The sequence below is a fragment of the Salmo salar genome, chromosome 16, assembly GCF_965601325.2.
Source record: "Salmo salar chromosome 16, fSalSal1, whole genome shotgun sequence".
In the NCBI taxonomy this organism is placed as follows: Eukaryota; Metazoa; Chordata; class Actinopteri; order Salmoniformes; family Salmonidae; genus Salmo; species Salmo salar.
In genome coordinates this window covers 15,129,351-15,201,292 of record NC_138306.1, presented here as the reverse complement: position 1 = coordinate 15,201,292, position 71,942 = coordinate 15,129,351, and the positions used below count along the sequence as shown (strand labels likewise).

The 71,942-nt window shown below is 44.2% G+C and overlaps 2 protein-coding genes, 1 non-coding gene and 1 pseudogene across 6 annotated transcripts; all 4 read right to left on the bottom strand.

The window, feature by feature from the left end:
* Positions 1 to 7,789: 7,789 nt before the first annotated feature.
* On the bottom strand, positions 7,790 to 7,865 carry trnaa-ugc (transfer RNA alanine (anticodon UGC)). Its single transcript has one exon. It is a non-coding gene; the product is annotated as a tRNA-Ala (tRNA).
* A 10,048-nt stretch (positions 7,866 to 17,913) lies between these two features.
* LOC106573275 (RIB43A-like with coiled-coils protein 2) lies at positions 17,914 to 19,891 on the bottom strand (annotated as a pseudogene). Its single transcript, XR_014380852.1, has 5 exons — positions 19,537 to 19,891; positions 19,357 to 19,432; positions 18,850 to 19,161; positions 18,647 to 18,757; positions 17,914 to 18,454 (listed from the first exon to the last, which is right to left on the bottom strand). The product of XR_014380852.1 is annotated as an RIB43A-like with coiled-coils protein 2 (transcript).
* A 2,598-nt stretch (positions 19,892 to 22,489) lies between these two features.
* LOC106573192 (NADH dehydrogenase [ubiquinone] 1 alpha subcomplex subunit 9, mitochondrial) lies at positions 22,490 to 27,229 on the bottom strand. The gene is made up of 11 exons (XM_014147972.3): positions 27,120 to 27,229; positions 25,432 to 25,602; positions 25,112 to 25,209; positions 24,874 to 24,965; positions 24,444 to 24,585; positions 24,145 to 24,247; positions 23,736 to 23,806; positions 23,588 to 23,664; positions 23,136 to 23,231; positions 22,872 to 22,938; positions 22,490 to 22,775 (listed from the first exon to the last, which is right to left on the bottom strand). The coding sequence occupies exons 1-11, from the start codon at positions 27,172 to 27,174 to the stop codon at positions 22,605 to 22,607; spliced, it is 1,143 nt and encodes a 380-aa protein (XP_014003447.1). The 5' UTR covers positions 27,175 to 27,229; the 3' UTR covers positions 22,490 to 22,604.
* An 8,820-nt stretch (positions 27,230 to 36,049) lies between these two features.
* dyrk4 (dual-specificity tyrosine-(Y)-phosphorylation regulated kinase 4) lies at positions 36,050 to 69,625 on the bottom strand. Of its 3 annotated transcripts, none has more exons than XM_014147975.3 (13): positions 69,547 to 69,625; positions 45,250 to 45,324; positions 43,700 to 43,849; positions 42,956 to 43,270; positions 42,176 to 42,312; positions 41,431 to 41,571; positions 39,780 to 39,918; positions 39,521 to 39,602; positions 39,201 to 39,373; positions 39,006 to 39,066; positions 38,528 to 38,657; positions 38,188 to 38,369; positions 36,050 to 38,058 (listed from the first exon to the last, which is right to left on the bottom strand). In XM_014147975.3, the coding sequence occupies exons 1-13, from the start codon at positions 69,610 to 69,612 to the stop codon at positions 37,790 to 37,792; spliced, it is 1,920 nt and encodes a 639-aa protein (XP_014003450.3). In that variant the 5' UTR covers positions 69,613 to 69,625; the 3' UTR covers positions 36,050 to 37,789. The 3 variants fall into 3 exon arrangements, with proteins under 3 accessions (XP_014003450.3, XP_014003452.3, XP_014003453.3); XM_014147977.3 differs by lacking the exon at positions 69,547 to 69,625 and adding an exon at positions 51,789 to 52,521; XM_014147978.3 differs by lacking the exons at positions 45,250 to 45,324; positions 69,547 to 69,625 and adding an exon at positions 51,789 to 52,521.
* Between the last annotated feature and the right edge of the window lie 2,317 nt (positions 69,626 to 71,942).

Here is a 71,942-nt window from a genome sequence, read left to right as displayed (position 1 = left end):
CCAAGCCCAAGAAAGTCCAAATGATGGTGCCGTTATCCAATACATACTGTAGGTCTATAGGATATACTGTAGGCTACTGCACATTACGCACAATAGAAAAACATAAAAGCCCACAGATGTAGCTAGCTATGTGCTCTCTTGGGTAAATAAATGAAACCTGCTCCAGTAGGTTAATCTTTTTGATTGTGAACTGTATTACTGTATATACTGTATTATATGAATTATGCACACCGATCAAACCATGATAAAGCAGGGAGAGAACATTCTGGTGCTGCACATGTGGCCTACAACGTTAGAGTATAGGCTAGATTGTATTTCATACAGTTGAAGTCGGAGGTTTACATACACCTTAGCCAAATATATTTAAACTCAGTTTTTCACAATCCCTGACATTTAATCCTAGAAAATTTCCCTGTCTTAGGTCAGTTAGGATCACCACTTTATTTTAAGAATGTGAAATGTCAGAATAATAGTAGAGAGAGTGATTTTATTTCAGCTTTTATTTCTTTCATCACATTCCCAGTGGGTCAGAAGTTTACATACTAATTGAGTGTATTTGGTAGTATTGCCTTTAAATTGTTTAACTTGGGTCAAATGTTTCGGGTAGCCTTCCACAAGCTTCCCACAATAAGTTGGGTGAATTTTGGCCCATTCCTCCTGACAGAGCTGGTGTAACTGAGTCAGGTTTGTAGGCCTCCTTGCTCACACAAGCTTTTTCAGTTCTGCCACAAATTTTCTACAGGATTGAGGTCAGGGCTTTGTGATGGCCACTCCAATACCTTGACTTTGTTGTACTTAAGCCATTTTGCCACAACTTTGGAAGTATGCTTGGGGTCATTGTCCATTTGGAAGACCAATTTGCGACCAAGCTTTAACTTCCTGGCTGATGTCTTGAGATGTTGCTTCAATATATCCACATAATTTGAATTCCTCATGTGCCATCTATTTTATGAAGTGCACCAGTCCCTCCTGCAGCAAAGCACCCCCACAACATGATGCTGCCACCCCCGTGCTTCACGGTTGGGATGGTGATCTTCGGCTTGCAAGCCTCCCCCTTTTTCCTCCAAACATAACGATGGTCATTATGGCCAAACAGTTGTGTTTTTGTTTCATCAGACCAGAGGACATTTCTCCAAAAAGTACGATGTGCAGTTGCAAACCGTAGTCAGGCTATTTTATGGCGGTTTTGGAGCAGTAGCTTCTTCCTTGCTGAGCGGCCTTTCAGGTTATGTCGATATAGGACTCGTTTTACTGTGGATATAGATGCTTTTGTACCCGTTTCCTCCAGCATCTTCACAGGGTTCTTTGTTGTTGTTCTGGGATTGATTTGCACTTTTCGCACCGAAGTACGTTCATCTCTAGGAAACAGAACGCGTCTCCTTCCTGAGGGGTATGACAGCTGCGTGGTCCCATGGTGTTTAAACTTGCGTACTATTGTTTGTACAGATGAATGTGGTACCTTCAGGTGTTTGGAAATTGCTCCCAAGGATGACCCAGACTTGTGGAGGTCTACAATTGTTTTTGAGGTCTGGGCTGGTTTCTTTTGATTTTCCCATGATGTCAAGCAAAGAGGCACTGAGTTTGAAGGTAAGCCTTGAAATACATCCACAGGTACACCTTCAATTGACTCAAATGATGTCAATTAGCCCATCAGAAGCTTCTAAAGCCATGACAACATTTTCTGGAATGTTCCAAGCTGTATAAAAGGCACAGTCAACTTAGTGTATGTAAACTTCTGACCCACTGGAATTGTGATACAATGAATTACAAGTGAAATAATCTGTAAACAATTGTTGGAAAAATAACTTGTGTAATGCACAAAGTAGATGTCCTAACCGACTTGCCAAAACTATAGTTTGTTATCAAGAAATGTGTGGAGTGATTGAAAAACGAGTTTTAATGACTCCGACCTAAGTGTATGTAAACTTCCGACATCAACTGTATGTACAACCATGCAATGAGGACAATATAAACTCAGCAAAAAAAGAAACGTCCCTTTTTCAGGACCCTGTCTTTCAAAGATCATTCGTAAAAATCCAAATAACTTCACAGATCTTCATTGTAAAGGGTTTAAATACTGTTTCCCATGCTTGTTCAATTTACCATAAACAATTAATGAACATGCACCTGTGGAATGGTCGTTAGTGTCTTAACAGCTTACAGATGGTAGGCAATTAAGGTCACAGTTATGAAAACTTAGGCCACTAAAGAGGCCTTTCTACTGACTCTGAAAAACACCAAAAGAAAGATGCCCAGAGTCCCTGCTCATCTGCGTGAACGTGCCTTAGGCATGCTGCAAGGAGGCATGAGGACTGCAGATGTGGCCATGGCAATAAATTGCAATGTCCGTACTGTGAGATGCCTAAGACAGTGCTACAGGACGGACAGCTGATCGACCTCGCTGTGGCAGACCACGTGTAACAACACCTGCACAGGATCGGTACATCCGAACATCACACCTGCGGGACAGGTACAGGATAGCAACAACAGCTGCCCGAGTTACACCAGGAACGCACAATCCCTCCATCAGTGCTCAGACTGTCCGCAATAGGCTGAGAGAGGCTGGACTGAGGGCTTGTAGGCCTGTTGTAAGGAAGGTCCTCACCAGACAACACCGGCAACAACATCGCCTTTGGGCACAAACCCACCGTCGCTGGACCAGACAGGACTGGCAAAAAGTGCTCTTCACTGACGAGTTGCGGTTTTGTCTCACCAGAGGTGATGTTCGGATTCGCGTTTATCGTCGAAGGAATGAGCAATACACCGAGGCCTGTACTCTGGAGCGGGATCGATTTGGAGGTGGAGGGTCCGTCATGGTCTGGGGTGGTGTGTCACAGCATCATCAGACTGAGCTTGTTGTCATTGCAGGCAATCTCAACGCTGTGCGTTACAGGGAAGACATCCTCCTCCCTCATGTGGTACCCTTCCTGCAGGCTTATCCTGACATGATCCTCCAGCATGACAATACCACCAGCCATACTGCTCGTTCTGTGCGTGATTTCCTGCAAGACAGGGGTGTCAGAGTTCTGCCATGGCCAGAGAAGAGCCCGGATCTCAATCCCATTGAGCACATCTGGGATCTGTTGGATCGGAGGGTGAGGGCTAGGGCCATTCCCCCCAGAAATGTCCAGGAACTTGCAGGTGCCTTGCTTGGTGGAAGAGTGGGGTAACATCTCACAACAAGAACTGGCAAATCTGGTGCAGTCCATGAGGAGGCGAAGCATTGCAGTACTTAATGCAGCTGGTGGCCACACCAGATATTGACTGTTACTTTTGATTTTGACCCCCACCCCTTGTTCAGAGACACATTATTCAATTTCTGTTAGTCACATGTCTGTGGAACTTGTTCAGTTTATGTCTCAGTTGTTGAATCTTGTTATGTTCATACAAATATTTACACATGTTAAGTTTGCTGAAAATTAACACAGTTGACAGTGAGAGGATGTTTCTTTTTTTGTCGAGTTTACAAATGTTGAAGTCCAAAATGTACCGTCTTGGTGGAATGACCTATTTATAAAATGTATATTTTGGTTTAACACATTGATCATAATCTTAAACAAACAAAAGTTAGGCATAAGCCATCAACCGTATTCACAAGTCAACAACACAAGGTCCGTGAATCACAAAGCGGTTTGTTAACTACCAACAGCTGGTGATGGTGCTACTGTCTTTGACCACATCCACCACCAGGCGCACTAGGCTACTGACAGACAATGCCTGAAATTAGCTACAATTACGCTCAAAACTGTATTCAATTAATGAATTGAGCATGTATGTATCAAATTCATATGTAAATGCAGCCTTAGTAGCCTCTGAGGTCCTGCAGACCCTCTCCTCTAAATATTAAATCCTATTCCTAGGAAGCTTTGATGGGAAATGGGAACTAGAACTCAGTAAGCTATTGGTTGAGACTTTTTGTTTGTTTCAAGAGAAACTAAATGTTCTGAGGAAGCAAGCATAAGAAAGGAATAATGAGGATGTGAATGTTCTGAATGTTCTGCAAAGCAGTAAGCCTACACTGAACAACATCCACTGGGCACAGACATCAATTCAATGTCTATGTTGGTTCAGTGTAATTTCATAAAAAGTATGTGAAAACAACATTGATTGAACCAGTGTGGACAAGCTGTTGATCTTGTTTTCGCACTAGATTACCTTCACCATATTTTTCTTTCTCCTTTTAGGTTTTTTTATTCAGTGTTGACCAACATTGATTTGCCACACCGTCAGCATGCTGTGCTGGGCAGAGAGCCACCAAGTGTCTGTGGTGTCAGTCTTGCTGTGCTGGTGCAGCCCTGACCCTGGGCTCAGAGTCTCTGATGCAGCAGGAGGCCTCCCAGACACGGGGCAGGCTGCTGCTTACATGGGAACTACTGTGACTGAGTGCACAGCTGCACAAAGGAGTAGGAGATGGAGAGCTCAGACTTTCCTCCTGCCTTCAAGGCAAAGCCCCTCATCCAGTGCAGCCCCATCCACAGCCTACCGCAGAGGATGCCCTAAGGTACACCTGATCCCAAATGGACCCCCACCCCGTCCTTGTTGCATTTGTGAGGATCTGAGAGGATAGGCGTAAGCAATTTGGAACACAAAATAATGGAAACACTTTAGTAAATGACGTTTATTGAAAGCAGGTGCTTCCACACAGGTGTGGTTCCTGTGTGAATTAAGCAATTAGCATCCCATCATGCTTAGGGTCATGTATAAAAATGCTGGGCAGGCCATTATTTTGGCTACCTTGGCTATGCCCCCATAGGCTGATGATAACCCCATCTACAGGGCACGAGTGGTCACTGAATGGTTTGATGAGCATGAAAACGATGTCACCAGATTTGAACTCAATTGAACACTTATGGGAGATTCTGGAGCGGCGCCTGAGACAGCGTTTTCCATCAACAAAACACCAAATGATGGCGTTGCATCCCTCCAATAGAGTACCAGACGCTTGTAGAATCTATGCCAAGGTGCATTGAAGCTGTTCTGGCTTGTGGTGGCCCCACGCCCTATTAAGACACTATTTTGGGGTTTCCTTTATTTTGGCAGTTACCTATATATATAATGTACTTCATTGTAAGCCACACAGGTTACGATGACCTCCTCTTATCTGTTTTAGGGGAAGCCCTTCATGTCTATGACTTCTCCATGGTGGGAGTGGAGTGTCTGGTGAGGAATGTGACGTACTGGCCACACTGATACATGTGCTTTACATAGGACCAGTCAGTCCGGTTCCTCTTCTGCTCTTGGCAGCCAAATCCAATACCTCAGTGCTCCTCTTGTATGCTGCTGGAGCAGTGGCGATTTTAGCATGTACATCTTGGTGGGGCAAACTCCAAAAATATTTTTTTAGATGCATGCCAGCAAAGCCACTAAACAACACAACACTAAACAATACCTGAATTACAATACAATAATAACAGTGGCATACGGTGCCCACAAACTATATTTTTTATTATTTTATTTAATAGGCAAGTCAGTCAAGAACAAATTCTTATTTACAATGACAGCCTACCAAAAGGCCTCCAGCAGGGATGGGGGCTGGGATTAAAAATACAAATAAAAAGAGAGACAACACTACATAAAGAGAGACCTAAGACAACAACACAGCATGGTAGCAACACAACATGACAACAATATGGCAGCAACACAACAGGGCAGCAGCACAACATGGTAGGAGCACAAAACATGGTACAAACATGATTTGGCACAGACAAAGGGCAAGAAGGTAGAGACAACAATACATCACGCAAAGCAGCCACAACTGTCAGTAAGAGTGTCCATGATTGAGTCTTTGAATGAAGAGATGGAGATAAAACTGTCCAGTTTGAGTGTTTGTTGCAGTTCGTTCCAGTCGTTAGCTGCAGTGAACTGAAAAGATGAGCGACCCAGAGATGTGTGCTTTGGGGACCTTTAACATAATGTGACTGGCAAAACCGGTGTTGAATGTGGAGGATGAGAGATGCAGTAGATATCTCAGATAGGGGGGAGTGAGGCCTAAGAGGGTTTTATAAATAAGCATCAACCAGTGGGTCTTGTGATGGGTATACAGAGATGACCAGTTTACAGAAGAGTACAGAGTGCAGTGATGTGTCCTATAAGGAGCATTGGTGGCAAATCTGATGGCGGAATGGTAAAGAACACCTAGCCGCTCGACAGCACACTTACCTGCCGATCTATAAATTACATCTCCGTAATCTAGCATGGGTAGGATGGTCATCTGAATCAGGGTTAGTTTGGCAGCTTTGGTGAAAGAGGAGCGATTACAATAGAGGAAACCAAGTCACGATGTAACTTTTAGTCTGCAGCTTTGATATGTGGTGAGAGAAGGACAGTGTACCGTCTATCCATACTCCCAAGTACTTGTATGAGGTGACTACCTCAAGCTTTAAACCCTCAGAGGTAGTAATCACACCTGTGGGGAGAGGGGCATCCTTCTTACCAAACCGCATGACCTTTGTTTTGGAGGTGTTCAGAACAAGGTTAAGGGAATAGAAAGCCTACATAAAGCTGTCCCAACAGCAGAGCTTTCTTTTCAGCAAATAAGAGGCAATCCATAATTTTGATTAACACATTAAAGAGCGAACTAGGACAGATAGTCAATATAACTATTTGTTCAGCACTTTTAAAATGTACAGCGACAGAATTCAGAACATGGGCCGTTCTTACAGTATTCTCCTTGTACACCAAGTCAGAACCGTAGGCTAAATAAAGGGAGCATATAAGCAGACAATGAAAACTCTTACAATATTAGATGATTAAATGTCTCTAAAAGAGGCTATAGGCTACATGTGCACTACCAAGTCAGAACAGTAGGCTAAGTTACAGGTGAGTCGGAAGTTTACATAGACTTAGGTTGGAGTCAACATGTTTTTCAACCACTCCACAAATTTCTTGTTAACAGACTATAGTTTGGCAAGTCGGTTAGGACATCTACTTTGTGCATGACATAAGTAATTTTTCCAACAATTGTTTACAGACCAGATTATTTCACTTATAATTCACTGTATCACAATTCCAGTGGGTTAGAAGTTTACATACACTAAGTTGACTGTGCCTTTAAACAGCTTGGAAAATTCCAGAAAATGATGTCATGGCTTTAGAAACTTCTGATAGGCTAATTGACATCATCTGAGCCAATTGGAGGTGTACCTGTGGATGTATTTCAAGGCCGACCTTCAAACTCAGTGCCTCTTTGCTTGACATCATGGGAAAATCAAAATAAATCAGCCAAGACCTCAGAAAAAAATTGTAGACCTCCACAAGTCTGGTTCATCCTTGGGAGCAATTTCCAAACACCTGAAGGAACCACGTTCATCTGTAGAAACAATAGCACGCAAGTATAAACACCATGGGTCCACGCAGCTGTCATACCGCTCAGGAAGGAGATGTGTTCTGTCTCCTAGAGATGAACGTACTTTGGTGCAAAAAGTGCAAATCAATCCCAGAACAACAGCAAAGGACCTTGTGAAGATGTTGGAGGAAACAGGTACAAAGTATGTATATCCACAGTAAAACGAGTCCTATATCGACATAACCTGAAAGGCCGCTCAGCAAGGAAGAAGCCACTGCTCCAAAACCGCCATAAAAAAACAGACTACGGTTTGCAACCGCACATGGGGTCAAAGATCGTACTTTTTGGAGAAATGTCCTCTGGTCTGATGAAACAAAAATAGAGCTGTTTGGCCATATTGACATTTTTTACATTTTAGTCATTTAGCAGACGCTCTTATCCAGAGCGACTAACAGTAGTGAATGCATACATTTCATACAATTTCATACATTTGTTTTCTGCGCTGGCCCTCCGTGGGAATCGAACCCACAACCCTGGCGTTGCAAACACCATGCTCTACCAACTGAGCTACAGGGAAGGCTTGGTTGACCATGGTTATATTTGAAGGCAAAAGGGGGGAGGCTTGCAAGCCGAAGAACACCATCCCAACCGTGAAGCACGGGGTTGGCAGCATCATGTTGTGGGGGTGCTTTGCTGCAGGAGGGACTAGTGCACTTCACAAAATAGATGGCATCATGAGGGTGGAAAATTATGTGGATATATTGAAGCAACATCTCAAGACATCAGTCAGGAAGTTAAAGCTTGGTCGCAAATGGGTCTTCCAAATGGACAATGACCCCAAGCATACTTCCAAAATTGTGGCAAAATGGCTTAAGGACAACAAAGTCAAGGTATTGGAGTGGCCATCACAAAGCCCTGACCTCAATCCCATAGAAAATGTGTGGGCAGAACTGAAAAAAGCATGTGCGAGCAAGGAGGCCTACAAACCTGACTCAGTTACACCAGCTCTGTCAGGAGGAATGGGCCAAAATTCACCCAACTTATTGTGGGAAGCTTGTGGAAGGCTACCTGAAATGTTTTAAAGTTAAACAATTTAAAGGCAATGCTATCAAATACTAATTGAGTGTATGTAAACTTCTGACCCACTGGGAATGTGATGAAAGAAATAAAAGCTGAAATAAATCATTCTCTCTACTATTATTCTGACATTTCACATTCTTAAAATAAAGTGGTGATCCTAACTGACTAGGTTTAAATGTCAGGAATTGTGAAAAACGGAGTTTAAATGTTTTTGCCTAAGGTGTATGTAAACTTCCGACTTCAACTGTATGAAAGGGAAAGGGACCATATTTTAGGGTGAGGCACATGGGCTACTAACAGCCTACTACACAACATACACTTAGTATTACTTAGCTACAGTATGCATATCTCCCTGGCATATTACTGCATTTATGCAGCATCATACAAGACATTTTTGGACATACCTTGTTGTGCTGTGCTCACTTGAACAGGAAGGTGGTGCGGCGGTTCTTGTGGGCAAATTTTGTCATCAAAGTCAAGGTTGAATCATGACGTCAGTGATCTTCAGGTCGGAGCTCTAGAAAGAGGCCTGAGTTCCCGACTTGGAATTCCAAGTTGGTTGACTGTTCAAAACGTATTTTCCCAGTCGGAGCTAGTTTTTTATCGAATTCCCAGATGTCTTGAACTCACTGAAGTCCGAGTTTTCCCAGTTCCGAATTTTCAGTTGTTTTGAACGCCACAGAAGTCATGCTGGATTGACAGCATGAATGTTTGTCCTTTTATGCTTGGAAAAGAGACTCTTAAACCCAGACTTGGACCACACATGCACTCCACTGAATAGCAGGCTAGTGGTTGTTTTGCAATGCTTGCAGTTAGCCCCTGATTCCTTCCAAAACACTCATTGTTGAATTTGGGATTTCCAACTTGTTGTGTAATGTTTATGTCCAATGGCCGATGAGCACCGATTGTCACGTCCTGACCCTAGTAAGATGTCATTTTCTATAGTAGGGCAGGGTGTGACAGGGGGTGTTTTTGGTTAATCTATGTTTTCTATTTCTATGTTTAGGTTCTAGTTTGTATATTTCTATGTTGGGATTGTTTGGGGTTGATCTCTAATTGGAGGCAGCTGATCCTCATTGCCTCTGATTAGAGATCATATTTAAGTAGGGGTTTTTCTCATTGTGGTTTGTGGGTTATTGTCTTTTGAGTAGTGTGTTGTCCTCTCGGCGTCACGGTTTGTTGTTGTCCTATTTTCAAGTTATTTATGTATTGCATTAAGTTTCACGTTTAAATAAATATGTGGAACTACGAAAACGCTGCATCTTGGTCCGCTCCTTCGAACAGCCGTGACAGAATAGCCCACCATAAAAGGGAGCAGCAGGAAAAGTACTTGGAGTTGTGGACTTGGGAGGAGATATTAGACGGGAAAGGACCCTGGAGTCAGGCTGGGGAGTATCGCCAACCGAAGGAGGAACTTGAGGCAGCGAAGGCAGAGCGACGATACTACGAGGCGTTATATGCACCGATAGGCAAGTCCGAGAGGCAGCCCCAAAAACATTTTTTTGGGGGGGCACACGGGGAGTTTTGCTAAGTCAGGATGGAGACCTGAGCCAACTCCCCGTGCTTACCATGGGGAGCGGGTGACGAGGAAAGCACCTAGCTATGCGGAAATGCGCACTGTATCGCCCATATGCATTCAAAGCCCGGTGCGCTCGGTGCAAGCTCCTCAGCGTTGCCATGCTAGAGTTGGCACTCAGCCAGGAAGGAGTGTGCCTGCTCAGCGCATCTGGCCGCCAGTGCGTCTCCTCGGCCCAGTTTATCCTGCGCCTGCTCTAAGCAGGGCAGCCCTCATTCCCCAGCACAGCCCAGTTCGCACTGTGCCAGCGCTCCGCTCGTGCCGGGCTACAGTGACCATCCAGCCAGGACGGGTTGTGCAGGCCGCGCGCTCCAGACCTCCAGTGCGTCTCCAAGACCCAGTGTACCCTGTGCCTGCTCCGCGTACTCTTCCTCCAGTGCGCCACCATAGCCCAGTACGTCCTGTGCCTGCTCCGCGCACTCTTCCTCCAGTGCACCACCATAGCCCAGTACGTCCTGTGCCTGCTCCGCGCACTCTTCCTCCAGTGCACCACCATAGCCCAGTACGTCCTGTGCCTGCTCCGCGCACTCTTCCTCCAGTGCACCACCATAGCCCAGTACGTCCTGTGCCTGCTCCGCGTACTCTTCCTCCAGTGCGCCACCATAGCCCAGTACGTCCTGTGCCTGCTCCGCGCACTCTTCCTCCAGTGCACCACCATAGCCCAGTACGTCCTGTGCCTGCTCCGCGCACTCTTCCTCCAGTGCACCACCATAGCCCAGTACGTCCTGTTCCTGCTCCCCGCACTAGCCCGAAGGTGCGTGTTACTAGCCTGGCGCCTCCCATGCCAGTCCCACGTAGCAGACCTCCAGTGCGCATCCATAACCCGGTACAGCCAGTGCCTGCTGTGAGCACTCGGCCCTTAGTGCATCTCCCCAGTCCGGTGAGACCGATTCCTGCTCCTCGCACTCTCCCTCCAGTGCGCGTCCATAACCCGGTACAGCCAGTGCCTGCTGTGAGCACTCGGCGCTCAGCGACGCTCCTCAGCCCGGAGCCTCCAGCGACGCTCCTCAGCCTCCAGCGACGCTCCTCAGCCTCCAGCGGCGGTCTGCAACCCAGAGCCTCCAGCGGCGGTCTGCAACCCAGAGCCTCCAGCGGCGGTCTGCAACCCAGAGCCTCCAGTGGCGGTCTGCAACCCAGAGCCTCCAGCGGCGGTCTGCAGCCCAGTGTCTTCAGCGGCGGTCTGCAGCCCAGTGTCTTCAGCGGTGGCCTTTAGCCCAGAGTCTTCAGCGGCGGTTGGTGGTCCGAAGCCTCCGGCGATGATCCATGGTCTGGTTCCTCCGGACATACAGAAGCGGGGGGATCAGCGGGCGGTAGGGGTACTACGCCCGGAACCAGAGCGGCCGCCATAGACATTAGTCACCACCCTACCCTCCCTTTGTGTTTTTGTGGTTGTTTTGTTGGGTTTGTGTTTGCATTCGGAGTCTGCACCTTTGGGGGGGGGGGGTACTGTCACGTCCTGACCCTAGTAAGATGTCATTTTCTATAGTAGTGTAGGGCAGGGCGTGACAGGGGGTGTTTTTGGTTAATCTGTGTTTTCTATTTCTATGTTTAGGTTCTAGTTTGTCTATTTCTATGTTGGGATTGTTTGGGGGTTGATCTCTAATTGGAGGCAGCTGATCCTCATTGCCTCTGATTAGAGATCATATTTAAGTAGGGGTTTTTCTCATTGTGGTTTGAGTTATTGTCTTTTGAGTAGTGTGTTGTCCTCTCGGCGTCACGGTTTGTTGTTTTTCCTATTTTTCAAGTTATTTATGTATTGCATTAAGTTTCACGTTTAAATAAATATGTGGAACTACGAAAACGCTGCATCTTGGTCCGCTCCTTCGAACAGCCGTGACACCGATACATTTGATCTATAATTTCTCTTCATATGACAATGATTGAAAAGGATTTGCCAGTAGATTATCAATGTGATTCATGATGACTGCCTGTCTAGCTTGCTAGCTATGATTTTGAAAGTATGATGTTGACATGATCACTCCAATCAAAGCTACGGTAGATATAATGTGATTTGATGTAATTTTATTTGTGGCCAATGACCTTGAGCCTTCTTGGATGGGCACTTCTAATGTAACTCTATGGCACCACACAAGGGGCTTTAATTTTCGAGCTCTCCCTGTAGATTTTGCAGTGACGTAGTGTCCCCATGAGTGACAGAACACTGAGCCAATCACGGCCCAACTAGAGAACATTACCAACCCCTACGCTCCGTATTTGCCACTGGCTGCCCCACCACCACAGAATGCACGGAAGTAGGTTGTAACACCTATATTTTGGAGCTGCCTTACTCAAGAAAGCAAAAAATAGTTTGTATTTTTTGTTTAACTAGGCAAGCCAGTTAAGAACAAATTCTTATTTTACAATGACGGCCTACCACGGCCAAACCCTCCCCTAACTCGGGAAGACGCTGGGCCAGTTGTGCGCTGCCCTATGGGACTCCCGATCACAGCCGGTTGTGATACAGCCCGGGATCGAACAAGGGTCTGTAGTGATGCCTCTAGCACTGAGATGCAGTGCCTTAGACCGCTGCGACACTCGGGAGTGGATTGTGTATGTGTGCCATTCAGTGGGTGAATGGGCAAGACAAAATATTTAAGTGCCTTTGAACGGGGTATTGTAGTTGGTGCCAGACACACTGGCTTGAGTGTGTCAAGAACTACAACGCTCATAGATGGCGGTGCTGAATTATCTGCACTACAGACAGCTATATTGGTCAACCAATACAGGACTAGTAAAGGCCCAGTGCACAATTCTTTTTTTTTATTATGATTTTTTTTTTTGGGGGGGGGCGTGCTGCCTCACCCTCAGCATTAATGTTTTGTACACTCTGTATAGGTCATTAAATGCCATTACATACACTATATATACCAAAGTATGTGGACACCCCTTAAAACAGATGTATAAAATTGAGCACACAGCCATGCAATCTCCATAGACAAACATTGGCAGTAGAATTGCCTTACTGAAGATCTCAGTGACTTTCAATGTGGCACCATCATAGGCTGCCACCATTCCAACAAGTCAGTTCGTCAAATTTCTGACCTTCTAGATCTGCCCCGGTCAACTGTAAGTGCTGTTATTGTGAAGTGGAAACGTCTATGAGCAACAATGGTTCAGCCGCGAAGTGGTAGGCCACACAAGCTCATAGAACAGGACCACCTAGTCCTGAAGCGTGCAGCGTGTTGCATCACTCACTACCGAGTTCCAAACTGCCTCTGGAAACGCGTTCTCTGGAGTGATGAAGCACGCTTCACCATCTGGCAGTCCGACGGATGAATCTGGGTTTGGCGGATGCCAGGAGAACGCTACCTGCCCGAATGCATTGTGCCAACTGTAAAGTTTGGTGCCGTAATTTGTATTGGCCTCTTAGTTCCAGTGAAGGGATACAATGACATTTTAGACAATTTGGTGCTTCTAACTTTCTGGGAACAGTTTGAGGAAGGCCCTTTCCTGTTTCAGCATGACAATGCCCCCGTGCACAAAGCCAGGTCCATACAGAAATGGTTTGTCGAGATCGGTGTGGAAGAACTTGACTGGCCTGGACAGAGCCCTGACGCAACCCCATCGAACAGCTTTGGGATGAATTGGAACGCCGACTGTGAGCCAGGCCTAATCGCCCAACATCAGTGCCTGACCTTACTAATGCTCTTGTGGCTGAATGGAAGAAAGTCCCCATAGCAATGTTCCAACATCTAGTGGAAAACCTTCCCAGAAGAGTGGAGGCAGGTATAGCAGCAAAGGGGGACCAACTCCATATTAATGCCAATGATTTTGGAATGAGATGTTCGACGAGCAGGTGTCCACATACCTTTGGTCAAGTAGTGTATTTTATGTCATTTATATGTCATGGTCATACCATGGCTACTCACACAAGCATCTCCCTGGGGGAATACATACACAATTGATTTTGTATTTGACCCACATATTTCCTATTTCATGCACTCTCCATTTAACCTGGTACTCCACTGAAGATCCAGAGACTGCATACCCCAGCCAAGACGTCATTTGGAAGAGGTTTGAGCAGGCCTTCATTATGTCTTGGGGACTAGTCACCTACGCTACTGTATTCAAGGACTTACTATAAGGGCCTGAGCTGAGGTCATTGGTTCCAGATGTAAACAATACACACACACAGATGCATGTATATTGTTCGACCCGTGTTATATGACTTTAGTTGTTAGTGATTAAGTTGTTAGGATCATTCCAAACACAGAATAGATTGAGTTGACCAACCATTTTCAAGTTGTAACCAAACTGTATTGTCACACAAAATACACTGTGTAATTCTTACATGTTTATTACTGATGCACAGACATACGAGCTGGATGGGAGCACACATGACAGTGCCTGGGACCTCAAGACCTATCAGGACGAGACCAGGCCATTTGTGCCAGAACACCCAGACTTCCTGGGAGCTAGGGTCCTCTTCACTTGGCACAGGTGACTATGCAGGAGATGCACATGACCAGTGTAAAAATTGAATTACAATCATGGCACCTTTAACTGTTGTACATGGATTAGTTTATGAAAAAATATACAGAATAAAAGGAAGAATGGGAAGATCAAATCACATGCCACTCTAATGTCGAGATGGATGTACTTGTCTCGGGGCTGAATACAGCCATATCATTGAACACAGTGGAGGAGGCAATGAACCTACAGAAAGCCTTTCCAGAGATTGTAGCTGGATTTAACTTGGTAGGTACATCCTTAGTCACAAGACTCCTCAAAATTGTCTAATCTCTTTTAGTGGAAAAAAATTATGATTTATATGGACTTAATTTATTAATTACTTTCATTACTAGGTTTATTACTAAATAGGTATAGGTTGTGCAGGGTGTTGTTGACGTGTCTGACGTTTTCTTCTGGTATTAGGTGGAAGACCCCTCTGGTACTTCGAGGAGGCTTTGTCTCTGCCAGGTGAGAGAAGAGTCAACCATCCCTGCTTCCATGCAGGAGAAACTGGTGAGCACATGAACCCTTACGCCTCATCTGAAGTGTTCATATTAAGTCTAAACTCATGTAATAAGTCTGTTACAGTATAAGCCAATAGATCCCTTGTAGTATTTTGTGTTGAGAATGAAGTTTGTACAGCACAGATACAGTGAGGGGAAAAAAGTATTTGATCCCCTACTGATTTTGTACGTCTGCCCACTGACAAAGAAATGATCCGTCTATAATTTTAATGGTAGGTTTATTTGAACAGTGAGAGACAGAATAACAACAAAAAAATCCAGAAAAACGCATGTCAAAAATGTTATAAATTGATTTGCATTTTTATGAGGGAAATAAATATTTCACCCCTCTGCAAAATATGATTTAGTACTTGGTGGTAAAACCCTTGTTGGCAATCACAGAGGTCAGACATAGTTGTAGTTGGCCACCAGGTTTGCACACATCTCAGGAGGGATTTTGTTCCACTCCTCTTTGCAGATCTTCTCCAAGTCATTAAGGTTTCGAGGCTGACGTTTGGCAACTCGAACCTTCAGCTCCCTCCACAGATTTTCTATGGGATTAAGGTCTGGAGACTGGCTAGGCCACTCCAGGACCTTAATGTGCTTCTTCTTGAGCCACTCCTTTGTTGCCTTGGCCGTGTGTTTTGGGTCATTGTCATGCTGGAATACCCATCCACAACCCATTTTCAATGCCCTGGCTGAGGGATGGATGTTCTCACCCAAGATTTGACAGTACATGGCCCCGTCCATCGTCCCTTTGATGCGGTGAAGTTGTCCTGTCCCCTTAGCAGAAAAACACCCCCAAAGCATAATGTTTCCACCACCATGTTTGACAGTGGGGATGGTGTTCTTGGGGTCATAGGCAGCATTCCTCCTCCTCCAAACACGGCGAGTTGAGTTGATGCCAAAGAGCTCCATTTTGGTCTCATTTGACCACAACACTTTCACCCAGTTGTCCTCTGAATCATTCAGATGTTCATTGGCAAACTTCAGACGGGCATGTATATGTGCTTTCTTGGGCAGGGGGACCTTGCGGGCGCTGCAGGATTTCAGTCCTTCACGGCGTAGTGTGTTAACAATTGTTTTCTTGGTGACTATGGTCCCAGCTGCCTTGAGATCATTGACAAGATCCTCCCGTGTAGTTCTGGGCTGATACTTCACCGTTCTCATGATCATTGCAACTCCATGAAGTGAGATCTTGCATGGAGCCCCAGGCCGAGGGAGATTGACAGTTCTTTTGTGTTTCTTCCATTTGCGAATAATCGCACCAACTGTAGTCACCTTCTCACCTAGCTGCTTGGCGTTGGTCTTGTAGCCCATTCCAGCCTTGTGTAGGTCTACAATCTTGTCCCTGACATCCTTGGAGAGCTCTTTGGTCTTGGCCATGGTGGAGAGTTTGGAATCTGATTGATTGATTGCTTCTGTGGACAGGTGTCTTTTATACAGGTAACAAGCTGCGGTTAGGAGCACTCCCTTTAAGAGTGTGCTCCTAATCTCAGCTCGTTACCTGTATAAAAGACACCTGGGAGCCAGAAATCTTTCTGATTGAGAGGGGGTCAAATACTTATTTCCCTCATTAAAATGCAAATCAATTTATAACATTTTTGACATGCGTTTTTCTGGATTTGTTTGTTGTTATTCTGTCTCTCACTGTTCAAATAAACCTACCATTAAAATTATAGACTGATCATTTCTTTGTCAGTGGGCAAACGTACAAAATCAGCAGGGGATCAAATACTTTTTTCCCTCACTGTAAGTGATTACTATCATCTACATTGATGGCATTGATTGACCTCACTGTCATTCGCAGATGAAGACAACACTGATATGGATGGGAGCCTGCTGGATGCTCTACTGATCAACGCGTCTTGCACCGGCCACGGCTTTTCCCTGCTGCGCCACCCAGTGGCCAAGGAGCTCTCTAGGAAGAGAGGGGTGGTGTTAAAGGCGTTGGAAGGCCCGCAGGGTTTCCCAACCTCTCACATAGAAACTCTCAAGGAACTGGCTATGAACTCCATCAGGTGAGGCCAAGCATCGTACAAGATTGGTGGAATATCCTGGACTAGCTTAGTTACCTGCAACTGTTTCTGCCATGGTATGGAGTAAGAATTCTGACTTTAAATGTTTTCTATGTCTATGTTCCAGGTATAGCTCTGTCTCCACAGCTGAAGGAGAAAGCCTTGACCTTGTGGCAAAGAAAATGGGAAATGTTTGTCTCAGAGAACTCACGATACAGACCTGCTTGGGGAGAGGCCTGGGGCAGAGGAGTGGTCATTTGGATGCTGACTGTTACATCACCTCAGACCTTGAGCCTGTTGCTTGTGCCCCATAAGTGTTACCATAGGAAGGGAAGGATATTTGGCATGGTGTTCCCAAATGACAAATGGACACAATTAGGACAAGGGAAAGGATGCAGTTGTTATTTAAATGAATACGGAGCTCCAGACGGTTTGGCAAATTAAGTTTGAGAAGAGAAAGAGAACGAGCTCATATCTCCCTCCAGTGGATTTGGTTTGTATAACACTCCTGTAAAAATCAGCAGACCACACTGCTGTCAGTTCCCACAAAATGGAGGCCCCTGACAGGACTGGAATTCACTAGTCAAATAGTCATGAAAGGACGCTGTTTGTTTTCATGCAAAGGCATTTGACAAAAATAAATTCTGTTGCAGAAGATTGTATTTGCATTTTAATTGCGAATTCAGGGAGGCTCTATATGGTAATAGTGGCATAAGGTGCACTGTGTGAAAATGCTTACACAGTATAAACTGACCAGCTAGTCTTTGATTTATTTAATTGTGTTGGAGGCTGATAATGTATTTAAGAAAGCAAACATGATTTTGTTATGGGATTTAATGGAGAACATGGTCATTTTTTTTTCTTTTTCAGATTTAGTCTGGAAATTAGCTACATTTCATTCATTATACCTATTTTAACAAGGTACACGCTTTAGCATTCTGATTAGGCACATACATTTTATGTGTAGAACAGTAGGCAGCCTTAAGCATGGACACACAATTCTCTATGAAGATTTTTAATTGTATTTGGTAAGTAGTGAAAACGTTTTGAGTAAATTGAAGGAAAACATCAAAGATTATTACTATTCCATTAGATGCTTCTCGATATGAAAAAATAAGAATTGGAATTTAATTTTCATTCCTGAATTGAACTGGAATTGACCCAAAACCTGGTCTGCAATCATGGTTGTTGTGATCCACCCCATTTCCTCTTTTAGAAGTGTTTAATTGTCAAATGAAAATATCTTTGACTGCTCAACGCAGACATCCCAAAACAGGCAAAAGAGACAGACAGATAGATGTGGCAGATGTACCCTCTTCTCCTCTATCTGTTGCTGATGGCAGTCGATGACGTGCTGCAGCTGCTTGTTTGTGAGGCCCTTGCAACTGTCAGGCCTGAGGTGGGGTAGACCCAGCACACTGATGCCCTGCTCCGGGCTCTTACTCAGCAGCTCCCCTTGAAGCTGGTTTAGGATGTCTGTCCTGTTGTCGTCCTCCTCCTGCTGCCACTTTTTCCACCGCTTCTCTGCATTCTCTGCTGCCTACAGACAGAGACAATGTCACACAGTAAACATATTTTGACAGAAGGATGTCCTGTTCCACTACATACAAAAAACAGGAATGACCGCCACACCTGGTTAGAGAAGGCTACTGTACTACCAATCTTAATAACGCACCTTTTCCAGTTTGACAACCACACCTGGTTAAGCATCAGGTAAAGTATAATGACTCACCTTTGCCAGATTGAAATCATTTGTAGCCAGGGCTGCGGCTCTCCTCCTCGATCTTCTGGAGCTGGAGAGCTTGGATGTCCAGGTCCACTCTGTCCTGGTCATACTGCTGCTCTGCAATGGTGAGGCAGAGAGTGTTTGAGATGAGGCAGTGTGAATGTATGAGAGTCTAGCGACAGGCCAGTTTGTGTCGGGTTGTTTCCTACCTTCCAGTCTCTGCTGGTGTCGTGCTGTGGCCAGCTCATGTTGCTGCTGGACGGACCACTCTCTGAGCTGCTCCTGCTGCTTCTTCAGCCTCCCCTGGCTGTCTGGGTCCTCACCCACAAGCCCCGGCAGCATCTGGATCCCGTCCTGATTCTTAACTTTGTCCGGGTTGCTTACGTCATACTCTCGTCGGCTCCACCGCGGCTGGAAGTTCAGCCGGAAGTCCTCTATGGCTCCCTGCAGCAGACGCTCATCCTTGAGTTGGCGTTGTTTAAGTAGACAGGCGGCCTTGTCGTTACACACCGCATCTGCAGCTAGAGGGTATGCATTCGACAGACATAGCCTATGACACTAGCTACTAAACAGAATTCCATTGAATCTCATGAATAGAAGCTTGTAGAGCTGTATTTTAGGCCTATCAATCATCACATTGAATTGAAACACCTTAGGCTTTTGTGTTTTTGCCAGATATAATAACGTCCGCCCATACTGTATTTTATTGCACTTACCATATGCTTTTAGTGACTCTGCCTCTTCATTTTTCTTTCTTTCATTCACTTGGGATTCAAGAGCCACTTTATCTATCTGTCAGTAAGAGAAAATTGGGACAAAATGGCTTTACAACTAACATGAATGGGACAGATGTCACAGCCGGTTACAAAGTTGCAAGCCAAGTTGTAATAATTTACCCCAATTGTTCTAACTTTAGCATTGAAAATCCTATCTTGACGTTGCGTCTCTCTATTGCGCCTCCTCTCCAAACTATCCGCAGCAATGCGGTCCGAAAGTAATTCTATATTGTACATTTTCCTATCTTGTAATGAGGTTTTCCCGTACTGTCTCGCTGCAGTTAGAATCAAAGGACGATGGGCCGAATGCACTCTGCAAACATTCGTTGCTAGGATACCTGGCTTCCGGATACTTTCGGGTCTTCTGGGTCTGACTCGTATTCTGCCAGCGACACGAATAACGTCACCTTTGTATGGTAATGAATCAAATGTTATTTGTCACATGCGCCGAATACAACAGGTGTAGACCTCACAGTGAAATGCTTACTTAGAAGCCCTTAACCAACAATGCAGTTTTAAGAAGAATACCAACAAAAAAAGTTAAAGAAAAGTAACATAATTAAAGAGCAACAGTAAAATAACAATAGCGAGGCTATATACAGGGGCACCGGTTAGTCGACGTAATTCAGGTAATATGTAGGTAGAGTTATTAAAGTGACTATGCATAGATAACAGAGTAGCAGCAGTAAAGGGGGGGGGGGGGGGGGGGGCTAGACTTGGTGCTCTGGTATCGCTTGCCATGAGGTAGCAGAGAGAACAGTCTATGACAAGGGTGGCTGGAGCCTTTGACAATTTTTAGGGCCTTCTTCTGACACCACCTGGTATAGAGGTCCTGGATGGCAGGAAGCTTGGCCCCGGTGATGTACTGGGCAATACGCACTACCCTCTGTAGTGCCTTGAAGTTGGAGGCCGAAGAGTTGCCATACCAGGCAGTGATGCAACCAGTCAGGATGCTCTCAATGGTGCAGCTGTAGAACCTTTTGAGGACCGATGCCAAATCTTTTGAGTCTCCTGAGGGGGAATAGGTTTTGTTGTGCCCTCTTCACGACTGTCTTGGTGTGCTTGGACCATGTTAGTTTGTTGGTGATGTGGACACCAAGGAACCTGAAGCTCTCAACCTGCTCCACTACAGCCCTGTCGATGAGAATGGGGTCGTGCTTGGTCCTCCTTTTCCTGTAGTCCACAATCATGTCCTTTGTCTTGATCACGTTGAGGGGGAGGTTGTTGTCCTTGCACCACACGGTCAGGTCTCTGACCTCCTCCCTATAGGCTGTCTCGTTGTTGTCGGTGATCAGGCCTAACCTTGTGTCATCGGTAAACCTAATGGTGTTGGTGCCTGGCCGTGCAGTCATGAATGAACAGGGAGTACAGGAGGGGACTGAGCACGTACCCATGAGGGGCAGTGTGGCAGACGTGTTGTTGCCTACCCTTACCACCTGGGGGTGGCCCATATGGAAGTCCAGGATCCAGTTGTAGAGGGAGGTGTTTAGTCCCAGGGTCCTTAGCTTAGTGATGAGCTTTGAGGGCACTATGGTGTTGAGCGCTGAGCTGTAGTCAATGATTAGCATTCTCACATAGGTGTTCCTTTTGTCCAAGTGGGAAAGGGCAGTGTGGAGTGCAATAGAGATTGCATCATCTGTGGATCTGTTAGGGTGGAATGCAAATTGGAGTGGGTCTAGGGTTTCTGGGATAATGGTGTTGATGTGAGCCATGACCAGCCTTTCAAAGCACTTCGTGGCTACAGATGTTTGTGCTACGGGTCGGTAGTCATTTTAGGAAGGTTACCTTAGTGTTCTTGGGCACAGGGACTATGGTGGTCTGCTTGAAACATGTTGGTATTACAGACTCAGACAGGGAGAAGTTGAAAATGTCATTGAAGACACTTGCCAGTTGGTCAGCGTATGCTCGGAGTACACGTCCTAGTAATCCGTCTGGCCCTGCGGCCTTGTGAATGTTGACCTGTTTAAAGGTCTTACTCACATCGGGTGTGGGGAGCGTGATCACAGTCATTCGGAACAGCCGATGCTCTCATGCATGTTTCAGTGGTGCCTTGTAGCGAGCATAGAAGTAATTTGGCTTGTCTGGTAGGCTCGTGTCACTGGGCAGCTCTCGGCTGTGCTTCCCTTTGAAGAAGGGGTGTAATGAAGAAACCTTTGCAATGTGGTTAACTCGTTCAAAAGATATTGAATTGTAATCAATGGCCATTTTATTGTGCCAACAGGAAAAGGCAATAAGTAATTTGTGAAAACCAAAAAAATATGGTTTTAAAAAGAATTATGAAAAAAATACAATGTTGATGCTGGGCTGTAGAGAGTCTGTCTCAGCTAAAGTTGGGTTTAAAATACTCAGTAGGGTCTCGACTAAGCAAATATGTTTAGTTTGAGGGGCCAGCCTGCTGCTGGCTTTTCACTCTGCCCCCAATGCAATATTTTTTGGGAACTGGCTCTATGCACACTCACTGCACTCTACCCACACACATACTACACGCTGCTGCTACTGTTTATAAATTCTGATTGCCTGGTCACTGTTACCCCTACCTACATGTACATACTGTAATACCTCGTACCCCGGCACATTGACTTGGCACTGTACTCCTTGTATATAGCCTTGTTTTGTCTTACTATTTCCTTTTCAGCTAACTTTTCTTACTTTTTAACTCTGCATTTTTGGTAAAGGGCTCATAAGTAAGCATTTCACGGTTAAGTCTACACCTGTTCTATTTGGCGCATGTAACCATTTTGTTTATTTGATTACATTGTACGTGGGATACATATTGGCTTGAAGAGAACTTTTCTGTCTCAGCTAAAATGGGGTGAGAAACTCAGTAGGGTCTCTACTAACCAAATACAGTTAGTTTTGGAAGGGGAGTGTCCTACATATCCAGCAGCACTTTGTTCTCCACTCCCTCCATAGCCCCCAATGCAATATACTGTACATGGGATACATATTGGCTTATAGAGAACTTTTCTACCGCTCAGCTAAAGTGGGGTGACTGTTTCTTGCTACACAATGAAAGTCATTTTCATGGATCCATGGAATCCATTAAAGACTAAAAACAGTCATGACAAAATAGTTTTAGACTATCATATTTATTTATGTACAGAATATTTGTAAAAGAAAACAGCACAGTTGTATAGGAGGATCAGCCTGTGGCTATAGTGGTGGTGCTGGGCTGATAGACAAGTTACTCAATAGTTAACCGTCTTGGCCGGCTTGGTATCGGCCAGCTCAGCCTCCAGGAAGCGGAAGCGGCGGTGGCGACGCAGGACCTCAATGGCTTTCTGCTCTACGGAAGCAGGGACGATGCCCAGGTCCTCCAAGCCAGGAAGCCCTGGATACTTCATATCTGTGGTGTGGAACTAGAACAAACATATTCATGTCATCACACAAATCCATCATAAGACAGTGTAAAATAAAATAGGCTTTACAAGGCTGTTCATGTTGATTTCTCTTACCCGATCTACTTTGTCAGGAGTTGTCCAAGGCTCGAATGGGTTCATTGCAAAGAAACTTGCAACAAGACTGAAACCAGAGACAAAGGTAAGACATTTTTATCACAATATCTGAAACCAACCAAGCTTCCTTGTTCCTTGCCACCTCAACTAAACAACTAACTAACAGCTTGGCACACAACTCTTTATCAGACAGCCTATACAGTACATTTTCTTCTGAGACTAATTGAGGTTAGCATGCAGAACCAGCAGTGGGTGCATACTCACTGATAGAGAGGGCGTGGGAGTGGGTAGGGCACAAAGGGCCTGTGTGCCACAGCATATACATACTCCACCAGATCATGAAGGAGATAACGGTTAGGTCTGTGTGATGGAAAAACAAAACAAATCTAACCAAATGGCTGACAAACAGGTTGGTTGCTACTGACCTTTTAAAAATAATGTACTGCATGTGTGAGAATGTGCAACGGCAATTTCAATCTATTTTATTTTAGATTCAAGAAAAGTCCCATACCCTGGATGAGAACAAGATACAAACCAGTGGCACACAAAGAGCAACTCATCAATGAGATGAACAATACTAGGTTTACCTTATATTCATTGAAAATGAACAGTTTCTAGTTAATGGATTGAATGTTACTTCATTTCCTGAACTGATTAATGCAATTGACACATCCCTAACAAAACAGACAAAAGTCAAGCCCATATCAAGTCCTTACCCGACTAGTGCATATGTCTTTCCATTAGCATCAGGGTCTTTGATGGCGTTGATGATAGCCTTTGCCACATCCACCACCTGAGAAGAGCAGAAGCAGAGTGAGTCTGTTGAGTACACAGGGCTGACATCATGAGGACAGACACACTCACATGAACAGGCTGCTTCACGGTCTTCTTTCCCATGGAGATGAGAGGCACGGCACTCCCAAACCAACGCATGTCTGTGCAAGGGGGGGGGGGACAAATTCAAAACAATGACCGAGAACTCATCCTGTTTTAAACGATAATAGCATTGCATCAAGACCAATTGGAGCTGTTAGATCATCTTAAACAAATCTTTATTTTTGCCACACTGCAAACTCAAGTGTTCAACCATGCAACAAACAGCTCTCTCCACCGTTGTCAGTCCTATACAGTCAATGAAGGCTGTGTAATTATGCTAACATGATCCCACAAATATTGACACTGTCTGCTTAACATTCTGACAAGTCACAAATAAAAGATCATTTCACTTGAACTGTTTTTACACTGAAATTAACTCTATGCTCTGCTAACTCACTGGCAAAATGGTTGAAGAATCTGTCTTCCCTTCCAAACATCTCAGCGGGCTTCATGATGATGGCATCAGGGAATTCTTCTCTCACAGCCTTCTCACCTACTGCCTGCAAGGTAACATCACACACATTACACGACTTCATCTTGACATATTAAACCAAATGTGAAGCGCTACCGATTTTCACCCATCTGAATTTTCATAATTGTTACGCATATCAGGCAAATAAATTATTTTTGAACCTAAAATGAAATATGTTCAAATGACACTGAAAGAGTTCAACCGTGCCCTGCATTGGTCAGTACCTTGTTCCTAAGGTATTTGGAGGGGCTGCGGATGTCAGCGTTGAGGTGAGATACGTGGATCAGCTTTGTGATGCCTGCCTCCCTGGTGGCCTTGGCAATCTGCTGAGGGATGCTCACATAGGTGTCCTCAAAGGGATAGTTCCTTTATACACAGAAAGAGGAAGAACAGAACACTGAGTACAGCCAAGTACATCAAACATTTTCCAGAAAGCTGTAAAATAAGTGTACCCAATGGTGGAAGCACTGTTGAGATCCTTTGCTCCAATAAGGAGCAAGTCAAGCCTCACTGGTGTAGTTAAAAGTAGGGAGATTCATATATTGATGGAGTGATGGAGCAACTCTTTATGTGAATGTTAACCACCAGTGGCTTCTTTTTAGGAACAATGCATTTCTCTAAAATATGTTCTGTGTTTAGTCAGTTGGGCCATACTTCGTCTCCCACTCTCGTCCCACCAAGTTGATAACCACATTGGAGTGCGCCAACGCTTCTCTGATAGAATCCTTGTTCCTGGCATCCCACTCCTGAAACAAAGTAAGATGGAGGGGAACATATGAGGCATGGCATAACTTGGCATGAGAAAAAACAACACTTAGCTAACAGATGACGAGATGGACTTCAAAATGAAATGGTTTGAGACGTCACACCTGATAAATAGTATTTCTCTCACCATAAAGATGATCTGGCCGAGATCCCCCATGGGCCTGAGGTACATGAGGTCATACTGGTCACACCGGTGAGGAATCACAATCTGAGAACCCATACGACCTGCAAAACCACCAGACAGGTCAACAAACACATAACTGCTCCATAGGACACCCTTGTAAGCAGTCACTACAGTGTATCCAAAAAGGATTAGCACATTACCAAACAAATGAAGGCATCCCTCACAATCACATAGAAACATAAGTAAAAGAAGACCAAGGAGCTGCTATGTCATTTGAAAGGTTATCATGTGAAGCCTTTGGGACAGATGATGGTGAAACTTACCCAGGCGGTTGACAACATATCTGCCCAGGAAGCCGGTGGCTCCGAAGACTGTGGCTGCTACCCCACTGGAGGAGGAGCGCCCCCCTTTCCCTCTGGGGATGACAGCATGGTGGACCTTCCTCTGCTGGACTGTCAAAGGGATGGCTGACAGCACCACAGGGGAGCAGGAACCTGCAGGGGGAGCAGTGCAGAGGACGCTGTAGTTAAATTGCCCAAATCAGAAATTGTCAACCAACCAAAAACATAGGCCTAGTTAGCGATGTTGCATGAGATCACAAACAGATCTTTATTACATTTTTTTAGCCCTTTTTTCCCTCCCCAATTTCGTGATATCCAATTGGTAGTTAGTCTTGTCCCATCGCTGCAACTCCCCTACGGACTCGGAAGAGGCGAAGGTCAAGAGCCATGCGTCCTCCGAAACACGACCCTGCCAAGCCGCACTGCTTCTTGACACACTGCTTGCTTAACCCAGAAGCCAGCTGCACCAGTGTGTCAGAGGAAACACCGTCCAGCTGGCGACCGAAGTCAGCATGCAGGCGCCCGGCCCGCCATAAGGAGTCGCTAGAGCGAGATGGGACAATGAAATCCCGGCTGGCCAATCCCTCCCCTAACCCGGACGACGCTGGGCTGTGACACAGCCTGGGATTGAACCAGGATTTGTAGTCTCAAGCGCTGCGATGTAGTGCCTTAGACTGCTGCGCTTCTCAGGAGGCCACAAACAGATCTTTTAACTACTTTTGGGACATAACATCAGGAGTCTGTATTTGTTGGACTCCCTGAGTTGTGAATCCTTCTGGTGGGTGGCGACAGAAAACAACCCTACCAGAATATAGCCGGCTACACCCCCCCAAAAAAATCCTGTCAACAAAGGCTTATGTATAATCTCTAGGAACTCTATTTACCAGATGTTAAGTGAAATGTGACCCTCGCTATCAAATAAAAGTCTGAATCCAACTTTTGTCCAAAATGCACCATATTCCTGCTGTGTAGACAGTGGTAGATTTTGTGGTAGGAAGTCTTGCGTGAAGTGCGTGGTTTAATGGCAGCCCGCTGTCTAACTCAACAGGAATATGATACACAACTCAGGGAGCCCAACCAATACACAGACTCCCGATGTTGTGTCCCAAAGCTACTTTTAACTAACCTTAGTATTGGTAACTGGGATACAACGAAGGTCCACTAAATAGGTACCACAGTAAACAGCAGACATAACCTGGCATGCATATTGACAACCACGGTCTGTCTAGACGAACTAGCTAGGTAACGTTAGCTAACTGGCTAACTAAATGGGGAAATTGGGAGATACCTAGCTAACTGTTTGGCCGTGGTGTTAATCCAGTGAAAGTGATGCAAATAACTTTATAACTTGGTCATGACTGCCAAAATGGATATACAGGACTGTCAGGAGCATAGTTTTTTACTGGTTTGCATATGACATGGTGCTAGAAACTAGATCGCTACCTAGTTAGTCGTATTCGTCGGCAAGAGTTAGCTAGCTAACCGGCTCCTGTTAGTTAGCTAGCTCGCTAACTTAGCTAGGTCATAGCACAAACAGGGTCACAGAAGGTTGCAATGTCGCTTAAAAACAATTGTGTTCAGGCTAAACATTATTGTTCCCACTTTCTCGCAACAGTGCAGCTATCAGTGCATTTCTATCATCTAAAATCGCATGTTTTGGTGTTACTCACTAGAAAACCTGGGAAGGACACTCGCAGGACGGCTAACGAGCACAGCAGCCGCCATGTTTCTTGCTACGGTATGACAGACCGGTCAAAAACAAATCAACCGAAAAATTCTAATCTGAGTTTTGCGTGGAGATAATAGATTTCTGCATGTAGGTATGCATCTTGTTTGTATAGGTACCTTGTTTTATGTTTGTTTGAGCATTGTATAATTAACGTGTTGACAATGTAACTGTCGGTAATTTGCTATAATGTAATCACAGTTTTTGAAACGTTACCAGCCAGCCAGGGGCTGAAGATGGAAATGATCATAGTGATGCTATTAAATTACTAGTATTCCAATTCCTAATGCTATGGAAATCAGCCTATCGTCAAATATGGTGTAATATTAATAAATTCAATAAAAAAGATTGATCATCAGGCATTCTTACTGATCTTATAATATATTTTTGCTCTTGCAGTGCAGTGCAGTGTTTTTAAGATGACCAAACCGGTGTGATTGATGATATAACTTGATCCGGTGGAATCGATACGAGCGCTTCTTTTAGAGAGCGCTCTGTAAGCCACGCCCCAGTGGGCAGAGCTACGCACGTTCAAGTCAAATCAAATCAAATTGTATTGCATTTACATTTACATTTAAGTCATTTAGCAGACGCTCTTATCCAGAGCGACTTACAAATTGGTGGATTCACCTTATGATATCCAGTGGAACAACCACTTTACAATAGTGTGGGGGGGGTTAGAAGGATTACTTTTGGTCACATATACGTGTTTAGCAGATGTTATTGCGGGTGTAGAGAAATGCTTGTACTTCTAGTTGCAACAGTGCAGCAATATCTAACAAGTATTATCTAAAAATTCCACAACAAATACCTAATACACACAAATCTAAGTCTAAGGACTGGTATACGTTTTAATGATAAAAAGCCTCTCATTTTACAGTGGGTTCACCATGGTTCTGTGTAGCCTAGTTTTGCTAATATATTTGAGACCAGTGTGTTGCAGTTAAATTCGTCTTTGATTTAATAAGTAAAACATATTTTCAGTAGTAAACAGGGAAACAACAACGAGTCCCAGACAGTTCGCAAAAGGACATACCAGAAGGGGCGTCGCTTACTATGCTACCTAAATTATTGGGATCATCTGGTTACCACAAGTCTTTGGAATACATTGAGCTCGTTGACAAAACAGACCATGGAACGCCTTTCCCCAATAAAGTCCGCGGTGAGTCTGTGTAAATTATGCCATTATAATGGAGACAATTTTATAGCAGTAAATGTAATCTATGAATTTACTCATATAATATTTCTAAGCAGAAGCCATATGAGTCAGGGAAACTAATTGTTCTCACTTTATGATAGAACATTCAGATTTGTCTGTCTGACTGTTGGGGTTCTTTACCGGAATTATTGGAATTTTCTTGTGATCACGACAAAACTACCTACATTTGCTCAAATAGAGATAATTGAATTGTGTTTCATTGAAACGATGGTCCTGGCTGAGAATAGAACATTCCGTTTTCTGCCTAAGTGTGGCGCTGTTTACCGCATTTATCAAATCAAATCACATTTATTAGGATTATCTTGTGACCAGAACAAAGCGATTTATTTTCCTCAACTAGAGACTGAAATAAATGGTGTTTCATAATTTAAAAAAGACATAAACAGGACATATGATACCTGAATTGACTAAGAAAAGCAACATAAGAATGCTAACAGTATCACAGCGAGGTCAAACAGGTGTGGCCTGAGGGTCTTGGACAGCTACTAGCCTGTTGTTTCCTCCACTGGTTCTTTCTCCCCCTCAAGTCACTGACCCCACACAGACAGAAACTTGCATTCCATTACTTACCATGACGTCTTTATGAAAAGCCATCTTTCCAGCTGACCAGGGCTCAGGTCAAAAATCGCGCATTATAGAGGGGAAAGTTATAGGGAATAGGGTGCCCTTTGGGACGCATCGCCTGTTGTATTTATTATGAATCCCCATTAGCTGCTGCCAACAATTAAAACGTTATATTTCTGTATTTTGAAAGTTACATATCTTGATGGCTAACAATCAAAACATTCTGGGACTATGTCAACAATAGACTAATGAAACAAATACCAAAATATAGTTTTGGGGTAGAATTTTCCTTTAGTGTGTGCGCTCAGGCCACTACTCTACAACACAAAATCCACGTGTATGTGTATGTGCGTCTGTGTATGTGTGTATCGCTGCACAGTCTCCGCTGTTCCATAAGGTGTATTTTTTATCTGACTTACTGCTTGCATGACTTACTTGATGTTGAATAGAGTTCCATGTTGCAGTAGTGTAAAGTACTCAAGTAAAAATACTTTAAATCAAATCAAACTCTATTTGTCACATGCGCCGAATACAACTGTAGACCTTACCGTGAAATGCTTACTTACATATAAGCCCTTAACCAACAGTGCAGTTCAAGAAGAAAATATTTACCAAATAAACTAAAGTAAAACATTATAAAAAGTAACACAATAACATGACAATAACGAGGCTATATACAGGGGGTACCGGTACGGTACCGAGTCAGTGTGCAGGGGTACATGTTAGAGGTAATTTGTACCTGTAGGTAGGGGTGAAGTGACGATGCATAGATAATAAACAGAGAGTAGCAGCAGTGTAAAAGTTAATTGGGGGGGGGGGGGGGGTCAATGTAAATAGTCCGGGTGGCCATTTGATTAATTGTTCAGCAGTCTTATGGCTTGGGGATAGAAGCTGTTAAGGAGCCTTTTGGTCCTAGACTTGGCACTCTTGTTTAGAATTTTCACATTTTCACATTGAGGGAGAGGTTGTTTTTCTGGCACCACACTGCCAGTTCTCTGACTTCCTCCCTATTGGCTGTCTCATGGGTGACACCCAGGTTCAATGACACCCAGGTTAAAATACCAAAACCAACTGGGAACTATATTAATTTGGGGAGGTCAAAACACATATGAAACTTTCACGGACATTTAGCTAGCATGCTGCTGGTAGCTAATTTGTCCTGGGAGATAAACATTGGGTTATTTTACCTGAAATGGATATGGTCTTTTTTTATGCTGGATCTTTGAAGGATTTTGACCCATTTTGATTAAAACGAAATCGTGTGTTCTCTACTCCGACAATTAATCCATAGATAAAAGGGGAAACCTAGATAGTTTTTAGTTTTCTTTGATTATTCTCGCCTCGTTCGTTCTTCTTCTGTTGATTTTATATGGGGGTTGGCAACCAACTTTAAAGTGCATTACAGCCACCAACTGGACTAAAGTGTGGACCACATTCATCTTCTTCTTATTTGAGATTGGGTTGGCGGATCACATCCACCTTTTAAGGGAAATACACCTCCATCTATTGTACTGGAGTGTGAGGCCAGTCACTGCCTACCTACATTAAATTCTCTTCATTAGTCCTGTTCCTTTAAGAAAGGGAAATAGAGCCCTAGACACCACTTCTCTCTCCTTTCCTCCCCCCCACTACACTACCCAAACCCCAACCCCATCCAGTCTGTCGAACCCTTTCACACAATCTCTCCCTATCTATGTCATGCAGTTCACAAAATATCAACACATGCTCCACCGTTTCCTCCAGTAAACACTCATCACACAGACCTGCTTCCACCTCTTACCTACTCTAACATTGAAATCTGGGATATACACCCCTGGACCCACCCTACCACTGACCGGATCCTTTGAACAATCTGTATATATCCTTAAAAACAAATTAAACCGATTATCTATATATCTCTCCACACCCCGTCTCACCTCCTCAACTCATTCTCTACTGCCCTCAATCATATCCACATCTACACTTGGTTTTGGGAAACAGACACGGAGGAACGTTCCCTAATGTAATTGTCGGCCCTATCTCTCTCTCTCTCTCCCCAGTTCCATATTCTACCACTTTCTGCCCAATTGTCCACCCATACGCCCTCTGCTTACCCACTCATCGCTCCCAGCATTCCCCAGCTGCTGTTACCGCAGGATGTCCTTCTGAACTCCCTTTCAACCTCGCCCAGTACACTAATGCTTGTTTGTCTTTCCTTATCCTCAGTGGCAGTTCCCCACTATCCACCTGCAATGCCTCAGCAGGTGTCGTCCTGAAGGCACCCACACACAATCTCAGGGCCCTTGACTGTATCCTATCCAGGTGCTGTAGTACCATTTTGGCTGTGGATCCATATACAAAGCACCCATAATCCAAAGATGACCTGATCAATGCCTGATACATACACAACAGTGTTTGTCTATCTGACCTCCAATCATATCCTGACACTGCCCTCATGGGGTTCAGCACCTTCCTACACTTCATATACTCAACATGTCTCTTCCACGTAAGCCTCTCATCAAACCACATACCTAAATACTTAAACTCAGACACCCTGCCTATATCCTGGCTGTATATTTGCCGCCTAACATCTTTAACTTTCCTCCTAGAAAACACCATAAAGCAGGACTTGGCCACAGACATCCTAAACCCCCATGTTAGAGACAAATCCCACAGATTCTTGCATCTTCCTCATCACATATTTCACATTCCCACCTCTCTTCCATACAGCCCCATCATCAGCATACAAGACCACACTCACTCCCTGTCCCACCTTCTTAAAAATGTAATCTATCATCAAGGTGTACAACACTGGACTAACCACACTTCCCTGAGGAGTACCATTGTCCACTTCAAACCACATTGACAATTCTGACCCCATCCTCAACCGCATGACCTGATCGAACAGGAAGTCCATGATACAGTTATACAGACATCCCCCAATGTCTAATGTACTCAACTTGACCAACAACCCTTCCCTCCATATGGTATCGTAAGCTTTCTCAATGTCAAAACGTGTTCATCTTTCAATCACCCACGTGGGTATATGCTCGTAAACAACCAATGAGTAGATGGGAGAGGCGGGACTTGCAGCTCGTCAAGCATCTGAAATAGAACAAGTTCTGGTGCCTGGCTACGCAGACGCTCGTTAAACGCATAATGCAACAATTTCAAAGATTTTTCTGAGTTACAGTTCATATAAGGAAATCAGTCAATTGAAATAAATTCATTAGGCCCTAATATATGGATTTCACATGACTGGGAATACAGATATGCATTTGTTGGTCACAGATACCTTAAAAGAAATGGGCCTCGAAATGGGCCTCAAAATGGGCCTCAGGTACTCGTCACGGTATTTCTGTGCATTCAAATTACCATCGATAAAATGCAATTGTGTTCGTTGTCCGTAGTTTATGCCTGCCCATACCATAACCCCACCGCCACCATGGCGCGCTCTGTTCACAACGTTGACATCAGCAAACCGCTCGCCCACACAACGTCATACATGTGATATGCAGTTGTGAGGCCGGTTGGACATACTGCCTTATTCTCTAAAACGAAATTGGAGGTGGCTTATGGTAGAGAAATTAACATTAAATTACCTGTCAACAGTTCTGGTGTACATTCCTGCAGTCCGCATGCCAATTGCACGCTCCCTCAAGACTTGAGACATCTGTGGCATTGTTTTGTGTGACAATACTGCACATTTTAGAGTGGCCTTTATTGTCCCCCAGCACAAGGTGCACCTGTGTAATGATCATGCTGTTTGATCAGCTTCTTGATATGCCACACCTGTCAGGTGGATGGATTCAACTGAGAAATGCTCACTAACAGGGATGTAAACCCTGTAAACCCTTGACCTCATCCCGTCAGTAGAGGATGCCTGGTTATTCCTTAAAAGTGCCTTCCTCACCATCTTAAATAAGCATGCTCCATTCAAAGAAAATTAGAACCAGGAATAGATATAGCCCTTGGTTCACTCCAGACCTGTCTGCCCTTGACCAGCACAAAAACATCCGGTGGCATTCTGCATTAGCATCGAATAGCCCCCGTGATATGCTACTTTTTGGTGAAGTTTGGAACCAATATACCCAGGCAGTTAGGAAAGCTAAGGCTAGCTTTTTCAAACAGAAATTTGCATCCTGTAGCACAAACTCAAAAAAGTTCTGGGACACTGTAAAGTCCATTGAGAATAAGAGCATCTCCTACCAGCTGCCCACTGCACTGAGGCTAGGAAACACTGTCACTACCGATAAGTCCACAATAATTGAGAATTGCAGTAAGCATTTTTCTACGGCTGGCCATGCTTTCCACCTGGCTACCCCTACCCCAGTCAACAGCCATGCACTCCCCATAGCAACTCGCCCAAACCTCCCCCATTTCTCCTTCACCCAAATCCAGATAGGTGATGTTCTGAAAGAGCTACAAAATCTGGACCCCTACAAATCAGCCGGGCTAGACAATCTGGACCCTCTCTTTCTAAAATGATCTGCCGAAATTGTTGCAACCAATATTACTAGCTTATTGAACCTCTTTTTCATATCGTCTGAGATTCCCATAGATTGGAAAGCTGCCGCGGTCATCCCCCTTTTCAAAGGGTGAGACACTCTAGACCCAGACTGCTACAGACCTACAGACTATTCTACCCTGCCTTTCTAAGGTCTTTGAAAGCCAAGTTAACAAACAGATTACCCACCACTTCGAATCTCACCATACCTTCTCCGCTATGCAATCTGGTTTCAGAGCTGGTCATGGGTGCACCTCAGCCACGCTCAAGGTCCTAAACGATATCATAACCGCCATCGATAAGAGACAATACTGTGCAGCCGTATTCATCGACCTGGCTAAGGCTTTCGACACTGTCAATCACAACATTCTTATTGGCAGACTCAACAGCCTTGGTTTCTCAAATGATTGCCTCGCTTGGTTCACCAACTACTTCTCAGATAGAGTTCAGTATGTCAAATCGGAGGGCCTGTTGTCCGGACCTCTGGCAGTCTCTATGGGGGTGCCACAGGGTTCAATTCTCGGGCCGACTCTCTTCTCTGTATACATCAATGATGTCGCTCTCGCTGCTGGTGATTCTTTGATCCACCTCTACGCAGACGACACCATTCTGTATACCTCTGGCCCTTCTTTGGACACTGTGTTAACTAACCTCCATATGAGCTTCAATGCCATACAACTCTCCTTCTGTGGCCTCCAACTGCTCTTAAATGCAAGTAAAACTAAATGCATGTTCTTCAACCGTTCGCTGCTTGCACCTGCCCGCCCATCCAGCATCACTACTCTGGACGGTTCTGACTTAGAATATGTGGACAACTACAAATACCTAGGTGTCTGGTTAGACTGTAAACTCTCCTTCCAGACTCACATTAAACATCTCCAATCCAAAATTAAATGTAGAATACTCATGCTGCCAAACATACCCTCGTAAAACTGACTATCCTACCGATCCTCGACTTCAGCAATGTCATTTACAAAATAGCCTCCGACACTCTACTGAACAAATTGGATGCAGTGCCAATCACAGTGCCATCCATTTTGTCACCAAAGCCCCATATACTACCCACCACTGCGATCTGTATGCTCTCGTTGGCTGGCCCTCGCTTCATACTCGTCGCCAAACCCACTGGCTCCAGGTCATCTACAAGTCTCTGCTAGGTAAAGCCCCGCCTTATCTCAGTTCACTGGTCACCATAGCAGCACCCACCCATAGCACGCGCTCCAGCAGGTATATCTCACTGGTCACCCCCAAAGCCAATTCTTCCTTTGGCCACTTCTCCTTCCAGTTCTCTGCTGCCAATGACTGGAACGAACTGCAAAAATCTCTGAAGCTGGAGACTCTTACCTCCCCCTCTAGCTTTAAGCACCAGCTGTCAGAGCAGCTCACAGCTCACTGCACCTGTACATAGCTCATCTGTAAATAGCCCATCCAATCTACCTCATCCCCATACTGTATTTATTTATTTATCTTGCTCCTTTGCACCCCAGTATCTCTACTTGCACATGCATCTTCTGCACACCCTACTATTCCAGTGTTTAATTGCTATTGTCACGTCATGACCAGTAAAAGGGGTTGTTTGTTATTACAGTTTGGTCAGGGCGTGGCGGGGGTGTTTGTTTAGGGTGTTACGGGGTGTTTTGGTTTATATTCTTGTTAGTGTATTTCTATGTTCGTTCTATTTGTTCTATTTCTATGCGTAGTTTATTGGGTTGACCTTCAATTGGAGACAGCTGTTCCTCGTTGCCTCTAATTGAAGGTCCTATTTAATAGAGGTGTTTTTATCATGGGATTTGTGGGTAGTTGTTTCTCTGTATAGTCATTTTGTCCTTACGAGACTGTTTTTTCGTCGTTATTTTGTTTAAGTGTTTTGTATCACGTTTCTTTATAAATAAAGAAGAAGATGAGCACTTACATTCCCGCTGCGTTTTGGTCCACTCCATATGACGAACGTGACAGCTATATTGTAATTACTTCGCCACCATGGCCTATTTATTGCCTTACCTCATTTGCACATGCTGTATATAGATTTTTCTACTGTATTATTGATTGTATGTTTGTTTATTCCATGTGTAACTCTGTGTTGTTGTATGTGTCAAACTGCTTTGCTTTATCTTGGCCAGGTCGCAATTGTAAATGAGAACTTGTTCTCAACTAGCCTACCTGGTTAAATAAAGGTGAAGTACAGAAATAAAATAAATAAAAAAACACATTTATGCACAACATTTGAGAGAAATAAGCTTTTTATGCGTATGGAACATTTCTGGGATGTTTTATTTCAGCTCATGAAACATGGGACTGTGACACTTAGTCACACAAATAAAGATTGAAGAGTAACAGGATTGAACAAGAATATGAGTGGAAAGTGAGTAATTTCATGTTATGTTTATATTTTTGTTCAGTGTATGAGTACATTTATTTTGAAACGCTCGCGCACGAGGCACGGGCGCTTTGGTCAGCAATTACGCTATTATTTCTCTGCAAGTAAACTAGCATATGATTATATGTAATGGACTGGGCTTACATGGCATAGTCTTCTAATTATACAAGACCTGCAGTTTCGTTATTTGTGTGTGAATAATTAAGATCAAAGACTGAGGCATACAAGTTGAAGCAACTATTTTATTTCCCAATAAAAATTGAAATTACTCACTTTCCACTTATATTCTTGTTCAATCCTGTTACTCTTCAATCTTTATTTGTGTATATACTATTGAGATACAGACATATTATGGCGACTCCCTGTATGCTTGTGCAGCTAGTTCATTTATCAGATGCAAGTGAAATGACAGCATACATTTCACAAAACACTGTACTCTGGCCTTACAGCTACAAAGATATGTCACCAATACAATTATTTTTTATTTGTTCTATTCTTTGCCATTACATTGACTTATAGAAACTGCCATGGGATAACACAAAATGATGCTACTCCCTAGCTGAATATTTCCTGGCAAGCAATATCAATAATCACATTCTCATCTGATTACTTTTACATGGAGAATCTTAGTCTTTTATCCCAGGTACATACAGTGGTAACCTGGTCCCCAGGCTCGAATTGCTGGCATCTCAACAGAGAGAGCAGCCGGCTGGTGGGCGAGATAAATACAGAGGTAAAGTGCAAGGATTCTAATACTGCAAGGCACAAACTATTAATAGGATTGTCTCTGTCTAATAGTAAAAACGATTCCAAACACAAACATAATCGAGTACAAAATGTTTTTTTTTCATACATAGATAATACAAGTAAAACCTTGTCTACACTTTACAATAACCTGTAACATACTCCATACATTATTTTCTGCATTACATATATCAACCATCACAGCAGGTATGTACAAGAAAAACAAGCCATTACAAACATACCCTATGCCTGGATAAATGTACATAAACAATCCTCATTATCAACCTCATAATAACCATGATAATATAATGTAATATCGTGCCAATCTTATTATTCAATCTAATAAAGATACCAGTCATAAAGGTTTGAATAGCACATTTTTTCTTCCAGGGCACAACTGAGCTGAAAGATCAGTAGTGACAAAAATGTCTCAGCCTTTATTGCACACGCTCCTTCAGAAACTAATAGCCATTTTGTTGAATGTAAAACCATTTAAAGGAAGATGTTTTTGTTTTGTTTAAGCCATGCAAAATATTGCACAACACCGCGGCTTTGGTTTGGAATATCTACACAGAAAGTACAGTAGTAAAAGATGAACCTAAAACAGAAATAATACATTGCAAGAAGTAAATGTACAAAAGGTAACACTAGGTGGGACTGAGGATTGTGGTCTTGGATACAAAGGGGGCACATAACAAAAGCGTAACGCTGTCGTGCGTGCCAGGGTATTCCGCATTTGTAACTTCAACTGATCCTGTCTCTGTCTCTGAGCCTCTTTTATACAGTAAATGGAACATCAACAATAACCTTTGTTTCAGTCAGGATTGGTAGCTTGCCAAACTATCAATATTTGCTCTCCTCCATGACCAGTAGACAATGCAGGATTTCCCAAACTTGGTCCTCGGGACCCCATGGGGTGCACGCTTTGGTTTTTCCCCTAGCACTACACAGCTGATTCAATGAATCAGCTAATCATCAAGCTTTGACCATCTGAATCAGCTGTGTAGTGTTAAGGCAAAAAAGCAAAACGTGCTCCTGTTAGGGTCCTGAGTTTGGGAAACCCTGAGCTGAGGTGACTTTATTAAACGTATTGAATGCGTGTCATAGACCACAGGAATGTTACAAAACGGGAAATCCTCTAGACATGACCACAGTATTCATTATCCACTGTGCCTCTTTGATGATGTTAAAGTCCATAACGCCTAGTGCTGCCTGCCTGTGCTGCTACATGATAGGGGGCAGACACTGGGACGACTCCTGGCACTCTCCGTCGGTGCCCACATCTAGCTGAGGCTTGATGATGATGTGCACGGGCCTCTCCTCGCTCGCCTCGTGATTGGTGTCCCTGTTGACCTTGGCCACGCCCTCACACAACTGCTCCTCTGCTGACGCTCCAATGGGACGTAGTCGCTCAGCGGTCACCATCTTGCCCCCTGCCTTGGCGGAGAGGTCCCTCTTCAGCTTGTTGTTGCTATCGGACCCGATCTTCTCAGCTGCAATGTAAAATGGGAGGACATGGTGTTTCACACATACAAAATGATGTGGTTTAATCCATAAATTGATCTGACACATTGTGAAGATTGATTTTAGAGAAAAAAAACAAGCGAGAGGCCTGGTCTTACCTGTCCTGTTAGTGACTATTTTGCGGTAAGTGGCCTTGTAGTTGTTTTCTGTGCTGCTCATGCTTTCACTGGGCTTCCTCATCATGGGTCGTGTTTTGGGCCTGAGCTTGTTGAGACGGGCCTCCTGGATCCACTCATGTTGCATCGCCTCATCTGGTGTCATACGCTTGGTTGGATCCCACCTAGATAGCACAGGAATACACAGTGAAGATGGATGGAGAAGATGGAGCAAATTACCAGAAATCTCATGACAACTAACTCTGCTATTCGTGACGGTGTCACCATAGCTTAATAAGCCTGTGCTGAATGCTAGATTTCTAGTGTGTTGGTGATGACATACATGAGGCAGCGTCGAAGGAAGTCCAGGTACAGAGGATCATTGGTTTTCAACACACTGGCCAGGTCTTTGGAATTGGGCCGCCTCTTCTTCCCTTTGCTGTTTGTGATGTTTCTGGGGTTTCCTTTGGAGTCTGCAACAAGTCATCAAACACGCCAGTTAGAGACTTACCAAACCTCATGCTTCAAACACAACCCAGGGATTCATCTGATTAATCCTAGACATAAATCCTTTAAAATGTTTTATTGCTTGCATTGTATACGTTCATACGGCTGCGTTTAGACAGGCAGCCCAATTCAGATTTTTTTTCTCACGAATTGGGTTTTTGACCAATCAGATTTGAAAAGATCTGATGTGATTTGTCAAAAGACAAATGAGTGGAAAAAATATCAGAATTAGGCCGCCTATCTAAACGCAGCCTACCTTATATATCCGAGCGAAAGAAACATTTTTTACTGTACAAACCACAGAAAGTTCTTACCGAAAAACAATCTTTTCCTGGATGCTGTCTGCACAAAATCATTGGGAGGCATTCCGAATACCTAAGAAATAAAATAAGAGAATGTCCTTGAATGGTGATGGATAAATGGATTGCTAAAAACATCCAACACCAGTAATTCCAATTGGCTAGCGCTGAGGTCTGAGGCTGTATGTCTGCAGGTGGTTGGGAGCGTACCTCCATGATGCAGGCGATCTGCTCCACCTCGCTCTCCCCAGGGAATAGCGGGAAGCCGGTGTAGAGCTCAGCCATGATGCAGCCCAGGCTCCACATGTCGATGGCCATACTGTAGGGGTGGCCCAGGATCACCTCTGGGGAGCGGTAGAAACGACTCTGGATGTAGGTGTAGACTACAATGGCAGGCAAGGAGAAGAAGAGGGAGAGAACAGTGTTCATGTTCAAATTTGGCTACTGTATATGAGTGCGGTGGCTTTGGAGCTTTAAATATCAGACTTATACCAAGTGTAACAGGTATTTAAATCAGGTGAGACACTCACCTCTCTGCTGCTCATAACAGCTGGACCCAAAGTCCACCACCTTGATATTTCCTTGTCCTTTCTGAGACAGAAGGATGTTTTCCTTTTGTGAAAAAAGAGAAGCAATGTTCATTTTCCAAGTAACCAATCAAAGTGCAGCCCATTTCATTTTCTTTATAGAGCACTGGTACTGTGCATTAGCATGTCTGACTTATCAGCCAAATATTATTTGTGTTATTCCTCTATGCAGAGCCGATACAGTATGTCTGAGGAACCTTACCGGTTTGAGGTCACAGTGAATGATCTTCTCCTTATGCAGCATCTGCAGGCACTTGAGCAGGGAGTGGGTGAAACGACGAATCAAGGCCAGACTGAAGCCCTGGAAATTGTTCTTCTTGATCAGCTCATAAAGGTTGACTCTATAAGAAGACACAAAGACACAATCATTTAAAGAACTGGTAGAATGATAAACACAGCTTTCTGCCACTAGTCTCAGTCTCGCTTCTTTCTCTTTTTCCCACACTTGCACTTGGTCTCAAGCGTTACAGTTTATTAGTCCTCTAGAGGGCAGCACTTCACAGTGTTTTTTTTCATGCCATGGCGCTGTCGAATCTAGCAGGACCGTGCAGTTTAGTAATCAGATATAGAAACGGAAGTGAACATGCTATATCAGATTACTGAACATTCTAGAATGTCTTAGTTTTAAGAAGAGAGACTTAAGAAGAGAGATATTCCTGGTATATTTCAGTACTTATGTGAAGCACAAACTTCTCTGGTCAGTGTAACCGGAGCCTTCACACCCCGAGCAGGCAGAGGATAGAGATAGGGCATTAACTAAGGGATTGGGTGACGGAAACGCTAGACAGGGCAAGATGGCAGTCTACGACGTCTACTAAAGGTCAGCCAGACTGGTATAGAAGGGTTGTTCCACTAAATTAGTCCCTTTTGATATTTTAGGTTGAAATGGTGCACAAATATTAAAGCCTGATATATTAAATGAAGTGCCCTTAAATATAGACCACATGGAAAAATTCAATACATCTGTTTTTTTATATGAATAAAGGCTTACTAAAGTGGCAAAATTCTGCATTTTGACATGTCCCTCTGTGACTTCTAGGAAGATTTTAACCCACCCACTTAACCCCAACATTTCTCCAAGTTTTCTCCATCATTGTAAAGCCCTCGTTATTTTGTTGCTTTGCCAATGTTATTTCTGAAGATTACTATTTATTTCACGTGATTTAGTGATTCATTTTAAGGTCAAATAAAAACCTCTCTCATTTTAAGGTCAACCCTGTTGACGTGAACTGAACTCTTGTTTTTATATGGTTAAACTATTCCTTTTTAAATAATTACACTACTCAAAAGGTACTCAATTGGTGGAATGACCCAGAAGACTATCTTGTCTCCGAGGGAACCTAAGGCTAGGTTGTTTGAGGCAGATTGTTCTAGGTGGGAAGCTCACTTTGCTCAAGTAGTGTAGCACATGGAATGACTAGTGATAAGCGAGCTGTGTATGTGATAGGGGAGTTCACGGCTTAAGTCTGGTTGTTATGTCTCGGGAGAGGTGCCCAACCTCGAATACCTTTGAGTAACACATTCATTATTCAGGTTTTCATTTATCTACGACCGGGACTATTTTGATTGTATTTGCGCATGTGTGCGTGTCAGGGCTGGGGTCAATTCAAGATGTGAATTTAATTTCAAATTCAAAAATGGAAAACATTTGAAATAAATATCTTCTACTTCTCAGTTTATTGAAAAGTCATTGCAAATAGATGCCCCTTTATTAAAATGTTGAATTGCATTTCAAGTTTATTTTCTGAATTGACTGCCTTCCATTGGAATTGACCCCAACCCTGGTGTGTGTGATTGCTTTAATCACAGCCTAATTCCAGTTGACTTATAATAGTGTTATACACACTACACACCCTAGCAGCTCGAAGGAGATGCAGAGATGGTTGCGGAAGTAGAAGTATTCCTTCATATGGATGACATTGTGGCAGTTTTCCCTGTCTTTCCTCCTCACAGCATCCAGGATCTTTAGTTCCACTAGGGCCTGGTGATGAAACCTGAAGTCCAATAAGAGTTAGTCAGGTCATATCTCCATTCTGGATTTAACCATTCAAAACAGTATGAAAGCCTAACAAAAATAATATAATATGAATCACAGTGACAGATTTTTGACTGACAAGCTTTAGTTTTGCAGTGACCATGGAAAATCTTTTAGCTACTGTAATATTTTTCAATTCCAGTTAATGTCCTTTGATGTGAGAAATTACGACAGCTGTAAAGAAGGGAAAAGCTCCTCTCCTCTCCCAGGAGAAACACGATTTTTGAGAGAGGGCTTTGCTCAAGACAAGGCCACAGTGGCGAGACCAAGGCAGCCCTGAGGCGTTAGGCGCCTATTTTGTTTTCTGCATTATTAAAGGGCAGTAAGCACTGACGACATCTGCATCAGTCAAAGTCAAAGAGGAGAAGGGGGAGTTCCATTGACACACAGAGCTTTGGATCACCTGAGAGATGACTAGTAAAGCAATACCGAGGAGACTCCTTTGGACCTCCCCATGAAAAGGTCACGAAGAGGTCCATGTTTAATGACCTCACACAAGAAGGTCAGTTTCAGAGTCTTTGAGCACTGGATGCACATTCAAAAGCAAAATGTTTTGTTTCTACCTTTTCTTGTTGCGAATGACCTTGATGGCAACCAGTTCTTGGGTCTTGTGGTCCAGACATTTCAGGACCTGTCCAAAGGATCCCTTCCCGATTACCTCCAACACCTCAAAGCGGAAGCCAATGTGGTCGTGTAAAACCTGGATACGGGACAGACAGAACATTCAATAGGACGTTTTTGGTGTGCTGTGTGTATGGTATGTCGGACAATATTTTTTTAATACAACAGCTTCATATTGCATGTACTTAATTAGTAGTTGGTGATACAGTACAATGACATCCTTTAATGATGGTTGTTTGTAATGACTACATTAGGAACATTTCCCCTACTACTTCCAGTGCCAAACACTAGCTCTGGTCATGAGTCTAAACAATCCTCACAGTGCATTGGACTGCATTGGACTGCATTGGACTGCATTAGACTGCATTGGACTGCATTGGACTGCTGTCCTTGTGCCTTAACGTCATTTCAAAGAAGTTTACCTTAAAGTTGAGCGAGAGCTCACAGCATAATGTCTTGCAAATAAACAAAAACCCTCCTACTTTTCACCTTAAGGAGCCACAATAATATTTATACATTTTTTATTTAACCTTTATTTTGATAGGGAGTCATGCTGAGACCAAGGTCTCTTTCACATATGGGCCCTGTATATACATCAAAATACTGTACACATCAATATACACATCAATATTCACATCAATACACAAAAAGCAAAGCACAATCATAGAAAATAAACACATGCTTATGAGAAACGTTTGTTCAAATCCTTGATGAAACTTTACCTTGTTGTAGCTGCCGTGCTCGTCGTCGTAGCCTGCGTTCTGAGGAATCCCGTGAGAGCCCTCAATCTTCTTGGTCTCCAGACCCAGGAACCAGATCTCTGAGTAGTCCATGATCTCCTCCTGCTCAAACTCTGTCAGACGCCCCTGGAAGTGCCTCAGTGCCTCTGTGGGAGACATGGGCAGCCTCTGTCCCTCATAAAGCTTCTTATCCTCCAGCTTGTTGCTGAGGCCCTTGGTGGTGATGGAGTCAGACAGGTTCTCCACGGAGGAGCCGAACCGCATGGGGAACTGGGAGGAGGGCTTTGATCTCTCATCCTGCCAATCACAAAAGGACAGAAGAGGTCAGCTGATCTGTTCTCACAACACTTTGGCACTATCACTTAGCCCAACCCTGATGAAACAGGTCTCACTTCCTTTTACATTGCTGGGGGCGATACATGTCAGATACAGCTCAGAGCACAGGAGGCTGGTGGCACCTTAATTGGGGAGAATGGTCTCGTGGTAACGGCTGGAGCGGAATCAGTGGAATGGTATCAAATACAACAAACACAAGGTTTCCATGTGTTTGATGCCATTCCATTTGCTCTGTGGTTATGAGCTGTTCCTCCTGGGGCTCATCTGAAGGTGTATAAACGATCAAGGACTTATTATTTACATGTGCATTTACAATTGACAACTGGAGTCAAGTGATTTACTGTTGGAGGACAACAGTATAGTGTGACACAGTGTAAAATGTAGCCTCACCTGGTGTGTCTGGTAGTTGCTCTGCACCCCCTTGTTGGCGATGTGGGGCAGGATGCTATCGGACTGCTGGTGGTGGAGTTTGGCATTGCTGACAACCACCTGTATCACCGGGGGCTCCAGATGGGGCAAGGTCCCCTCCGAGTTAAACTTCTAAAGGAGAGAGAAAAGGGTTCAAATAAAGGACGTTTTTTTTTTTTAAACATGCTGATGAAAACAGTAAAAGTGTAATAACATATTGCATCGTCGTAACTAGTCTTGCTTGCCGGACTCATGGCGCTCTAACCCCAGTGGTGTCAGAATTACAGCGGCTGTGGGAAGAGACTATGTGATCACATACTCTATGGCCAAGGTTTGGAGAAGGGAGAGGGAGTTGGAGCAAAAATAAAGGGAGGGATAGAGGGAGAGATCTGCTCTGGCCATTCTGAATGTGGTGGCTCAGGTAACCAGGACCCCCAGGGTTGAGGGTGGAATTACTGAGCAGGGTGAGAGTGAGTCGGGGACAAAACATCGGAGACTGGGCCCTGACAGAACGCGTCAGCACTATCTGCTGCTGTGTGGGAGCTGAACTGGAGCAGGCCTTTCTCTAGCTGACATCCTGCTTGCTGTAGGAGCAGGTTTACATGTGTCACTGGCTGCCTTGCAGGCATAGCCAAGCTAATGATGGGGAAAGGAGACCTCTAACCTAGACTGCAACAAGGGCAGGGATCATGAGTTTATTCAGAAAATCATAAAAATGATGCATGCCAGTAACATATTTAATGACTTCCTACACGGTAATGACTGTATCAGCCTGTATAAATAATGTAAATACATTGATGTTATTATAGACAGTTATTGTAAATTGGAACTGGTAGTTATATATCCCTTTGCTTTGGTTACAGCAAGCACAGCAGCCCAAAACAACAGGTTGAAAAGTGCACCCTAATCTATACATAGCGGTGATATTTAATCGCACGTGCACAGGCTGCTGCAGTAGCTGCCAACTTGGTCAGGGCGCATAGAGACACAGGCTGCTGCAGTAGCTGCCTACTTGGTCATGACGCATAGAGACACAGGCTGCTGCAGTAGCTGCCAACTTGGTCATGGCGCATAGAGACACAGGCTGCTGCAGTAGTTGCCAACTTGGTCATGACGCATAGAGACACAGGCTGCTGCAGTAGTTGCCAACTTGGTCATGACGCATAGAGACACAGGCTAAATATAGGTCCAAGCACCTGCCATAACAAGCACATGGATGCAAATACAGTATCATGCTTATGCACAACTGGATTCAAGCTGACTAGACTACTACTCTGTGTTCTTAAACACATCCAGGTCTGACAGTGAGCAGCACCATGATTTTACCCCTTGGGAGTGGTTACGAGATAGTTGCTCCATATATTCCGTGTACTCCAGTGCCCTCCAGTAGCATGACCTAGCTAGGGTAATGAGTTCTGGTGGAGTGAAAGGGGAGGGCATCGCACAGACAGAAAGATACAGGATTGAAAGAGTGGGTCTGCAGGGGCTCAAATGCTCCGCAGGTCAGGGGTCACCTGTGAGTAAAGGCTCACCTGTAAATAGGGCCTGTTGGTTGCCTGTTGGGTCTGGAGTCTGTGTGAGTGGGGGAAGGCCTCTGGTTTTGAAGACTGTGGAGGAATATGGGAGACTTGACTTAACATTACATTTACACACAAAACTCGCTTCTATATACCTCTTTAAGTCAGTGAGGGGGCGGCGATGGATACAGCATTGCCAAGGGAATCTCTCTAAAATCAGATTCAGTTTTGTTAAATAGATTCAATATGACTCATAACAAGTCATTGAGGTCATTCATATGAATTATAAATCACGTATTTTTTTGAATTATAAACTGATTAACTTCAAAGCATCTCTGTGAATGAGGAGAATAAACAGCCTGGTTGTTGCTGGTGGGACTTTCAGTCCCAGCACAGCGGTGGGTCCCACAGATATAAACAGCCAGTGGGCAGTGAAGTAGGATTATTACCAGGGAAGCAAAGATGATGCACACTCCCTGAAATTAGAGTATTTTATGCAAGTCGCTACCACAGTAACAATGGTCTCTTTTTATCACTCAGTTTTTCCACAACCTGCATTCCTTTACTGGAGCATAGGCTCTGATGTTCCATGAAGTAATGGAGAGGAGAGCAGAGGGCTGCTGATCGTTGACTTCATTTCACAAAGTACAATTCAGTCTGGTGCCAGGCTTTATATGAGCCTCTGCGATTCTATTAGTTCTGGTGCAACTGCCACATTAACCAGAGGGGAGCATGTCAACTAACAGTGTGTTGAGAGACTGAGAGACACCGTATGGGTGGACTAAAACCTAAACTAAACTCAGAGAGCCTGAGAGGGCACGGGCAACGGTTGGCTGGGTACTTTGGTAGCAGAGCAGATTTATGATTGAACTTGACCTAGACCTACAGTAACACTATACTTTTTCACGAGTTCACTAAACAGATATCTCTTCCATCCATACGCTCAATATTCTTACTGACCCAGTTGGGTTCCTTTGCGAGAATATGACAGTATTTTGATTCCCATGCATACATACCCAGGGCCATGTATAAAAGGATATGGCATGGTATTTTGGGTGGATTTAGAGTAGTAGGACAACAGTGCCCACACCATTGGCTGTTTGGAATCTGAGTTCAAGGCAGCAAACACATATTCAAATATTAATGCAGGATGTACACATAACACAACCTTGACTGCACAACCTTGGCTGCCCCCTGGGAGGTGGTAGGGCACTAAACTTTACTGTAGTAATAATTATTTTTTGGTGGGTGCTTTTATTTATGCTATTTCACACATGTACAAGTGTGTATTGTAAATGTTATTTTTTTTGTTGCATATCCCAACTCCCCCTGCAGCCAGGGTCTGCCATTATCAGTGGTGACCCTGGAGCAATTATTGTAAGTGACTTGCCCAAGGGCACATAGACAGATTTTTCACCTTGTTGGGTAGAGGATTCGAACTAGCAACCTTTTGGTTACTGGCCCAACACTCTAACCGCTAGGTTATCTGCCGCCTACTGTCAGCAGATACAATCTAACAAAACAGCTCCTCCATTTGAAATGGGCACTCCGCAGACATATACTATACGAACAAGTCACATACCACATGAAGGAGAGGCACTTTTCGAGATGGATGTGTAGGCTACATTAGCAAAGGAGCATTCCAAGCAGGCAATACGTCTGTGTGCAATGATTTGTCTTATATAGGCCTACTGTCGTATTACAAACAGTCCAGTATCTGATAACTGAAGTAACTTTTTCTCTGGGTTTAGGCTACTATATGATACTCTAATTTTCCCTATACCCATCATGAGGTTGCTACAACCTAGCCTATGAATTAAAGTTTACAACGTAGGTGCACACAATATATTAGTGATACCAAAAGCTTACCTTGATTTGGAAGAGTTCCAGTGTTGTGTTGGAAAGTCATAGCCAGCTAGCTAAAATAGCATCCCTCTGTTACTTTGAGAAGGGTGTTTCAGTGGGCTAAACTAGCTAGCTACATTTGCTAGCTAAGTAAGTGAAATTGAAAAAAAATGACGCACTCTCTATTTCTCTCTTGCTTTTCCTCCAGTTTGGAAGAAATGAATTTGTTCAAAACTGTTAAACGATTGTCTTTCTCTCTCTTTGAGTCAACTACTCGCCTCATGTTATACATTGCAGTGCTAGCTAGCTGTAGTTTATGCTTTCAGTACTAGATTAATTCTCTGATCCTTTGATTGAGAGGACAACATGTCAGTTCATGCTGCAAGAACTCTTATAGGCTGGAGGACATCTTACGGATGTTGTCATAATTACTGTGTAAATCTATGAAAGGGGGTGAGAACCATGAGCCTCCTAGGTTTTGTAGTGAAGTCAATGTAACCAGAGGAGGACGGAAGCTAGCTGTCCTCCGGCTACACCATGGTGCTACCCTAAAGAGTGCTGTTGAGGCTACTGTAGACCTTTGCAAAATAGTGTGTTTTAATCAATTATAAAAAAAGATAACTTTTTTAATGTTTTACAATTAAACATTTTATAAATTCACTGAGGAGGATGGTCCTCCCCTTCCACCCCTGGGGAGCCTCCACTGGTCTAGGTGGGTCAGTTGGTCTGAGAGCAACAACAAAAAAACGTTACCCAGAGCAACAACAAAGCTATCCCATTCACTAGTTGCAGTGCACATCTCACTGGATACTGGAAAGGTTCTTGAAAGGGATCACAGTATTCCAAATACACTACATGACCGAAAGTATGTGGACACCTGCTCGTTGAACATCTCATTCCAAAATCATGGGGCCCAGAAAACCATGAAAAACAGCCTCAGACCATTATTACTCTTCCACCTAACTTTACAGTTGGCACTATGCATTGGGGAAGGTAGTGTTCTCCTGGCATCTGCCAAACCCAGATTTGTCCGTCGGACTGCCAGATGGTGAAGCGGGATTAATCTCTCCAGAGAACACGTTTTCACTGCTGCAGAGTCCAATGGCGGCGAGCTTTACATCACTCCAGCCGACACTTGGCATTGCACATGGCAATCTTAGGCTTGTGTGTGGCTGCTCGGCCATGGAAACCCATTTCATAAGCTCCAGACAAACAGTTCTTGTGCTTCCAGAGGCAGTTTGAAACTCCGTAGTGAGTGTTGCAACCGAGGACACATGATTTTTATGCGCTACGCACTTCAGCACTCAAAGGTCCCGTTCTGTGAGCTCATGTGGCCTACCACTTCGCGGCTGAGCCGTTGTTGCTCCTAGATGTTTCCACTTCACAATAACAGTACTTACAGTTGACCGGGGCAGCTTTAGCAGGGCGAACTGACTTGTTGGAAAGGTGGCATCCTATGATTGCGCCATGTTGAAAGTCACTGAGTTCTTCAGTTTATTTTTTAAATTTCACCTTTATTTAACCAGGTAGGCTAGCTGAGAACAAGTTCTCATTTACAACTGCGACCTGGCCAAGATAAAGCAAAGCAGTTCAACACATACAACACAGAGTTACACATGGAGTAAAACAAACATACAGTCAATAATACAGTAGAAAAAAAGTCTATATACAGTGTGTGCAAATGAGGTAAGATAAGGAAGGTAAGGCAATAAATAGGCCATAGTGGTGAGGTAATTATGATATAGCAATTAAACACTGGAGTGATAGATGTGCAGAAGATGAATGTACAAATAGAGTTACTGGGGTACAAAGGAGCAAAATAAGTAAATAAATACAGTATGGGGAATTGGCTTTGGGGGTGACCTGTGAAATATACCTGCTGGAGCGCGTGGTGCGGGTGGGTGCTGCTATGGTGACCAGTGAACTGAGATAAGGCGGGGCTTTACCTAGCAAAGACTTGTAGATGATCTGGAGCCAGTGGGTTTGGCGACGAGTATGAAGCGAGGGCCAGCCAACGAGATTGTACAGGTCGTAGTGGTGGGTAGTATATGGGGCTTTGGTGACAAAACGGATGGCACTGTGATAGACTGCATCCAATTTGTTGAGTAGAGTGTTGGAGGCTATTTTGTAAATGACATCGCCGAAGTCGAGGATCGGTAGGATAGTCAGTTTTACGAGGGTATGTTTGGCAGCATGAGTGAAGGATGCTTTGTTTCAAAATAGGAAGCCGATTCTAGATTTAATTTTGGATTGGAGATGCTTAATGTGGGTCTGGAAGGAGAGTTTACAGTCTAACCAGACACCTAGGTATTTGTAGTTGTCCACATATTCTAAGTCAGAACCATCCAGTGAAGTGATGCTGGACAGGCGGGCAGGTGCGGGCAGCGATCGGTTGAAGAGCATGCATTTAGTTTTACTTGCATTTAAGAGCAGTTGGAGGCCACGGAAGGAGAGTTGTATGGCATTGGAGCTCGTCTGGAGGTTAGTTAGCACAGTGTCCAAAGAAGGGCCAGAAGTATACAGAATAGAAGTGGATCAGAAAATCACCAGCAGCAAGAGCGACATCATTGATGTATACAGAGAAGAGAGTTGGCCCGAGAATTGAACCCTGTGGCACCCCCATAGAGACTGCCAGAGGTCCGGACAACAGGCCCTTCGATTTGACACACAGATCTCTATCTGAGAAGTAGCTGGTGAACCAGGCGAGGCAGTCATTTGAGAAACCAAGGCTGTTGAGTCTGCCGATAAGAATGTGGTGATTGACAGAGTCGAAAGCCTTGGCCAGGTCGATGAATACGGCTGCACAGTATTGTCTCTTATCGATGGCAGTTATGATATCGTTTATGATCTTGAGCGTGGCTGAGGTGCACCCATGACCAGCTCGGAAACCAGATTGCATAGTGGAGAAGGTACGGTGGGATTCGAAATGGTCGGTGATCTGTTTGTTAACTTGGCTTTCGAAGACCTTAGAAAGGCAGGGTAGGATAGATATAGGTCTGTAGCAGTTTGGGTCTAGAGTGTCTCCCACTTTGAAGAGGGGGATGACCGCGGCAGCTTTCCAATCTTTGGGGATCTTAGATGATACGAAAGAGAGGTTGAACAGGCTAGTAATAGGGGTTGCAAAAATTTCGGCAGATCATTTTAGAAAGAGAGGGTCCAGATTGTCTAGCCCAGCTGATTTGTAGGGGTTCAGATTTTGCAGCTCTTTCAGAACATCAGCTATCTGGATTTGGGTGAAGGAGAAATGGGGGAGGTTTGGGCGAGTTGCTGTGGGGGGTGCAGGGCAGTTGACCTGGGTAGGGGTAGCCAGGTGGAAAGCATGGCCAGCCGTAGAAATATGTTTATTGAAATTCTCAGTTATCGTGGATTTATCGGTGGTGACAGTGTTTCCTAGCCACAGTGCAGTGGGCAGCTGGGAGGAGGTGCTCTTATTCTCCATGGACTTTACAGTGTCCCAGAACTTTTTTGAGTTTGTGCTACAGGATTCAAATTTCTGTTTGAAAAAGCTAGCCTTAGCTTTCCTAACTGCCTGTGTATATTGGTTCCTAACTTCCCTGAAAAGTTGCATATCACGGGGGCTATTTGATGCTAGTGCAGTATGCCACAGGATGTCTTTGTGCCGGTCAAGGGCAGTCAGGTCTGGAGTGAACCAAGGGCTATATCTGTTCCTGGTTCTAAATGTTTTGAATGGGGCATGCTTATTTAAGATGGTGAGGAAGGCACTTCTACTTCTACAGTAAGGCTATTCTACTGCCAATGTTTGTCTATGGAGATTGCATGGCGGTGCGCTCGATTTTATACACTTGTCAGCAACGGATGTGGCTGAAATAGCCGAATCCAATCATTTGAAGGGGTGTCCACATACACTATATATACAAAACTATGTCTTTTCTGAGACTCATATGACACCAGTTACAGTAAAGCATGTACAGAAAATATTGAATTGACAATTGCAAACAACAACTGTCTTGGAGTTCAATAGTTTATAAGTATAATTGTTTTAAGATTTCCAGTAGCTATACTTAAAATAAAGCCTTTTTGCTCATGAAAAGGAGAGCATCAACCCCACCAAGAAGAGCTGAATAAGAGCGACAAACTTTTGCTAATCAGATCAAATAAAATGTTGCACTTTAACTGAGGTACAGTTGGCTGGTTAGGATATCAATGTGACAATGATGTTGCAAATAATTAATGACACATGATTACAAGGCTAATATACTTTGTAAACAGTGGATGAATGAGTTGCTGGTTTTCTGTCCTTGATCATGTTTGATCCTATTTATGGTGAAGCTATAGAGATTATCTCAACACCATGACTCATAAAATAAAGTGTAGACTGAAATAGTCATGGATCATGTTTACTGTCTCAGATAATCACAACAACCTATAGGCAAATTAGCCTACTAAATGGGACAAAATGTTTAGGCCTACTTCATAACACATATCATAATAGTCTGTATTTGTGAAATAAGTGGGTAAGTGGAATACAAAAGTGAATCTCCATACAATCAAAACAACAACAATTATTATTTCAGACTTCAGACATAAAAATACATAACTTTCTGATATTAAAGAAAAATATAAAATAAAAGTAAAGTAGACAAAAATAAATGCTGTAAAAAAAAATCATTATTGTCAAAATCTGTAGCCTAAAGAGAGAAATAAATAACGGATTCATGGATATACCCAAAATGGATGATTGACCTCACCTTGTTATTAATTTCGGGAAACATGCTGCTTTGGCACCTGGGTCCTTAGTAAATCCCAATCTCAATGTAGCCTACACGTGAAAGTAACTACTGTGAAATCCAGGTAAATGCAAGGTGCCAGCACATCTTCGAAAGTCCAGACGTCACTTTCAGATTCTCTGACACTTGGAGAAAAAAACGTCAGCAACGAAATTCCAACCGAGGAGCGACTGTCACTTGAATCAACACGAATTGATCGGGTCCTGAATCTCAAACCGCGATAGACATCATTTTGACCGTAGGGTCAGTATTGCTGTCGTTAACAGAAGATTAGAGAAAGAGGTAAGCTGTTAGTCTATTCACCGTCACGCGTAAGTCTCTGGAGAGGCCACCTGTTCACGTTTCTGCATCTGACAGCTTGGTCTTCCCGATATAGATTTATTTTTGGCCACCTATCCTCCCCTACATTCCACCGACACTCCTGAAATCCAATAGTGCTCGGTGAGTGTGCGCCATTGAGCACATTACTATACAGTAGCCAATATACTGTAGCCTACTGCTGAGGCACTGTGGCTAAAACGCACACTGTATCCCTGTGGGTAGCCTATACTGAGTCGCAGTACTGAGCTCCTCACGTTGCAGGAAATGGTCGTGTGATGTGTTGAGACATGCTGCTGTCCTTAAAAATAACCTATTTACCATCCACAGAACCTTTGCTGCACAATCTATATGTTGGACTATGCCTATATGACAAATAAAGACTCTGTATTGAGGCTTAAGACCTCTCAGGGGGTAGTTACTATTTTTTTGTAAATATGTTAAACATTAATTCCCCCCTGTGAAGTTTTGTCCCCTTTCGACCTCATGTGTTAAACGTTGAAATTGTAGGTTTGCACTGGCAGACACAAACAATGGTAAAGGCGTGCTGGATTTGACCTATCTCTCTCTCTGTCACACACACGCACGCACACACACAAAATAAAGACTGATGCAACACGTAAAGGTAGCCTATATAATATAATACCGGCCTTCTCGTAATGCACAGCTTGATTTATAATAGGTTATACAACTTTTATAATAGGTTATACAAATCATCAATATGAGTAGTCCTATGCTGCAATGGAGGATTATTATGTACCAGCACATAAAGACTAGTTGGTCCCGTGTGGCTCAGTTGGTAGACCATGGTGTTTGCAACGCCAGGGTTGTGGGTTCGATTCCCACGGGGGACCGGTACGGGGGAAAAAATGTATGAAATGTATGCATTCACTACTGTAAGTCGCTCTGGATAAGAGAGTCTTCTAAATGACTAAAATGCACATGTAAAATGTGAACAGTAAAATCACCTCAACTCATGCTGACCCGAGAAACGGCGTGTTTCAATGGCGTAGTGAGAGACAACAACACCAGGCGTCCTTCACACCCGAACATCAATGATGTAAGTGTAAGATGATTTTCCATTGTAACATGGGACGAACACCGAATGACTAATCACAGACAGGGTGAGGCGGATGAAAACAAAAACCATCCCCTTACAAAATGAGGAAGCCTGGAGTAAAGCTGCAGATGATTCAGTTGAATATGATTATAGAGTGGCTGTTATGCAACAAGGGCTTTCCAGTAATCAGACAGGACTATAGGAGGATGATCTATCCATGATGGAGAGTGCTCCTTCAGTCTACTACCCCTGTACCCTTAGTCAAACCTGTTGGAACTGGGCAGCTCTCAAGTCCTTTCTGAAGGAAAACTTCCAGAACCGCCATGCTCGGCATACGCAGGCTTCATTTACAGTGGAGAACATTTGATTGAGCCAAGGATGATAAATTCTGGTCCCATAAAATAAGGTTTAAGTGAAGACTGGTGGACTTAAAATAATGCAGATTGATCAAGGGATGTTGTCGTCGGTGGTTGCTTTTTCACTATCCTTTTCAAAACATACAGTGCATTCGGAAAGTATTCCGACCCCTTGAATTTTCCACATTTTGTTACGTTACAGCCTTATTCTAAAATGGATTACATTTTTTCCCCCTTATCAATCTACACACCATACCCCATAATGACAAGGCAAAAACAGTTTAAGACATTTTTTCACCTTCTAAATAAAACACGGAAATATCACATTTACATAAGTATTTAGACCCTTTACTCAGTACCTTGTTGAAGCACCTTTGGCAGCGATTACAGCCTCGAGTCTTCTTGGGTATGATGCTACAAGCTTGGCACACCTGTATTTGGGGAGTTTCTCCCATTCTTCACTGCAGATCCTCTCAAGCTTTGTTAGGTTGGATGGGGAGGATTGCTGCACAGATATTTTCAGGTCTCTCCAGAGATGTTTGATTGGGTTCAAGTCTAGAATCTGGCTGGGCCACTCAAGGGCATTCAGAGACTTGTCCCGAAGCCACTCCTGTGTTGTCTTGGCTGTTTGCTTAGGATCTTTTTCCTGTCGGAAGGTGAACCTTTGCCCCATTCTGAGGTTCTGAGCACTCTGGAGCAGGTTTTCAACAAGGATCTCTCTGTACTTTGCTCTATTCATCTTTCCCTCGATCCCAGTCCCTGCCGCTGAAAAACATCCCCACAGCGTGATGCTGCCACCACCATGCTTCACCGTAGAGATGGAGCCATGTTTCCTCCAGCTGCAGAATTCCTTTACACAGGGACACTCAAAGTTAATCTTAAATGAATCCTTGTTTATTATCAGCGCGCTGGAGAGGTTCCAACCAACTCAATGCACCAAGTACACATGTCGATCAGGAGCTCTACCTGGGGCAGTCCTGTTAGTTCTCTTATATACAGACAATCATTAAAGTCATAAACGTTTGCTTCATTCATGTGACCGACCAATACTTGGTCATGCATGTAACATGCCAATACCTCACAAGGCTTATTCTCTTTAAGCTGGGACCTTGAAATGAGATATCCTTTTCTCAAAACAAGGTTTGGGCGTACTGCCAAATTGCAGGTACTGATAGTGAGGATTCGTTCAGTCAGTCAATTGCTTGAACACAGAAAAATGTCAATCACAGTACCCTTCCCCAAATCCTGTCTTGGAGCTCTACGGACAATTCCTTCCACCTCATGGCTACATTTCTGCTCTGACATGCACTGTCAACTGTAGGACCGTATATAGACAGGTGTGTGCCTTTCCAAATCATGTCCAATCAATCAATTGAATGTATTACAGGTGGACTCCAATCAAGTTGTAGAAACAGCTCAAGGGTGATCAATGGAAACAGGATGGACCTGAGCTCAATTTCGAGTCTCATAGCAAAGGGTCTGAATTCTTATGTAAATAAGGTATTTCTGTTTTTTATTTTTAATACATTTTCAAAAATGTCTAAAAACCTGTTTTCATTTTGTCATTATGGGGTATTGTGTTAGATTGATGAGGGAAAAACAATTCATAAATGTTTTAATAAGGCTGTAACGTAACAAAATGTGGAAAAAGGGAAGGGGTCTGAATACTTTCCAAATGCACTGTATATGTACATCTATTCATATCCCAATGTATGCTGTCTCCATTCCTAAGGCAGTAAGACTGACGTGCCTCTGAGTATGCTGGCATGGTGCCAGAAATCTTGTCCTCCAGAGAAATTACCACTGTTCTGTCAAAATATGCCTCCATCACATCTAAAACTAAACTTGTATCTCCTATCAGTATAAAAATAGCACAGGATCAATAGGACTGAAAAGTACAAAATCTCACATATTGGTGATGATGAGACAGTTTTATATTGGTTATAACTAGCTTACACATCAGACAATAATCCTTTGACCAGGATCCTTGCACAGCTCTCTGTGTCAGCCAAATAATAAAACAATACTTGAATCACAGCACAAAAAATCCACACTGGCAGATAATGATGAGATAAGCTAGAGCGATGCTGCAGTGTCTTCTCCTATTTCAGCACTGTGGTCGTTATCTCCTGTAATCAAACACCGCTGTTCAAGCACTTCTGACCACCAATACGCTTCCCCCCCTCCCTTGTCCACCTCATCATCTCAGCCCCTTCCTAAAATCTCTTCCTTTGCCCAGTTCAAAATCCCTATCTACATTGCCTGACAATAAGTAGAAATATGGAGTCGATAAAATAACTCAAATTAACTACAGTTAATTTGCAATGGTTTGAGCTGAAGCGTTACAATTGTCTAGTAATCAAACTAAAAGTGCCATGTATTGCTCAACAATGTAAATACAAACGCGTTTAAAAATGAAAGATGAGGGAGGTAAATACACTGAACAACAGATGACTCTGTTAATGTCTCAGTCTGTAACAGAAAGGATGTTAATGTTGTTAATTATCAAACACCAAGTAAATAAGCCACTTTTAGATCTGCCAGAGTCCATAGGGGAGACAAACACAGTCATTATGCAGTGTGTCTTCTACCACCCAGGTGACTAAGTCTGGTTTAGCGAAGCATAGCTAGCTAAAGCAGATGAAGTCACTGTGCAAAGTCATCGTCACCGCAAATTTGCCAAATGTATAACATAACGTATCATTCACCACAGTTAAATTTACTTTTGTTGCTAAGCAAATGATCACTAGTGACTCGACTGAAAATAGCACCATATCAAAACAGAAAGCAAGCCAGAGAAAAGAGATTGAGTTATAAAGATGAAGGGATTGAGGAAAAGAGAGCCTCAGTTTACCATCTAAAGTTTACCCACCAATGTAACTCCCTCTGTGCCATGAATTACCTCATGTACCTCAGGCTGGACCCTCCTGTTCCCGCAGCCCTCGCTGCCCCAGCAGCCCTGGAGGAAGTTAAAGCCACAGCAGGCAGGCGAGGTCCCGTCTCCCCCCATAATGAAGCTCCTCCATGCTGCCACACCTCAGCCCCACCACACCCAACTGGAGGGGGTTCTTTTAGAGATTAGGGCCAGATCGCCCCACAGCAGAGGGAGGATGCTGTTCCTTAAGACTCGTTTTACAAAACCTTTTTCCTTGTCTTCGCAACGATGGTAATGTCGATTTTTTTCTATCACTCCTTAATAAGGCTTCCTCTGGTAATTCACATTGTGGAACAGGTGGAACAGAAGCTGGACTGAGCAGAGTGGTTCCCTGTATCATCTGTATCAGCCCACGCAGAGCCTGGGATTCTCTCTGGTCCAGGAGACAGATGGGCAGGCAGGCAGGCAGGCAGGCAGGCAGGCAGGCAGGCAGGCAGGCAGGCAGGCAGGCAGGCAGGCAGGCAGGCAGGCAGGCAGGCAGGCAGGCAGGCTCACAGACAGGGAAAGGAGGCTGCTGCTGCTGCTGTGCTTGGTGAGGAAGGAGGAGGCTTATGTGTGGAGGGGGTTCGATGAGGGACCCATCCTGAACCGGAGTTGCCACAGCAGGGGCCTGGCGCTGGCTTCCTGTGAGAGGGGCCTCTTGGGGAAGAGGAATGCAGGTGACAGATCCATCTCCCTCGCAGGTGGGCTCTTCATGGGGCTGTGGAGCCAGACAGGGGCACAGGCAGAGCACTAATAGGGTTCCCAGGTGGCCCGGCTGACGCCTCTCCCTGCTGCGGTCTCCTGGAGACAGAGCCACTAGAGCTGTCATATTTCACCCTTCACCACCTACTCTGCTGCAAGCCCCACGGGATGCCGCCGCCTTGCTGACAAACAGCGCAGTGATGAAATCTTATCCTGGTGCCTGCCACGCTGCCAGCCTCCACTGCAGCAGCTGGAGGCTCCATAGTCCACACCAGGACAGATCCCAGAGGATGACTGGCGGTGCTTTTTAAAGGCACTAGGACTAAACTAACCTTAATGTTACAGAAGGATGACTGGCGGTGCTTTTTAAAGGCACTAGGCCTAAAGGCACTAGGCCTAAACTAACCTTAATGTTACAGAAGGATGACTGGCGGTGCTTTAGGCACTAGGCCTAAAGGCACTAGGCCTAAACTAACCTTAATGTTACAGAAGAGATGGTCGATAGGCCTACAGGTAACAAACTCTCATTTAATTTATCATTTAAAATCTCATTTAATGTAAATGTAAATGTAAACTCTGTGAACTTGTGACCTCACACTCAGAATATCTGAGTTATATTTTACCACATCACTTCTAAGGCTATAGTCCAGGCCTCACTTTAGTTTGCAATTGTTTCAGCATAATGTCATGTCAGTGGGTCTCTCAACTGACATTCATGACAGCTTGCCTCGCAAAGGAGCCCACCTTAGAAGACTTATCTTGATCCATTTTGTCTCTGCGTACTCAGTACATACTGTACTTGCAATGAGTAATGTGTCTTTCATGGTGGAAATGTACGTGTGTGACTATGTCAATCAAACTACAGCTATTGTTGCATGAAACAGCTGCTATTCCCTACTAACGCCATCAGGCATTCTGGAGCCCTGCAGAAGTGTCATCCGAGGCTGCCATTGTCTTTGTTTCCTCCTCACGCAGCCTCACACAGCTTTACCAAACAGGAACACCTGAACAGACTGCTGGATTCGCAGGGCCCCAAGATAGCTGGGGTTTATAGACGGGAGCTCACAGTCAGGATGTTAGCCAAGCAGGGAGGAGACTCATGGGAGGGGAGGGAGTGAACAGCTTTGAAAGTATTCTATTTATATGGTGAACAGCAGGCAGGCAGGGCCTAGCTGGCCAAACCTCAGACTCAGAGCCAGAAACCCTGACCTGCAGCCTGTCGTGGCTCCCTAATAGGAGTCAGGTGCCAGGCGATTGAGGCGAAGTGAGCGAGCCGCCGCCAGGTAAAAACCGCAGTCAGTCTCCTGACGCTTGGCAGAGGAGGAGTCTGGGTAATGACCTGGCGACAACACGGCTCGGGGGGAGAGATGTGGGTCACGTTTACAGGTGATGATAAGGTTGCCCCTTTACAGAATTGTTTATGGCGCCAGTGTGAGTATTAGTAACCAGATACACACCACTATGAATTTGTATGAGGCACATCAGAAATGAGGTCGAGGAACTCAATGAAATCAACATGTAAAACACTTTGAGACCTACTGAAAAGTGTACATGTAAATGTTATCCATTATTTTTATCATCAAGTATTTATCAATACAAGGTTGTATACTATGCCTATCTAATAACAACTTATGTAGAGTCCTCCTGACACCTTTAGTAGAGTACCCAGCTGGCACGATGTTATCAAGATGAGTAGCTGACAGCATGTTACAAAGTCATTTCAATCACCAGAACCCCTCTTTTTATTTATGTCCATAAAACCAATGTGGCCCTGTGGTCACAGTGTCCTACGTCAGAGGAGCTGTGGACATAGAGCTGCAGAATAATCAGGCTCAGGCCAAATCCCATTAACCATGCGAAGAGCCTTTCACAGTCTTGGCAGGGAAAGCCAAAGCTGGCCTCCTAGCAAAAACACAAGTTTCACCCGGACAGACCAAACTGGAGGGTAGGTAGGCTAATGTACTAAAGGAAAAGTATTAAATGATAAATATACTGTATGTGACCTAACAGAGACATAAGCAGCTTTGGGCTTTTGATTACACATAAATACACTGCTCAAAAAAATAAAGGGAACACTTAAACAACACAATGTAACTCCAAGTCAATCACACTTCTGTGAAATCAAACTGTCCACTTAGGAAGCAACACTGATTGACAATACATTTCACATGCTGTTGTGCAAATGGAATAGACAACAGGTGGAAATTATAGGCAATTAGCAAGACACCCCCAATAAAGTAGTGGTTCTGCAGGTGGGGACCACAGACCACTTCTCAGTTCCTATGCTTCCTGGCTGATGTTTTGGTCACTTTTGAATGCTGGCGGTGCTTTCACTCTAGTGGTAGCATGAGACGGAGTCTACAACCCACACAAGTGGCTCAGGTAGTGCAGCTCATCCAGGATGGCACATCAATGTGAGCTGTGGCAAGAAGGTTTGCTGTGTCTGTCAGCGTAGTGTCCAGAGCATGGAGGCGCTACCAGGAGACAGGCCAGTACATCAGGAGACGTGGAGGAGGCTGTAGGAGGGCAACAACCCAGCAGCATGACCGCTACCTCCGCCTTTGTGCAAGGAGGAGCAGGAGAAGCACTGACAGAGCCCTGCAAAATGACCTCCAGCAGGCCACAAATGTGCATGTGTCTGCTCAAACGGTCAGAAACAGACTCCATGAGGGTGGTATGAGGGCCCGACGTCCACAAGTGGGGGTTGTGCTTACAGCCCAACACCGTGCAGGACGTTTGGCATTTGCCAGAGAACACCAAGATTGGCAAATTCGCCACTGGCGCCCTGTGCTCTTCACAGATGAAAGCAGGTTCACACTGAGCACGTGACAGACGTGACAGAGTCTGGAGACACCGTGGAGAACGTTCTGCTGCCTGCAACATCCTCCAGCATGACCGGTTTGGCGGTGGGTCAGTCATGGTGTGGGGTGGCATTTCTTTGGGGGGCCGCACAGCCCTCCATGTGCTCGCCAGAGGTAGCCTGACTGCCATTAGGTACCGAGATGAGATCCTCAGACCCCTTGTGAGAACATATGCTGGTGCGGTTGGCCCTGGGTTCCTCCTAATGCAAGACAATGCTAGACCTCATGTGGCTGGAGTGTGTCAGCAGTTCCTGCAAGAGGAAGGCATTGATGGTATGGACTGGCCCGCCCGTTCCCCAGACCTGAATCCAATTGAGCACATCTGGGACATCATGTCTCGCTCCATCCACCAACGCCACGTTGCACCACAGACTGTCCAGGAGTTGGCGGATGCTTTAGTTCAGGTCTGGGAGGAGATCCCTCAGGAGACCAGCCGCCACCTCGTCAGGAGCATGCCCAGGCGTTGTAGGGAGGTCATACAGGCACGTGGAGGCCACACACACTACTGAGCCTCATTTTGACTTGTTTTAAGGACATTACATCAAAGTTGGATCAGCCTGTAGTCTGGTTTTCCACTTTAATTTTGAGTGTGACTCCAAATCCAGACCTCCATGGGTTGATAAATTGGATTTCCATTGATTATTTTAGTGTGATTTTGTCAGCACATTCAACTATATAAAGAAAAAAGTATTTAATAAGATTATTTCTTTCATTCAGATCTAGGATGTGTTGTTTAAGTGTTCCCTTTATTTTTTTGAGCAGTATATATATATATATTTTTAGTAAATACAATTGAAGTAATCTCACAAACAAAGCCATCAAAATATGAACTTTAAGAGAATATTATAATCAATACTATTACTCTCTCTGGCTGTTTAGGCCTATAATATCTTATTGCAGGTGTTTAAGTGCTCCAGAATGGCGGTGGGCAGAGTGGACCAGCGGCCTAGTCACTCACTGTAGCGTCAATAATGTGTGGTATCAGGGCCAGCCATCTGGACTGACAGAACTCACATAAATGATATCCCCACAGTACTGACACTTTCCCGCTAATACTGGATTCATATTCTATTTATATTTCATACAATAAATACATGGAGTCTGGAAAACCTCTAATCACACTAACGAGGTCTGGTGTTGTTGTCATTTCTGGTTTAACCCCAGACAGAAAGATCAGAACCTCGGAGTGGATAGATGTCAACTATAGACAACATGGCACACATTCTACTATATAGGGAGCACCTTCTCTGGCCTGGTTTAGGGAATGAGTGTACTTTAGAATTACAGAATTGTCTTGTTTTATTTCCTTTGTCCCCTGGCAGAATCCCTCGAAACCAAATCCCCAACCTACCACGAGCCACCACCTTACCCTACATGATCACAGTGAGCAGTGTGTCAGACTATCTATGGTCTGACCCTGAACAGGAGAGAGTCATTCTCATCATCGCATTGTAAATATAATGGGTAACTCCTAATGCAGCATCCACGTCATTTACAGTCATCATCATGACTATACTCTGCATCCTGCCAACTTGCTGTTGATGACCCTGGGCAATGCAAACAATCCACAGTATCAAGAATATAGCAGACAGATAGGGTACCGAAACCATTTCCATACCCTCGCCCTCAGCAGTACAGTGAGAACCAATCAATATCAGCAACATTGTGCTGGCCAAATCTGATTTAGTCAGATTTAGTCCATTAATTCAGCTTGTCTTTGCCATGCCCCTGCTAAACTGCACTCTAAAAATATACCTGAATACAATTCCCTGTGCGGGGAAAATGACCTCCAGCTGAGCGCAATTAAGGAAATGCAGGTAAGGATGTTAATGTGATGGGATTATGGTAGGTGGACGGGTGTGGTCACGATAGGAGGCCTACAGTAAGTACTAGACTGTGCAATAGGAAAAGGAGTGCAATAGGCTACACTGTAAGCCTAATGAGAGAGAATGTATTTTGTTAGTTCTGTATTGCATTAAAGAAACCCTGCAATCTCAACACTGCTTGTTGTGCCCACCAAAACATGCACACACACACACACACACACACACACACACAGTCATTTTACTAGGCAAAGATCAAGTGTACTGTAGGTACAGTACTGTATGTTCTTTCAATTTCTTATCCTTCAAATAAGCAAAATGGATCAATAGTGCCATGATGTGCAGAGTAAAAATATATATCGGGAATGGATTTTTTTCTAACAAAACCACCTATTTAATGAGCTCAGGGGCACTATTTCCTGCCGATCAGCTACTGTACAGTATTATCCTAAACTGGAGCAGATTGCAATGCTGTTGCCTTCTCGATGCCAAATGTCACACTGCTTGAAGCAGCGTGAGCAGTACATACCGCAGTAGGTCAGTAGCTCCCTGGAGGTCTTACCTCATCATCATCCCCGTCCTCACCCAGGGTCTGCTGTCCCTCCTGGGCATGTGAGCCAGCCCATGGCCCCATGTCCAGCTCCGGTTGCCCCAGAGAGAGTGAGAGGTGGCAGGGGAAAGCAGGTAAGATGGACCCCTGGAGTACTGTCTCCCTGTCTCCAGGTAAATGGCTCAGACTGAGGTCTACGGCTGGGGTGAGGGGTGGCAGGGCGGAGTGAGGTGGGGAGGTTGAAGACACTAGCAGCATTGCTGGATAGTTCTAAATAAAACCTACTGTATCATGTGAGCCTTGCCACTGGTGGTGACCTGGCTGCCCCAGACAGAGCACCTAGCTGAGCCAGGAAACTGAGGATGGAGCAGTGAGTGATGATGGCCTAGTGTCCCTCTATATGGCCCTTGACCAAGTCCTCTGATGGATGCCCAGAAGGGCTTTGGTGCCACAGATATTAAGGGACCAAGATAGTTCATTATTGTACATTGAAATTGTGTGTGTCCGATGTGCAAAATGACAATAATGAATCTGTTGACAATTGCCCTGTTTATCAAAAGTGCTGTAAAAACTTGTCAATAATCAACTGACTGGCTTTCTTGATGTCTATAGTATTCTCTCGGGTATGCAATCTGGTTTCCACTCAGGTTATGGATGTGTGACTGCAACCCTAAAAGGTCCTAAATGATGTCACCATTGCCCTTGATTTTAAGCAATGTTGTGCTGCTATTTTTATTGACTTGGCCAAAGTTTTTGATACTTTAGACCATTCCATTCTTGTGGCCCAGCTAAGGAGTAGTGGTGTCTCTGAGGGGTCTTTGGCCTGGTTTGCTAACTACCTCTGAGGGTTTAGAACTTGAGGTAGTCACCTCATACAAGTACTTGGGAGTATGGCTACACGGTACACTGTGTACCTCTCTCAAAGAGTGCAGTGTATAAAGTCAGAACATAGGCTGTCTCAGCCACTGCCTGGCACCAAGGGAGTACCCCAATGCTCGATCCTAGGCCGCACGCTCTTCTCAATTTACATCAACAACATAGCTCAAGCAGTAGGAAGCTCTCTCATCCATTTATATGCAGATGATACAGTCTTATACTCAGCTGGCTCCTCCCCAGATTTTGTGTTAAATGCTCTACAACAAAGCTTTCTTAGTGTCCAACAAGCTTTCTCTGCCCTTAACCTTGTTCTGAACACCTCCAAAACAAAGGTCATGTGGTTTGGTAAGAAGAATGCCCCTCTGCCCACAGGTGTGATTACTACCTCTGAGGGTTTAAAGCTTGAGGTAGTCACCTCATACAAGTACTTGGGAGTATGGCTACATGGTACACTGTCCTTCTCTCACCACATATCAAAGCTGCAGGCTAAGGTTAAATCTAGACTTGGTTTCCTCTATCGTAATCGCTCCTCTTTCACCCCAGCTGCCAAACTAACCCTGATTCAGATGACCATCCTACCCATGCTAGATTACGGAGACGTAATTTATAGATCGGCAGGTAAGTGTGCTCTCGAGCAGCTAGATGTTCTTTACCATTCGGCCATCAGATTTATGGATGCATCACTGCACTCTATACTCCTCTGTAAACTGGTCATCTCTGTATACCCGTCGCAAGACCCACTGGTTGATGCTTATTTATAAAACCCTCTTAGGCCTCACTCCCTCCTATCTGAGATACCTACTACAGCCCTCATCCTCCACATACAACACCAGTTCTGCCAGTCACATTCTGTTAAAGGTCCCCAAAGCACACACACCCCTGGGTCGCTCCTCTTTTCAGTTTGCTGCAGCTAACGACTGGAATGACTGCAAAAAACACTCAAACTGGACAGTTTTATCTCCATCTCTTCATTCAAAGACTCAATCATGGACACTCTTACTGACAGTGGTGGCTGCTTTGTGTGATGTATTGTTGTCTCTACCTTCTTGCCCTTTGTGCTTTGTCTGTGCCCAACGATGTTTGTACCCTGTTTTGTGCTGTGATCCATGTTGTACTGCTGCCATGTTGTGTTGCTACCATATTGTTGTCATGTTGTGTTGCTACCATGCTGTGTTGTCATGTATTGCTGCCATGCTATGTTGTCGTCTTAGATCTCTCTTTATGTAGTGTGTGGTGTCTCTCTTGTCGTGATGTGTGTTTTGTCCTATATTTTTATTTTATTTTTTATTTTTAATCCCAGCGTCCGTCCCCGCAGGAGGCCTTTTGCCTTTTGGTAGGCCGTCATTGTAAATAAGAATTTGTTCTTAACTGACTTGCCTAGTTAAATAAAAGTACAAATGAGTTACTGCTCCAAGTGTATAGTGAATGACCAGGGGTCATCATAGCCTCCTCTGCCAGTCTGTACCATTCTTGGCCGCTCTCCATGGTCCAGGAGAGGTGACAATTAGAGGAGCACTGTGTCACCCAGGTAAGACGAGCGCCATGATGTCACCGACAGCCCGTCTTTCACGTGTAAGAACTCACACAACCCTGTCACCTTCTACAACAAACTTCGTAAGGTGATCCCCTTAACCCCTTTTGTCACAGACTGGACACAAAAGGTGTATTCCAAAACCAGTGAGACACGAACGAAAAGCTCCCTTCAAATTAGAACAATTACAGAACAATTACCGCAAATGGGGTAATTAACCCGATGACATCATGTGTCAATGTACTATGGGAATGTACACTTGTTTTCTCAAGGCCCTAAAGCCGCCAAATACAAGGGCTGTTCCAAAGCGTGTAATCAAATCACATCGATAGCCAGGTCTTTGACAGAGATACCTTCACAGAGCTCCCGGGCTCCATCTCAGTGCTTGACACCCTGGTTTGATTCCAGGCTGTATCACAACTGGCCGTGATTGGGAGTCCCATAGGGTGGCGCACAATTGTCCCAGGTTTGGCCGGTGTAGGCTGTCATTGTAAATAAGAATTTGTTCTTAACTGACTTGCCTAGTTAAATAAAGGTTTAATAAAAAAAATGAAAAACAAAGACCCCATGGCTATCTTTATCAGATGGGGTAAGGCGCCATTCAAACATCACGCCAGGGTAAGCCTACACAAAACAAAGCCCTTATTTTAAGTGTTTCTAAAATCCCCTATTGGTGGAAAAAACAATTGGAACCATTTCCTTGTTTGACTGCTAGGTTTATGGTTATTATGACTCATGCTGTGGTACTCTATACTGACACACTATGGCCTCAAAGGCCTTTTCTGACCAACACAATGCTATTTTAACATTGCCCTTGGAATCATTATTTTATTTTCTGTCTCATTATGTTTGACGGAGTGTTTTTTTGTTGTTGCTGTAAAGTGTCTGATAATGTTCTTGATATCAATTCAGATATCTCAGATCTCACTTCATTCTTCAGAAATCACTAAAATAGAGGGAGGTGAAATACAACATTCTTAATATCGTTCTAAGCAGGCAGGTCTTCACACATTACACAATGATGGTCCGGTCCCCATCGAGGTGGGTTGTGTTTTGGCACTACCATCCAACCATGCATACTCTACCATGACTCAGTGTTGAGGAACAACAGAGTTTAACGCGACAAAGCCAGTCACTAATTAACAACCCTCCTGGGTTGCTGTTTACCCAGCATTCACTGCAAATCATATGAATGTTCATTAGACTTGGGGAGCCACCCAGCTGTCCTCTTTCAGCGATGCCACAGTGACCATGCCATGGAAACAGCGTCCAGGACAACAGTCTGTCCCATGGCCGTCACGGCCCTGTGGAACAATGGGACAGATAACAGTCGCCCCTGGCAGAGGGGACACCTCTTGGCTCACTGGCTTCATTGTGGTGACAGCGGAGCTCCACACGTTTGTGGCCTCGACCATGTGACGAGCTGTGACAAAAAGCCTGACAGCCTTTGTGCTCGCTGGGCACTGTGACCCAGCATACAAGCCTCAGCGACCCTTTAACTGACACATTTCACCTCCATCTTAACACTGACTAAGCCACAAATGAAGTGGAAAGAAAATAGTCAGGACATTTTTTAGCAAGAGAGTGGGTTGAATGAGAAAAAGTGGTTTGGATGAGTGGTGGGTGGGTATACATACGTGTGTGATTCTGACCTGTTGGATGAGTGGTGGGTGGGTATACATACGTGTGTGATTCTGACCTGTTGGATGAGTGGTGGGTGGGTATACATACGTGTGTGATTCTGACCTGTGTGGGGATAGGGAATGTATAGGTTTCTCACTTATGAATATCAAGTAATTCATGAGTGTAACTCCTTTTAGCCTCAAGTTAGGCCAACACCCAGAACGGCTGACTATATCTCCACCCTCTGGGCTCCTGCCATGCGAGTAAAGTGACAGTATGAACCCCTGCTTTCTGACCCAGAAACAGCCCTGTAATCCACTGGAGGTGAGGTCTCTCTAAATGACCTGCTTTAATTCAGAGCATCCAGTGTCAGCCGAGGACAAAGCTGCGATGAGAAACCATATCAGGGACAGGCGGTAGTGCAGTGCATACGGTGGCCCGTCCCCAGAGGGGTGGCGGCCTGAGTTGGGCTAACTAGGAGTAGGAGCTGAGCGTTAGTGCTGGAACCCCGCTCCTCCGCTCTCTCCACTGGCTTCCAGTTGAAGCTCGCATCCGCTACAAGACCATGGTGATTGCCTACGGAGCTGTGAAGGGAACGGCACCTCCATACCTTCAGGCTCTGATCAGGCCCTACACCCAAACAAGGGCACTGCGTTCATCCACCACTGGCCTGCTGGCCCCCCTACCTCTGAGGAAGCACAGTTCCCGCTCAGCCCAGTCAAAACTGTTCGCTGCTCTGGCACCCCAATGGTGGAACAAGCTCCCTCACGACGCCAGGACAGCGGAGTCAATCACCACCTTCCGGAGACACCTGAAACCCCACCTCTTTAAGGAATACCTGGGATAGGATAAAGTAATCCTTCTAACCCCCCCCCCCCCTTAAAAGATTTAGATGCACTATTGTAAAGTGGTTGTTCCACTGGATATCATAAGGTGAATGCACCATTTTGTAAGTCACTCTGGATAAGAGCGTCTGCTAAATGACTTAAATGTAAAATGTAAACACACAACATGGTCCAGGCCGCACAATCCACTGGAGCCAGTCTTATGAATGTGCACCCGGTCCCCCTCACTAAATGTTTTACCACTGCAAAACAGAACAGGGTAGAAAGGTACCCACTAAAAAAAACAAAGTATGAAGCAGTTGGGGTGTTGAAAGTGTCTTTTCATGTAATAGCACTTCTCCTCTGTGTATCGAATAATTCAGTGGAAAGTATGTCTTTGCAGCAAAATACCATTGACATTTCAAATCCTGCAGTGAGGCACTTCATGCCCCTGTGTCTTGTGATGCCGCAGTGGGTTTCCAAGGCTGCCGACAGAGACCAGCAACAACAACATCACCAGTCGATAAAAGAGCCTGAAAGTCAACCAGCCTCTGCTAAAAAGCTCAAAAGATACAACTGTTTTCTTTGCAACAGTTCTTGTTGAACATTTCTCATTATGTACAAGAGGTTCTTATTAAAAAAATTTTTGTCTCTCTCAGTATGAAGTTAAATATTCTTCAGACAAACGCTGACAGTGTCAATGCCAACTAATAAAACATCCTAGCCTGAGGCTGTAATGTTAAGTTCAAAGCACTACCCTGGGAAAAAGGTCAGGGAACGGTATCACTGCCACCATGCTACAATTAGATTTACATGACTAAAATGAATATTCATGATTGACAATGTTAAAGGACTTGACTGTAGTAGCATATTGAAGTTTCCATATTTCTGTTGTGCCTTTGGACTGGGTGATTTATATTTGTTTGTGGGTGCTCATGTCATTTCCGAGAACATATGCAATGTTTTTCCACATTATCACAATCTGACTACATGTAATTTCTGGGCCGATTGAAACGACCAACAAGGAATTCTTAACCACTTCTAACCATTTTTCTTCATCCAAAAGAGCCCCTTCATACTTCATAAGCTACCTGGTCTTAAGCCATTTTTCTCCTTCGTTCTTCCATTCCTTGTTTTTAGCCTCGTTTCACACTGACATCCTGTTGAGGTAGTTATTAATAGACCCAGTCCCAGGTAGCATGGAAGACACTTCCTGTTCTGTCTCACTTCAAAGAGAATGAGTCATTCCTGCCTGCACGTGACTGTCAATTCCCATTGCAGTGGTGGCCTGTACAAAAACTGAATCAGCAGAGAGTGGAACCAGAGTGGAACTTGGCCTGGTGTTGAGATGCGATGTATGGCCCGCATGAATCTCCCTGAGGCCCAGGTGAATGGGTCAGTAGGGGAGTCAGGTCAGGGTCCTACCTGCGCTGCTGGGGCTCTCAACACTAAGAAAGCCAAGAGAGCCCTCTATTGGAACACTGTAGAACGCTATGCTGCACCAATAATGTGGCCCAGATTCGAATGATCCCAATGTTCCTTACTTTATAACAAGTCTCAGTTTAGTCGTACAGGTGTATGGATGCACGCAGGGTACACCTCACATTTTCCTTTAGATCAATGTGATTTTTTTTTTTGTAAGAGTTCTATGACCATGTAATTAACCGGGTTTGTGACACGGGTCAGGTTTACTCTGCTTTCTGTTGACAGTAAACAGGTTGTAGAGAGGGCAGAGGCGAGAATCAACTGGTGGGCAGTAGGCATTTCTAATAGTACATGCTCAGTGAGTGTGGAGTTCACAACGGTCGAGCACCCTGTCTTCCAGCCCAAGGGGCCAAGACTCCGCAGGCACAAGGGAAGAATGTGTTCATGAATAAATCAGCCCGCTGAGCCCACACAATGAGCCTAAACATTTGTTTAATGGCTACTAAATGAGCGTGGGCCAAATTGACTGCTGCACACACCACAGCGCCTCCCTCCCTCTCCTAACCTCCTGATCTAAAGAGCTGCTTATGGAAAGGGGGTGAATAAGAGCAGATAAGCCCTATTAGCTCCTTCTCATTTCTCTATCAAAATCAAGCCACGTTTTTTTTATTTTTTTTTACAGTGGCTCAGTCTAAGTAAACGTAGCTAATGGGAGCTTTGGAAATAACACCATTGCTTTAGGGTACTTTGAGCAGACATAAGGACCTACTGTGTTGAAAAGAGTAATGGCAGACTCACAGGCCAAATATCTGGAAAACTCCCCTGTGCATTTCTGACAGTGTTTATGTCCTACCTTTTTTATCAGTGGTAGGGAGACATTATTCCTCTCCTTTATCAGATTGTCCAGCTTCTTCGTCATTGCATTCCTGTAAAAAACTAATTAGATTAGAGTTTATTAGTCACATGCACAAGGTCACAGATGTAATAGCAGAGTAACGTGAAAATCTTAAACTCCGAGCTCCAACAGTGCAGGTTAAAGAGAAGTGGATGAAACAATAATACAAATAATAATAATATATACATATTTACAATGGTAACAATGATACATGTCCATTGGGGGTGAGGGCAGAAATACATAATGTCCTGTGATATAACATATTTATGTTAGGCGTTTTAACAGCCTCGTTTACCTCAGAGAAACTAAAGGTTTTCCAATTCGTTTTATTTTTATTTTAGAAAGGTTGTCCTTTTCTTGGTTTGTGTAGGCTGAGGTATATAATAGCCTAATCTCTACAGCTCCTACGAGCAGGGAGCCTGGATCTGTTGTAAACCAATGGCAAACTACTGACCCCCACTGGCAAAGACCTGCTTCAAAATAAAAACATGACCCACCTTTCTCCATTCCTTTCTAAATGGGCTCATTCTTGTCCACAACTTCTATTACACGTATTGTTTTGGCTATGATCATATTTTTGCAACACCTGCCACCACTGCTACAATACAGTAGGCCTAGGCTAGACTATTTGGATATTATTGCAATTTCAAATCGTTGTTACAAATGTGTAATGTAAAAATCTGACATGTAATTATAGTCAATCACATAACATGTAAAAACATTTTGTCCCCATCTGCTACAACTAGCCTACTAACCTCTTCTCCGTGGATCTATTAGTCGCACTCATGGTTTATCATAGTCTATCTACTCTTATGGTACAAATCTAACATATTACTGTGCTGTGACGGTCATGGTTGACCTCCCGAGTACTTCCTAAACAATGATGATAACGTGAGGACGGGTCCCGCTGCGTCAATGGAGCTGAACTGTGGAGAGGGGGCGTTCCTCCCTCGCTTCAACGGTTGCGTTCTATGGCGCTCTCTCCGTAACCAGGGGGATGTCTCATTACTCCAGACACGACGGATCTGATGGCGTCACAGTGACATTAGTTCCCTAGCGTCTATTTGTTCTAATTCCGGTCGATGTCATGAATCATTTTGGTGTTACAGTTCAGGTCGGAAGTTTACATACACTTAGGTTGGAGTCATTAAAACTCGTTTTTCAACCACTCCACACATTTCTTGTTAACAAACTATAGTTTTGGCAAGTTGGTTATGACATCTACTTTGTGCATGACACAAGTAATTTTTCCAACAATTGTTTACAGACAGATTATTTCACTTATAATTCACTGTATCACAATTCCACTGGGTCAGAAGTTTACATAGACTGAATTGACTGTGCCTTTAATCAGCTTGGAAATTTCCAGAAAATGATATCATGGCTTTAGAAGCTTCTGACTGGCTAATTGACATAATTTGAGTCAATTGGAGGTGTACCTGTGGATGTATTTCAAGGCCTACCTTCAAACTCAGTGCCTCTTTGCTTGACATCATGGGAAAATCAAAAGAAATCAGCCAAGACCTCAGAAAAAAGTCTGGTTCATCCTTGGGGGCAATTTCCAAACGCCTGAAGGTACCACGTTCATCTGTACAAACAATAGTACACAAGTATAAACACCATGGGACCACGCAGCCGTCATACCGCTCAGGAAGGAGATGCGTTCTGTCTCCTAGAGATGAATGTAGTTTGGTGCAAAAAGTGCAAATCAATCCCAGAACAACAGCAAAGGACCTTGTGAAGATGCTGGAGGAAACAGGTACAAAAGTATCTATAGCCACAGTACAACGAGTCCTATATCAACATAACCTGAAAGGCCGCTCAGCAAGGAAGAATCCACTGCTCCAAAACCGCCATAAAAAAGCCAGACTACGGTTTGCAACTGCACATGGGGACAAAGATTGTACTTTTTGGAGAAATGTCTTCTAGTCTAACGAAACAAAAATAGAACTGTTTGGTCATAATGACCATCGTTATGTTTGGAGGAAAAAGGGGGAAGCCTGCAAGCCGAAGAACACCATCCCAACCGTGACGCACGGGGGTGGCAACATCATGTTGTGGGGGTGCTTTGCTGCAGGAGGGACTGGTGCACTTCACAAAATAGATGGCCTCATGAGGAAGGAAAATTATGTGGATATATTGAAGCAACATCTCAAGACATCAGTCAGGAAGTTAAAGCTTGGTCGCAAATGGGTCATCCAAATGGACAATGACCCCAAGCATACTTCCAAAATTGTGGCAAAATGGCTTAAGGACAACAAAGTCAAGGTATTGGAGTGGCCATCACAAAGCCCTGACCTCAATCCCATAGAAAATATATGCGCAGAACTGAAAAAGCGTGTGCGAGCAAGGAG

Bases quoted from the DNA above. Each gene is read 5' to 3' on its own strand.
- dyrk4 (XM_014147975.3), bottom strand. From the start codon at position 69,612: ATGACGAAGAAGCTGGACAATCTGATAAAGGAGAGGAATAATGTCTCC. The intron at 42,313-42,955 runs GTAAAGTTTCAT...TCCCGTATCCAG, and splicing joins AGCACGGCAGCTACAACAAG to GTTTTACACGACCACATTGG. The intron at 39,919-41,430 runs GTGTGTAGTGTG...GTCTTCTTATAG, and splicing joins ATCTCCTTCGAGCTGCTAGG to AGTCAACCTTTATGAGCTGA.
- LOC106573192 (XM_014147972.3), bottom strand. From the start codon at position 27,174: ATGGCGGCTGCTGTGCTCGTTAGCCGTCCTGCGAGTGTCCTTCCCAGG. The intron at 25,210-25,431 runs GTAAGTTTCACC...GTGGTTTTGCAG, and splicing joins ATATGTTGTCAACCGCCTGG to GTCGTATGGGTTCTCAGATT. The intron at 22,776-22,871 runs GTAAGAGAAATC...TGTTTGTTCTAG, and splicing joins CTCCTGACAAAGTAGATCGG to TTCCACACCACAGATATGAA.